Genomic DNA, 72089 nt, shown 5'->3' on the forward strand with positions numbered 1-72089 from the left:
CTGCGGTCATAAATCACTTTAGAGGAGCCCAAAAAAGAAAGACACATGAATTACAAATTCCCCGTCAGATCATCATTGTGAGCTGACTGACAGATTCTCAGTTAACTCATTCTGCAGCCAGGAATAGACAGTACAAGACAAAGGTTATAGAAAAAGAGTAATGCACAACTTGTAAGGAAACCCAATTACAAAAATTATTTTTAAACCAAAATACATGCATTTAAGGAAGAAAAAAATAACTTCTGACTGTTGTATAATCCTTTTATACATGAATATTCATGTTAAAAATAATCTGTCAGCAGGTTTTGCAATCTCATCTGAAAGCAGCATGATGTAGGCAAAGAGACACTGAATCCAACGATGTATCACTTAATTAGTGGGTGCTGTGGTTGTGACACAATCAGAGGTTTTAGAATTAGCAATTCAGCAGAGCTGAGAAAGCTGACCAGGTCCACACCAGGCTCTGCATGTACAATGTCTATAAAAAGAGACCCTGAATCCAAGGATGCATCACTTAGTTTACTGTGTTCAATGGTTTTAGCACAACAGAATTTTTAGATTTAGCCAGTGCTCAGAAAGCTAAGAACAAAAGAATTAATCCAGCTGAGTGCGAACGGTGATTTATTTGTGCAAAAACAGACAGTGCACCGAAGACGTTAACTCGTTTCTGGCTTGACGCCCTTAATCATGATGATTAAGGGCGTCAAGCCAGAAATGCGTTAACATCTTCTGTGCACTGTCTGTTTTTGCACAAATAAATCACCATTAGCACTCAGCTGGATCAATTCTTTTGTTCATTGCTGTGCGACCAGGGCAGGGCTGGTGTTCGATACTGAGGCACGGTGAGGTCAGGTAGCGGTGAGCTGGATTTTTCTCAAGTCTCAGAAAGCTAACCCTGCCTACACAAGGCTTTCTCTATACAATGTTTGTTGACAGTGAGCTGCTAATCACAGCACGGGGCATATGACTAGCTGCCCTAGTCTAGCAATGATAATCTCCTGAAGCTAAAACAAACATTGCAGGTAAACAACAGCACACAGTGTGATAGGAGACGCATTGTTGATATATGTGTGTTAACCCCTACAGCATGGTGTCTACAGATTACATAGCGAAAACCTGCTGACAGATTCCCTTTAAGGGGCAGAGATGTCCTAGGTTTGACCACAGGTCATAATTCCCATGAAAATAAAGTCATAATAAAATACATAAATAGTTAAATAAAGAGAGATATTTTACAGCATCGTTGGATTTTTCTTTTGATGGCTATGTAGCTAGTGTGAATTAAAGGTGGAGTTGTCCTATAAGTGCAGGTAAATATCCCATTATTCCTTTCTTGTGTAAACGAGGAGTCATTTTCAAGGTCTACATATAGCAGACCGCGGCGTCTAAACATTTACTTATGAAGTATGATTAATGTGATTTCACTATTTGACCTTTCAATGTAACCTAAAACCCCCTGAAAGCTAAAAAGTTGTGTTTACAAAGTGGCTTATGTCAGATCAGTGTCTACAAGGCGTACCCTGGAACAGAGGTTAGGTATGTCAGCACGGTCTTCAGTACGTCCTCTGGAACCTCATGGAATGTGGCGTTCTCAGGAAGTGTGATGATCCAGCCGTTATCCTTCCCCCGACCACCTGCAGAAGATAACATATCACACATACATCAGCAAAGCTGATAAGATACAGATACGTATAACTTGTTGTAATGTTTAATTATTCAGAATTATTGGGGTGCTACAGCGCCACCTTCAGATATGTTTTTTGTGAGTCTACAAATAGCACCACCTTTGCCTATGATTGGTACTGAAGTTCTCTGTACATATCAATTCTGCTCGAAAACAAAACCAGATAAAGTCCCAAAACAGAGAGCGGCACTCTGCTTAAATATTTTATCAGTGGTCTCACTCATTTCAACAAAATTTGCATAAATCAACAGAAAAAGCAAATATAAGAAACTTTGTCATATACATTGCCTTGAATGAGTACTTATACCCTGTGAACGTTTCCACATTTTTTCACATTACACCCACAAATTTAAATGTATTTTTATTGGGATTTTATGTTATATACTAAAACAAGTATGTGAAGTGTAAAGAAAATGATACGTGGTTTTCTGAATAATTTAAAATCGAAATCACTAAGGTTGACAAATCTCCGGGCCCGGATGGCATACACCCCAGAGTACTACAGGAATTGAGTTCTGTGATAGATAGACCATTATTTTTAATCTTCTCAGATTCCTTAATAACAGGGTCGGTACCGCAGGACTGGCGCATAGCAAATGTGGTGCCAATATTCAAAAAGGGGACAAAAACTGAGCCGGGAAATTATAGGCCGGTAAGTTTAACCTCTACGGTTGGTAAAATCCTTGAGGGTTTCTTGAGAGATGCTATACTGGAGTATCTCAAGAAAAATAACCTTATGACAGAGTATCAACATGGGTTTATGAGGGATCGATCCTGTCAAACTAATTTGATCAGCTTCTATGAAGAGGTAAGTTCAAGTCTGGACCAGGGAAATGCAGTGGATGTTGTGTATATGGACTTTTCAAAAGCTTTTGATACGGTGCCACACAAAAGGTTGGTACATAAAATGAGAATAATGGGGATAGGGGAAAATATGTGTAACTGGGTTAAAAACTGGCTCAGTGATAGGAAACAAAGGGTGGTTATTAATGGTACGTACTCGGACTGGGTCTCAGTTCATAGTGGGGTACCACAGGGGTCAGTATTGGGCCCGCTTCTTTTCAACATATTTATAAATGACCTTGTTGGGGGCATGCGGAGTAGAATTTCAATATTTGCAGATGATACTAAACTCTGCAGGGTAATCAATACAGAGGAGGATAATTTTATATTACAGGGAGATTTATGTAAATTGGAGGATTGGGCTGAGAAGTGGCAATTGAAGTTTAATGTAGATAAATGTAAGGTCATGCACTTGGGTAGAGGAAATAACATTTATGATTATGTACTTAATTGTAGAACACTGGGTAAGACAGACACAGAAAAAGACTTGGGTGTATGGGTGGATGGTAAACTTCACTTTAGTGGACAGTGTCAGGCAGCTGCTGCCAGGGCTAATAAAATAATGGGAGGTATAAGTGTTCATGAAAAAAATATAGTTCTACCTCTGTACAAGTCACTAGTGCGACCGCACTTAGAATACTGTGTACAATTCTGGTCACCGATATATAAGAAGGACATAGCTGAACTGGAGAGGGTGCAGAGAAGAGCGACCAAGATTATTAGAGGAATGGGTGGGCTGCAATACCAAGATAGGTTATTAAACTTGGGGTTATTTAGTTTGGAAAAACGAAGGCTTAGGGGGGATCTAATCACAATGTATAAATATATGAGGGGACAGTACAGAGACCTTTCCAAAGATCTTTTTACACCTAGGCCTGCGACTGGAACACGGGGGCATCCGCTACGTCTTGAGGAAAGAAGGTTTAATCATAATCACAGACGAGGATTCTTTACTGTACGAGCAGTGAGACTATGGAACTCTCTGCCGCATGATGTTATAATGAGTGATTCACTACTAACATTTAAGCAGAGCCTGGACGCCTTTCTTGAAAAATTTAATATTACCAGTTATGTATATTAGATTTTATGACAGGGTATTGATCCAGGGAACTAGTCTGATTGCCGGATGTGGAGTCAGGAAGGAAATTTTTCCCCATTGGAACCTGTTTGCCACATTGGGTTTTTTTTTGCCTTCCTCTGGATCAACATGTTAGGCTACGGGTTGAACTAGATGGACTTAGAGTCTCCCTTCAACCTTAAAAACTATGATACTATGATACTATGATACTATGATACTAAATCTGAAAATTGTGACATGTATTTGTATTCAGCCCCCCTGTAGTCTGATACCCATAAATAAAATCCTGAGAGACTAATTGCCTCCGGAAGTTACCTAATTAGTAAATTGACTCCACCTGTGTGTAATTTATTCTCAGTGTAACTACAGCTGTTCTGTGAAGGCTGTTTGTTTGAGAACATTAAGGATTATAAACACCAAGGAACACACTAGACAGGTCAGGGATAAACTTGTGGAGAAGAGTAAAGCAGGGTTTGGTTATAAAATCATAACCCAAGTTCTGAACTTCTCATGTAGCACTTTTCAATCAATCATTCAAAAATGGAAGGAATATGGCACAACTGTAAACCTTCCAAGATATGGCCACTCACCTAAACTGATATGCCAAGCAAGGAGAGCACTAATTAGAGAAGCAGCCAAGAGACCCATGGTCACTCTGGAGGAGCTGTAGAGATCAGCAACTCAGATGGGAGAATCTGTTCCAGGACAACTATTAGTCCTATACACCACAAAACTGGCCTTTATAGAAGAGTGGCAAAAATAAAGCCATTTTTGAAAGCAAGCCATCAGAAGTCCCACTTGTAGATTGCAAAAAGTCTTATAGAGGACACAGATAGCATGTGGAAGATGGTGCTCTGGTCAGATGAAACCAAAGTAGAACTTTATGGGCTAAATATAAAATGTTAGGTGGTGGAAAACTAACATTGCACATCACCCTGAAAACACCATACCCACTGTCAAACATGGAGGAGGCAGCATCATGCTATGGGGAGGCTTTTCTTCAGCTTTGACAAGAAAGCTGGTCAGAGTAGATGAGGAGATGAATGGATCTAAATGCCGGTCAATCCTGCAGGAAAACCTGTTAGAGGCTGCAAAAGACCTGAGACTGGGGCGTAGTTTCACCTTCCAACAGGACAACGACCCTAAACATCCTGCCAGAGCTACAATGGATGATTTAGATTAAAGCATATTCATGTATGTGAATGGTCCAGGCACAGTCCAGAGCTAAATCCCATTGAGAATTGCTGTTCACAGATGTCTCCATCCAATCTCACTGAGCTAGAGCTAGTGTGCACAGAAGAAGGGGCAACAATTTCAACCTCTAGATGTGCAAAACGTCCCCAACAGACTGCAGCAGTAACTGCAGTGATAGGTGGTCCTACAAAGTGTTGATTCAAGGGAGCTGAATAAAAATGCACGGCACAATTTTTAATTTATTTTCAAAATATTTAGAAAACCATGAATCATATCATCTACACTTTGCAAATAGTTGATACTTTATGTTGGTATAGCACATAAGATGACGATAAAATACAGTGGGACCTTGGATTAAGAGTAACTTGGTTTGAGAGCGTTTTGCAAGACAAGCAAAGCTTTTTAAAACTTTGTAACTTGGTTTAAGAGCAATGATTTGCAATAAGAGCAAATACTCACGGTGCACACTTCCGGTTCTGTCCTTTCACCACGCTCTGACCCCAGTGTTCATACCCAACATTTGGCTTAGTTCTGCCCTTATTTTTGGGAGAATAGATTTGGGGTGTGTTTTTGTGTATTGTACTAGAATAAAGGTTGTCATATTTATACATCATTTTTTCTCTCTATAGTTACCTCCCGCACACCAACAATTCTACTGTAAGCGTAATTTGCTTTATATGTTTTTACAGTACATTATTTTGTAGTACTGTAATAAGTTTGTAGAAATAGAGTAAATATTTTTGGGTTGTGGAATGAATTGTCTGCATTTCAGTTATTTCCTATGGGAAAATTTGCTTTGATATAAGAGTAACTTGGTTTAAGAGCACACTTCAGGAACCAGTTATGCTCGTAATCCAAGGTACCACTGTAAATTTAAGTTTGTGGGTGTAACATAAACTTAAATACTTTTTCTAGGCATCGTACATTAAAGGGTTATACCCTTCTTCAGAGATGGCTATTGTCAGACATGGTTAGTAAAAACATCCACTTTTCAATTTACTGTTTATTAAAATTTAAATATTCTCTAGAGATAATAATACTTTTCTTTTGTTTACAGCTTGTTGTCGAGGAGATTGACCACCATATCTGTCCCGCTTGTAAGCACTGTGCTGAATCAGGCCGGGATTCGGGTGTGATCTTGTCCAGTTTGAAAGCAGTGGTTACAAGCTCAACAGAAAAGTGTTAATAAGCGCTGTGCAGGTTCTACAAGCTAACAGCAGTGGTCGGTCTCCATGGCAACAAGCTGTAAACAAAGGAAAAAAAGTGTTAATATCTCAAGATCTAATTACAATTTTAATAAGCAGTAAATTGTAAATTGCTTGAACTTATCAGCACTTACTAACAATATCCTGGTATGAAGATTGGAATAAGCCTTAAAGGGAGAAATATACTTTTTTCTCTACTCATGAGTAACTTTTCCTCAAACCTGCCTTCTGAACTCATCATCCACTCTGAAAAACAGCTCAAATCTATATTGGTCAAGTCAAGAAGTTCCTGAACTGACAGAAATCTCAGAAGGAAAATCTCCTATTATATTGTATAGAGAGAGAAGGAGCTCAGAGAGGTACAGGCAGAGACCAAGATCTTGCAGAAGACTCTCTTGCAAATGTCTTCTCTTTCCATTAGTGCTGGAATGATAGCGGCACTGCTCAGCACAACTATATGATGTTCTCCACACCGCTGCTGCTTCTGTTTCTGTGATGCAGAGAAAGAATAGAACTCTTTCTGTCTCTCTCTGTCTGTCTCCCATTCTATCACTCTTTATCGCTCTCTCTCTGTCTCTCTCCCCCTTTCGTTTTCTTTCTTTCTCTGTCTCTCTTTCATCTCTCTCTTTCTTCTCTCTCTTCCTCTGTCTCTCTTTCTTCACTCTCTTTCTCCCTCTCTCTCTCTTTCTCTGTCTCTCTTTCTTCTCTCTCTTTCTCCCTCTCTCTCTCTCTCTTCCCCTTCTTTCCTCTCTCTATCTCTCTCTCTGTCTTACTCTCTGGGTCACTCTACTCTTTGTCTCTCTCTCCTTGTCTCTTTCTGTGTAGCTCCCTCTGTCTGTCTGTCTCTCCCCTCTCTGTGTCTCTCTGTCTTTCTCTCTGTGTGTGTCTCTCTCTCTGTGTCTCTCTTTAGCTCTCTCAGTCTCTGTCTCCCTCTCTCTATTTCTCTCTCTGCCTCTCTCCCACTCTTCCTCTTTCGCTCTCCGTCTCTCTCTTTCCCTCTGTATTTCCCCTTGTCTTTCTCTCTCTCCCCTTCTCTCTTTCCCACTCTCTCTCTTCCCCCTCTCTCTTTCTACCTCTTTTACACTGTCTCCTCCACCTCTCTCTCTTCCCCCCTCTTTGCTCTTTCCTCCTCTCCTCTCTGTTTCTCCCTCTCTCCCGCTGTCTCTCCCTCTCTCTTTCTCTCTCTCCCTCTCTTTCCCACTCTCTCTTTCCCTTTTCTCTCTGCTCTCTCCCTGGTTCTCCCTCTCTTACACTGTCCCCCCCCTCTCTCTTTTTCCCTCCCTCTCTCTTTCCCCCTCTTTGTCCCATTCCCCCTCTCCTCTCTCTCGGTTTCTCCCTTTCTCCCTCTCTTACTTTGTCTCTCCACTTCTCCCTCTCTCTTCCCCCTCTCTCTCCCCTCTTTGTTTCTCCATCTCTTACATTGTCTCTCACCCTCTCCCTCTCTCTTTCCCCCTCTCCTCTCTCATTCTAACCTCTCCCTCTCTTACTCTGTATCTCTCCCTCTTTCTCCCCTGATTCTTTCCCCCTCTCCTCTGTGTTTCTCCCTCTCCCCCCCTCTCCCTCTCCTTGCTTCTATTTCTTTCTCTCTGTTATGTGTATAGGTGACATCAATGCAGCTAGTTTCTACTCATTATCTCAATGAGATCTGAAAATTAGAGACAGCCTACAGAGGGGAATATTGGTGGAAAATAACGGATGCAAGTCATGTAATGGCCAGAAATATTGTTATTCCTCATGCGTACACACTAATGCTTATTCTAAAAAGTTATCTAAAACAACAAGCGCCCTTCATAGGGAACCAGTCAGCCAATTTGTGCTTTTTCAATAATGGACAGCAGGAATCAGAGACAGGCTCTATCAATGCAGACATATTTTACTCGGCAACGCTGTCTGATAGCAATGATATTGTGCTTTAAATAGATCTATCACTTGTTCAATAAAATTGAGTTGAATACATTGTAAAAAGCCCTAGGCTTCCCTGATTTGTTTTTCCATTTTGCACTGCATCATTCCATTGCAGAGATATTCACATGTATTTCCTCTGGAGCACAATATGTGAAATCTCTGTTTGCAGTCCAACTAGGCTTTTCTCCAGAATCTTCTCTGAATGCTTTTGCTTTCACTCCTCCCTGACACTGACAATCACAGCTCAGCAGCGCCAGAGACTACTAGATCAGTACCAAGAGTGAAAACGCACGTCACCCGAGAAGACTGAAGAAACGCCCAGCTGGACTGCAAGCTGGCTGACTAATTTTTACGTGCATGAAAGGGAATTTGTCATCTAAAAAACGCTACCCACCTGCAGATATGGGTTAAATCTGCAGTTTAATAGCATTCAGAAGCTGATTGGTTGCCGCACTGAGAACCCAGCTTATGGGAGAAAATTAACTTTATTTCTCCCTGCAGCCTCAGGCTTTCAGTCCTAGGGGAGCAGCTGATTCGGCTGCAGTAACCGCTGAGTACATACTGACTGTAAATGGGTACTTTAACCCCATTAATCTTTCCGGGAGTCCTGCATAGAATCACATTTAAGGTTAAAGAGGTAGTTCATGTGGGCTGACTGTTTGAACACTTATTATTGTTATATCTGTAATATTATCTGGTGCTCCGTGTGGGGCAGGAGATACTTTGTCTTGTTACGAGTTTGGCTTCAAAATAAAGAATTTAAAAAAATTAAAGATTAAAGAGGTTGTCCCATCTGGTATATAAATGTCTAGCAGATGAGGATTCCAATGCTAGTAATTGAAGAATGGGGCAACACTACATGCTATAGGAAATGAAGAAATGGCCCTCATTCTCAGCTTTCATTATTTGGATGGGAGTTCTTGTAGCACCGACGTCCCTGCACTACCCTGCCTCTCCCAAGAAGGGACGCTGACTCGCTCACCATAGTATCCGGACTGCATCCTCTCCCGCACTCCCATGGTCATCCATGTGCTTCTCTGCCTACTCCTTTTGCGGCCTGAGCATGCTACACAGGTCCCCTGGGAATGAGTTTAGGGAGCGCACACCTGCCCTACCATTAAAGGGCCGGTATGCCATTTCCCAGAAGTGCCTCTCAGCCTATGGCTGAGAGGCACAAAGTATTTAAGGCATTCTCCTACTAGGGAAGGTGCCTGCGCAATGCCTTTAGTCAGTATTATCCATCCGCTAGCTAGTTGTCTGGTCCTATGCTCCTGTCCCGTTACCTACCTATGTCCACAGTCCCATACCTGTCTGCCCCTTGTCGTGCCCACCATACCAGTCTGCTCCAGCTGTCCTGTCAACCTCAGCTATCCTGGCTGCACTAGAGACTGTACGCTCCTGCACCTGTGTCCGTCCCTGCAATCAGTGCCCTGAGGGTCAGCTGACACACTCCCGGACACTGCCCTGGGAGTGGTACCTGGTGTCCATCTCAGTGGTCCCTTACTCAAGCCACTGTGACGTCAGGGTAAGCACAGGTCCCCATATGGTTCAGTGGGTCTACTCCTGCTACTGCTCGCCCCAACACCATCAAGTGTTAAAGTTCTGAAATTTGTCAATCACATTTTACAACATTTGAACAGATCCAATCTTTGCTTTACAGAACCAGTACAATGGGAGACCATGATGTCCGTGTGACCAGGGACTAGACATACACTGTTCTCTTGCTGAATTTTTACTCTTTCTACACTTATATAAAATATTATTAAGTCATAAATAGTCTGTGACTTCATTATCTCCCCACAGAAACCTTATATGTTCTAAATCCCCATAATGTTTTATTAAGTACACCTGCGTGGCATTGCAGACTACAGGATAATACGCAGGGTATCACTTTGCCAAACAGTCCGCAAGTTCATACTGAGGATTTAATTACCAGATAACTCAGCGGGACAGAGACGAGCGCTCCGCTTACCTGAGAGAAAGGCAAATTCTTTCATCAACTGATCAGCGATGTCCTTTGCACAGATGGGAGCTGCCGATTCTGTAAAAGACACATAAATACAGTCGTTTAACAGATCAGGTCAAACTATGTGAACGCTAGGACTTTAATTTCTGTTTCATTAATATAGAGCAGGCTTCATGAAAATGTTACTGAATTCTGATTCTTATCTATAGTGAATATGGGCTGTAATTTAGGATTATTTAAAAAAAAAGTTTTCAAAAAGTTTTACTAAATGCATAGGGACCTTCACCTAATGGCCAAAGCAGGGTGCAGCTGCAAAATCCTTCTACCTCTAAGAAATCAGCATGTAAGTGCATTAGGCTAGGTTCACACTTCCGTTGTTTTAAATCCGTCAGGTCAGTCAGCAACGGATCAGTCGTTTTTAAGTTGTCAACTGATGCAACGGATGTGTTTTTCACAGGATTCCTTTCACAGGAATCCTGTGAAAAAACTGATCTGTTGCGTCCATTGCATGCATCCGCTATGCGTCCGTTTTTTGATGGATAAGTCATGATCCGTTTGTGTTTGGGACAGCCCAGTGGGTGTGCCAAACATACTGGGCATGCTCAGTAAAGCATGACGGAATCCAGCGCTGGATTCCGTCGTAAGACGGATTACGACGGAATCCAGCACCATAGACATACAAGTGTGACGGACTGCGGCGGATTCCTGCGTGGTGCGTCAATTTTGACGGCCAGAAAAACGTTACATTCTGCGTTGCTCCCCGCCCAGCGGTCACTCAAAAGACGACGGACCGCGACGCAGCGGACGCAACGCAGGGTCATCAGTCGCAATCCGCCACTAATGCAAGTCTATGGGACACAACGGAATCTGCTAAACGGATAGCGTTGTTTACCATAGCAGCGGATTAAGACTGATACATTTTAGCGGAAATGTGAACTTAGCCTTATATGGATAGATCACTGATTTAAGAGAGAATTTGGAATGATAATTTTCAATGATAGCGCTGCAGGAAAATAAAAAACGTATTGCGCTGTTCTCCCACCAGTGTTTCTACTATCTTCTTTCTTAACTTCTGTCTGCCTGTGGTCTCCAGTTCGTCTACTACTTGCTTCTTGGTCTCCTGTTTGCCTGTGGTTTCCAGTGTTTCCACTATCTTCTTCCTTGTCTATCTTAACTCCTGTCTGCCTGCGGTATCCAGTTCTTCTACTACCTGATTACTGGTCTCCTGTCTACCTGTGGTCTCCAGTGTTTCTACTATCTTCTTCCTTGTCTCATGTCTGCTTGCAGTCTCCAGTTCTTCTACTACCTGCTTCCTGGTCTCCTATCTGCCTGTGGTCTGTAGTGTTTCTACTATCTTCTTCCTTATCTCTTGTTTGCCTGCGGTCTCCAGTTCTTCTACTCCCTGCTTCATGGTCTCCTGTTTGCCTGTGGTCTCCAGTGTTTCCACTATATTTTTCCTTGTCTCCTGTCTGCGGTCTTCAGTTCTTCGACTACCATCTTCTTGGTCTCCTGTTTGCCTGTGGTCTCCAGTGTTTCTACTATCTTCTTTCTTAACTTCTGTCTGCCTGTGGTCTCCAGTTCTTCTACTACCTGCTTCCTTGTCTACTGTTTGTCTGTGGTCTCCAGTGTTTCCACTATCTTCTTTCTTATCTCCTGACTGCCTGCGGTCTGCAGTTCTTCTACTACCTGCTTCCTGGTCTCCTGTTTGCCTTTTGTCTCCAGAGCTTCTACTACAGGTTTCCCATGTGCCTCACCTGCCTTGCGCACTGATGCCAATGGCCCATGTGCTCACCCGTACCTTGGGCTTGGTGGATCAGCCGTAACATTTGGCATCCAAGACTGAATGAAAACCTACAGAAGTAAGTTTCTGTCACATAGAAGGAAAGGCAGCGGGTGTGAAGATCTTACACTATGATATTATAAAGAGTTCATGTCTGCATCAGGGGTTAAATCTTGCTACATTCCACAAAGGATATAAATGTAAGAAAAAAAGGGTTAGAAATAATTTTTCTGACTTTTGTCACTAAGAATTATTGAAATTCTTTCCACATAAAACTAATTTGTAGATTCATCTAAGTACAGCATTATTCATCCTATGACCAGTCTGCTATTACTGTCAAATTCACATTTTTAGACATTTTGTTGGCCAAGGTTCCAGGTCTACGTAAAGTTACATCAGCTGGGACTTTTTGGTTCAGTTCCCAGGAAACATGAACAAACTTACATTTTACTGATTCCCTGCGGAAACAAGAATTTAGTAAAGACAGGAAAACTGTAAGGCCTCAATCAGATATCAGTGATTTGTCTTTTATGCAAAAAAGGACCAATTTGCATCAGTGTTTTGGATTTGATTTTCATCAGTATTTGGTCGGTAAATTGGATTTTACCATCAGTATTTCATCAGTGATTTTCTCATATGCTAAAAAATATAAAAAAAACAACAAATCTTGTACCCATCACAAACAGCACATGGATTGCACACAGATGTTATCTGGGTGCTGTCCGTAGTTTTTGCAGACAAATAAACTTGTATTGGGAATTTTGATCCTTGACTCCATCAAGACGTCCGATTGAGGTGCAGTAAGGAACAAGGTCAAACAGAAAATTAATTCTAGACGAAGGAATATTTGGAAGGGAAAGCTCTACTTGAACACATAAGGGATAGTAGGTCACGTTCTTTGAAAGATTCGAGTTATGTTTAGACTTCAAGGCACGACACAATATACATGTGTGTCATATGATTGATTGGAAGGGTTTAGCTCAATGACAATAAGGACTGAGTCAAGTTGTAAAGATCTCAACTTATCTTAAGTGGCGTAGTCTACATTTCATTCAATTACGGAAGACGTGTTTGTTGAACTTGTAGATGGCAGTCACCCGTTTACTCCTGATTATGTGAGTTAGGCCGGAGTCATACTTGCGAGTGTCTTGTGTGTAACTCGTGCGAGGCTCTCATTGAATCACCCGGCACGGCTGCACACTCTCCCGACAGGAGTAGGTCGGTTGCATGTATCTCTATGCAGTTGAGACTCTCCTTTCCGGAGAGTGTGCGGCCATGACGGGTGATGCAATGAGAGACTCGCGCGAGTTACACACAAGGCACTCACAAGTTTGATACTGGCCTTAGCCCTTATTCGGAAATTTCATTGGTGAGCTTTCACCCAATGATAAAAATAGACAGCAAAAAATGACAACGGATGACATGATTTTCACAGGCCCATGGACCCCAATTCATCAAGACCGGTTGTTTCATCACCAGTCTTGATGAGGAGGCATGGTGAAGAACGGCACTTCTGATTCATGAAGAAGTGGACACCACGTCATGAATCTAGAGCATCTGATAAGTGGCGTTCACCTCCTTGCTCCATGCCACCATTCATGGACTGGTGGAAATAGATTTCTGATGTAGCCAACACCACAGCTCATCATGGAGTCAGACTATTTGTGGTGTCATGCCTCACCACATCCTCATCCCACCTCAATATTACATATTTTACTAAAGTTGGGAGAAAACACCAACAGTCACAAAATTTTGTTGCAACTCCAGGTTTAGCCAAAAGTGTACAGCGTTTAAGATCTTTTATGCTATTTCTTTTTTACATGAAAGGTTTGATGAATGCAGGCCATAAACTTGTATGGGTGATATTGGACATGTCTTCATGATGTACAGCTCCCAAAAAACATGAACTTATGAACAGTATCATAGACTATAATATCAAGTCTTATATCCCTAAAAATCACAGAAGGCACATATACATCACTAATAGACATCTAAACAAAACCTTACACCTGTACGTAAAATAGTCAAAAAGTCAGTAAAAGTAGACACAATTCAGTCATGAAAATGATGACTGCAGCAGAAGATGAGTGTGATGAATTTGTCGGAGGCAGTGACCTGGCTACACGTGTGTTGGTATTAAGGGGGACTTGATTACTTTTGAAATGGACCAACTCATGATGGGAGTAAGAACATGATGATAAATAGAAGCTTAGAGGTAATAAAGAATATTTTAGGAAATTTGTGTGCTTATTCTATGACTATGTTGATGAACACATGGCTCCATCCAAAAATAGCTAACCAATCTGATCATGAGATCAAATGGTGTAAAGCTGGTCAAACACATTTAATGGCTGACTGCTTTGGATGACCATTTATGTGACTGTCATCTTGTGTCTCACAAGGTACAAGGAAGTACCAAGAAAAACTGGCAAAGTAACGAGTAACCCAAATGCCGTACTATTCGTGTGAGTAGCGAATAGTACGGCATTTGGGTTACTCGTTACTTTGCGAGTTTTCCCCATTGACTTGCATTGCACATGCTATTCGGAATGAGTACGTGAGTAGTAGACAGTATTCATTCTGAGTATAGCGAGCATGAATAGTTAGCTACTTGCTCAACTCTAGTACTGATCTAACATGAAGCAGTGACCAAACCATAAATGTAATTACATTGAAAAGGAGATGATGGCATATACATTTTTTTTGCCTTGAATATGATGGCCAGAACACACCTTAACCACTTAAGTCATAGAAATAATCACACTAGAAAGTGTAAAGATGCCCAGGACCAGAAAGAATATTGCATAAACACACATTCATCAATAATATTAATATACCCACAACATTGAAGACTCACACTGCAGACAGCATTATAATTACACCTTGTATCCCCACCTATGTACATGTTTACACTGCAAATCAAAGCTGTAACTACCAGTCATGTGAAGCAGCCCGGGTGTGCACTGCAGTTAGTGTTTGCCAATGGTGGAGACCACAAAACCTTGCATGGGAAGGAAAACTATATCAAAAGCAAAATATTCTAAATCACTAAATCATGTCCACGTGCACAGAATCTACTATAGCGCTAAAGTAGGGGTGATAACCCTCTTTTTTATGCAAAAAATGTAAAACCTCTTTTAGACAGTAAAAATGATATATAAAATGATGATGTAAAGTAGTCAACGTTTTACAGTACATGGTAATTTTGTAGGAAGTCGAATGAACATGTCTTAACTTATGTAAATTTTTGAGAAATTGGCATAAAAAAGACTGGAATTTTATTTATTTGTCTTAGTGAAAGGATGGTTGGAGTACAATGTGTTCAATTCATCAGGATACACATGTCACTTTATGAATTTGGCGCATCTTAAAGGGAATCTGTCAGGTGATTTTCTACTACAATAGTAATGTTATCTTTAAATAGGACTTAAGCAGCTCTAACAGGATCAGTATATTTTATTGCTGTACCTTCTCCTGTTATCTTGTTGTAAGCTCCAGAATTCAATGTCTCGTGATGACTAGTCAAGTGTATGTAAATTGTTTATGTAAAAAGTTTATTAATGAGTTTCTAATTCTTATTCCTTTTGCGACTGGAAAATTATCAATTTTTGCAACTTAATTTTTTCTCTACTTTTTCCAAAACGCATAACATTTTTATTTGTTCATCGACAAAGGGGTGGGGAAGTTTTTTGTAGAATAAGTTTTGTTTTGAATTACTCATCAGTTTATCATGTAATTTACTTAATCATGGGAGGAAAAGTTTGGAAATATTATAAAAAAAACTTCCGCTAGTGTTTTTTAGGTTTTCTTTTTATGGAATTCTTTAACGGGAAAAATGACCTGGCTGTATGATTCTTCAGATGAGTATGAGTACAGCAATATGAAACATAACTTTTTATATATTTCAGTAGTCAAAAGCATTCATAAGTTTGTAAAAAAAAATTGGTTTGTGTCTCCATTTTCTCAAACCAGTAATTATTTATTTTTCCATCAATGAAGCTGTATGAAGTGTTTATTGCTAATTAAAATTATAATGTTTTATACCATTTTGGTGCACATGCGACATTTTAATTTCTTTTAATTGCAAGTTGGTTTTGCATTTTGACTCTTTTTAACCTTTTCGTAATTTAATATATGGTTAAAAGAAGTTTAGAGCTTGATATATTGGACTTTTATGGACAAATCAATTAGAAATGTTTTTTTTTATTATTTCTTTATGTCAGATAGAAAAGGTAATATAAACGTATATTATTTCATATTTTAAAACTTTTTTTATTTATTTACTTTATTTTTTAGTTTCCTTAGGAGACTTGAACTTGTAATAATGTGGTATTACAGTATATAGTGAAATTGCAGTTCTCCTATGAAGTTCAGCCTTCGGCTGAGCTTCACAGCAGGATCAAGATGGAGTGAAGGAAGAGAGAATTCAGGAGGCGTCCGACTCAAATGACAACCCATCAGTTCCCCATGATTGCCTCACTGAGGGCTGATGTGAACCAGTGCATGCGCATACAGGCGATCACACAATTTAACGGGGTATTCCCATCTCCAAGACCCTATCCCAGTATGTAGTAGGGGTAATAATAATTATATTAGCAAATACCTCCAAATAGAAATGTAGTATAGTTCTCCTGAAAAGCTGTGCTCACTTACCACATGTGAAGGGCATTATAGTAGCTCAGGTATCCAAGATTATGGCCATGCATATAGACACAGATAGTTACTAGTGGTGGATACTTAAACTACTACCATGCCTGCCAATGAGGTGACATGGCTATTTCAGGAAAACTAGACTACATTTCTAATTGGAAGTATTTGCTAATATTCTTATTATTACACCAACTACATATTGAGATAGGTTCTTGGAGATGGGAATACCCCTTTAAATACTGCTGTCAATGACTGACAGCAGCATATAACTAATTACACACCTGCAGGAGGACTCTCTCTGGCCAATGCTTTTACACTCAGGGGCTGGCTGTGTAACAACATGGGCAACTGCCTATTATGGTGTGGGCGCAGCTCCTGAGCCCGAGCCATACATATAAAATTTAGGTTATGTGGTCAACATCAGGTTAAAAGTGAATAAGGGAGACACAATCTGTAAAGAAGGACAATGGGGTTTATCCCAAAAACAGAGACTGTTGCTTTAAAAGAAAAACACAAGGAAAGTAAGCGTAAAGATGCGTTCACATGTTGTGGCTACATTTTGTCATATTCCCAGAAAAAAAAAATGCAACGTTTTTGTCAAGATTTTGGAGATATTGCAATTGTAGCAAAAAAAGAGCAATATAAAAACACAACCTAAAAGGTAGTTCTTGAAAGTTAAAGAACACCTAAGGCTACTTTCACACATCCGGTTTGAGCCGTGCGGCTCAATCCGGCTGTGAAACCTATGCAACGGATACGGTGAAAACACCGCATCCTTTGCATAAGGTTTTTACATGCGGCCCGTCCGGTTTTTGCCGCTTGCAGCATGCTACTGAGCATGCGCAGTGGACAAAACCGCATGCAGCGGCTGGATGAGGTTTTTACCGCATCGCGCCGCATCCGCCGTCCTTAGGCATGCATTGAAAAATGCGCCGCATCGGCCGGATGCGTTTTTTTTTGTCGCACAAAAAACGTGCCAGGCAACGTTCCATCCAGCCGCCGCATCAGCTAAATCTGCCGCATGCGGCAAAAACTGGACGGAACGCAAGCCCTTGCGGCATAATGCGGCACTAATTAAAGTCTATGCAGGAAAAACGCAACCGGCATAAAAAAACGGTTGCGTTTTTCCTGCAAAGTGTCGGATTGTGCCGCACAGGAAAAACCGGATGTGTGAAAGCAGCCTAAAGGAGAAAATCTCTGTGCCATGTACTATCCCTTTGTAGATTGTACTAGATATTAATGTTTATTTAACACATGATTACACATTGTCTTGTGATGATAGATAGAGCTGGTGCCAAGTCTGCAGCAACTATATAAACATGTCTGTCTTCTCTTTGTCTTACTTAGACCACTTGCACACGTTGAGTATTTGGTAACTTTTTTACCTCAGTATTTGTAAGGCCCCGTGCATATGTTGAGTATTTATAGAAGTTTTATACCTCAGTATTTGTAAGGCCATGTGCACACGCTGAGAATTTGGTAAGTCTTTTACTTCAGTATTTGTAAGGCCACGTGCACACCTCAGTATTTGGCCTTATGTCATCCGAGTACAGTACAATGTACAGCCAGGCAAGCAGCGCAGGAGAGGGAAAAAGTCCCCCCCACTTTTGTCCGCAGCTGTGATATGATCGCAAGATCATATCACAGTCGCATGACCCTCGGCTCACACTCACAGCAGAGCGGGAGCCAAGGGTCATTAGCATATCGCTTCCAATGCTCTCACAAGCTATGTGCAAGTGGAACCGAGGCCTTTGTTAGGTCACATGCATACGTTGAGTATTTGTAGAGGGTTTTTTTACCTCATTATTTGTTAGGTCAAGTGCACATATTGAGAATTTGGAGAGTTTTTACCTCACTATTTGTTAGGCCACGAGTACACATTGAGTATTTAGAAAGTTTTTTTTACCTCAGTATTTGTTAGGCAATGTGCATACGTTGAGTATTTTGATTTTTTTCACTTCAGTATTTGTTAGGCCACATGCATACGTTGAGTATTTAGAGTTTTTACCTCAGTATTTATAAGGCCAAGTGCATATGTTGAGTATTTAGAGAGTTTTTTACCTCAGTATTTGTTAGGCCATGTTCATACGTTCAATATATAGAGGTTTTTACCTCAGTATTTGTTAGGCCACGTGCATATGTTCAGTATATAGAGAGCTTTTTACCTCAGTATTTGTTAGGCCACATGGATACATTGAGTATTTAGAGAGTTTTTACCTCAGTATTTGTTAGGCCACGTTCATACGTTCAATATATAGAGGTTTTTACCTCAGTATTTGTTAGGCCACGTGAATACGCTGAGTATTTGGAGATTTTGTTACCTCAGTGTTAGGCCACGTGCATATGTTGAGTATTTAGGGAGTTTTTTACTTCAGTATGACACCAGATGACTTGCCTATCTCAAACTATAGAAAAAAAAAAATAATAAACAAAAAAACACCCCCAACCACAAAAATATTTAAAAAATTGAAAATTAATTACAAAATACATTTTTTTGAGCAAACATTACATAAAAAAAATACTTATTAGGTATCCACAGGTTCCTAATAACCTAGAGAATTATTAAAAAGTCATTCAGCGGAAAAAGGAAATGTGTGAAAAAATTAACAAAGGAAATGACATTTTGTTTATATTAAAAAAAATATAAAATATATATAAAAAAATAAAGTTGCCTGGCGTTAAACAAAATCTCCTAAAAAAAAATATGGCTACTCAAATGCAGAGTAAAAAAAAAAAATTTTCAACAACAACCAAAATACAGCTGGTATTAAGCTCCTTTCAGGTCTTGCTATTAAGTGATCCTAGTTGACAATTTTCCAGTTATTGTTGCGACATTTCTGGTCTCTCCTCTGACTGGCATCGTTAGATTAGTATGACAAATAAAATGCCTATAAATTTGTCATTACTGCACGATCTTTGGCTGACACTGTGCCCTTGTAATAAAATTAACTTTGCGCAGTCTATTAATATCATTCCTTCCTACACAAATGGTGGGTGATATACTGTATATAATGCATATTTCATAAACATTGTTATTGATGTTTCCATAAAATTAACAACTATACAAATATTGTATATCTAACTATAACTTGCAGAGCTCTTCTGATTATATTCTGTCTGTCTAATATTACAAATTTCTGTACAGAGGTCACTCAGCCTTTTGATCCATGGATCTTTGTTAATAAAACATCAAGTTTCTGCTAATAAAAGAAACAATCTGGGAAAAAACCCCCCAAAAAATACAGAAATCAATATATTTAATTTAACAGGTTATTTATTACACTATAAAGCCTTCTATAGTGACTATTGGAGACTGTGGAGGGCAATTTTTGCACTGTGTGCTCCTCAGGGGTGGAGCCAGCTGCTGAGGAGGAAGACAACAGCAGCCCAGTGTGAACACAGACCAATATAATTAAATTGTACGGATGAGCATTCCAACCCTGGTCCAAACCTACTTTACTTTATGTCTAGACTGAAATCAAGTATTTTTCAATTGCCATATAGCAGGAGCTTATATGACCGCTATAATATTAGAGCAGAGCTTCCAGTTCTCATGTCTCAAAGTTGTGTGTAGCCTATCTGCTTTTCTTCCCAAACATATGTGAATCTTGTGTTATGTTGTACTATATGTGACAAGTTGCATGTTCAGTGGGGAAAGTAAGTATTTGATACACTGCTGATATTGCAAGTATTCCCACCTACAAAGAATGGAGAGTAGGGCTGATCCGAACTGTAAAAGTCCGGATCCGCGCGGCTGCGGGCTGAAATACCAGCCCCCAGCCGGCTTTATCATGGCTGGGGATGAAAATTTGGGGGGTCTGAAAGCGCATGATCGGCACAGCCACGCACACTTCTGACAGGAGCGTGCATGTGTTTCTGAAATAAATGCACATTCACCATACTGACCTGCAGACACTTGCACTGATTTCCCCGCTCACCAGCTTACCTGCCACCGGTGATTGGTTGCAGTCAGCTGACACGCTGACACTCAGGGTGGGGGTGCCTCTAACTGCAACCAACAACACGCGCCGGTGGGCGGGCAAAACAATAAATATTGAATTGTTGGCTCCGGAAGGGAAAAGCGTGACCCGGAAGGAGTTTGCTGCCATTACACAGCCTTGGGTGAGTACACCGCGTGCGCTCCTACCCCCTATCCCTTCCACCACCATTTTTAATCTCCGGATTCTGGTCCCCATAGACTTATATGGGCACCAGAATCTGGAGCGGATCCAGATTTTTTTTTCAATCCGCTGTGATCCTCCGCTCCCGGATTTTGGCGGATTCGATCAACTCTAATGGAGATGTCTGTAATTTTTATCATAGGTACAGTTCAACTGTGAGAGACAGAATAAAAAAAAAATCCAGAAAATCCCATTATATTAGTTTTTAATCATTAGTTTTCATTTTATTGCATGAAATAAGTATTTAATCATTGACCAACCAGCAAGAATTCTGGCTCTCACAGTCCTGTTATTTCTTCTTTAAGAAGCTCTCCTACACTGCACTCATTAACCGGAATTAAGTGCACCTGTTTGAACTTGTTAGCTGTATAAAAGACATCTGTTCACACAATCGATCACTTTCCAACCTCTCCACCATGGTGCAGACAAAATAACTGTCTAAGGACACCGGGGACAAAATTGTTGAGGTGTACAAGGCTGGGATGGGACATAGGACAATAGGCAAGCAGTTTGATGAGAAGGCAACAACTGTTGGTGCAATTATTAGCAAATGGAAGAAACACAATATGATTGTCAATCTTACTCGGTCTGAGGTTCCTTGCAAGATCTCATCTTGTGGGGTAAGGATGGTTCTTATAAAGGTCAGGAAGCAGCCCAAAACTACATGGGAGGACTTGGTTAATGACCTGAAGAGAGCTGGGATCACAGTCTCAAAAATTACCATTAGTAACAAGCTATGCCGTCATGGATTAAAATATTGCAGGGCATGCAGGGTCCTCCTGCTCTTGCCAGCACATGTCCAGGCCTTTTTGAAGTTTGCCAATGACCATCTAGATGATCCAGAGGAGGCATGGGAGAATGTCACGTGGTCAGATGAAACCAAATTAGAATTTTTTGGTATCAACTCCACTCACCGTGTTTGGAGGAAGAAGGATGAGTACAAACTCAAGAACACTCTATTGTGAACGGGGGGGGGGGGGGGGGGGTTTGAAACATCATACTTGAGGGTGCTTTGCTGCAAATGGGACAGGACGACTGCACTGTATAGAAGGGAGGATGGATGGGGTCATGTATCACAAGCTTTTTGCCAAAAACCTCCTTCCCTCAGTAAGAGCATTGAAGATGGGTCTTGGCTGGGTCTTCCAGCATGACACTGACTCGAAACACACAGCCAAAGCAAGTGTCTTCATAAGAAGCATTTCAAGGTCCTGGAGTGACCTAGCCAATCTCCAGATGTGAATCCGATAGAAAATCTTTGGAGGGATCTGAAACTCACTGTTGCCCAGTGACAGCCCTGAAACCTGAAAGATCTGGAGAAGATGTGTATGGAGGAGTCACCAAAATCCCTTCTGCAATGTGTGCATACCTTGTGAAGAACTACAGGAAATGTGTGACCTTTGTAATTGCAAACAAAGGTTTCTGTACCAAATATTAAGTTCTGTTTTCCTATGGTATAAAATACTTATTTCATGCAATAAAAAGCAAATTAATTATTTAAGTATCATACAATGTGATTTTCTGGATTTTTTTTTATTCTGTCACAGTTGAAGTGTACCTATGATAAAAATGACAGACCTCTCAAGTCTTTGTAGGTGGGAAAACTTTCAAAATCGTCAGAGGATCAAATACTTATTTTCCTCACTGTATGTATAGGGAATGTGTTGTTGGATGTGCATGTGACAGATCGTATTGAGCATGCACAGACAGTATACAGAGGTCACTAAGGAAACATCTAAAACATCTAGAATGCAGGGGGTGCAGCAACTGGGTGAACAGTCAGAAAAGACAGGGAACAGCTCTGGTGCTGAGATAACTGTAAAGGAAACACTACAATAACATCCCTGAGAAGAGAGACTATAGAGACTGGAGAAAGACCTCTGAAAGGAGAGTGTATTGAGACTGGAAATAGACCAATAGGAGGAAAGTCTAAAGAGACTGTAGAGAGACCCCTGAACGTAGAATCCATGGAGACTGGAAAGAGACACCTGAGAGGAGAGTCTAGAGTCTGAGACTGGAAAGAGATCCCTGAAAGAAGAATCCATGGAGACTATAGAAAGACCACTGAGAGGAGAGTCTAAAGAGACTGGCGAGAGACCCCTGATAGTAGAATGTAAGGAATCTGGAAAGAGACCCCTGAGAGGAGAGTCTTTATAGACTAGAGCGATATCCATGAGAAGAGAGTATATAGAGACTGGAGAGAGACTCCTGATAGTAGAATGTATGGAGACTGGAGAGAGACCCCTGAAAGGAGAGTCTTTATATACCAGAGAGATATCCATGAGAAGAGAGTATATAGAGACTGGAGAGAGACTCCTGATAGTAGAATGTATGGAGACTGGAGAGAGACCCCTGAAAGAAGAGTCTTTATAGACTAGAGAGATATCCATGAGAAGAGAGTATATAGAGACTGGAGAGAGACTCCTGATAGTAGAATGTATGGAGACTGGAGAGAGACCCCTGAGAGGAGAGTCTTTATAGACTAGAGAGATATCCATGAGAAGAGAGTATATAGAGACTGGAGAGAGACTCCTGATAGTAAAATGTATGGAGACTGGAGAGAGACCCCTGAGAGGAGAGTCTTTATAGACTAGAGAGATATCCATGATAAGAGAGTATATATAGACTGGAGAGAAGAGTCTAAAGACACTAGACTTAAAACTCTGGAAGGAAAGTCTATAGAGGGTGGAGAGTCCTGAGAAAAAGAGTCTATAGAGATTGGATAAAGATTCCTTAGAGGAGAGTTAACAGGGACTTTAGAGAATGACAGACTATAGTAACTTGAGAGAGATCTCTGAGAGGAGAGTCTATGGAGATTGTAGAGAGATCCATGAGAGGAAAGCCCATAGAGAATGAATGAGCCCTCTGAGGAAAGAGTATAGGGAAGAGACCCCTGAAAAAGGAGACTGTAAAGAAACCCCTGAGAGGAGAGTCTATGGAGATTAAAGAGAAAACCTTGAGAGGAGAACCTATATAGACTTGAGTTGTTTAGTGCGTTCTCCTTTAGCAAGGATATGACTGTTGTGGTCTCTGACTGGCAGGGGGCGGAGGGGCACATGCCGCCTGGGCTGGTCCCCTAGTAACTGTCTAGGGAAGCTTGGTCCACCAGAACTTTATTAGCATGTGACTTTGAATCACTGGTGGCCACATCACATTGTATAACAACCCTGGCAGATCTTACACAATGTGATATTCCCATTCTCTTAACAATTGCACATATGATGAAGGTCAATGTGACCGAAACATCATGCATTGCTTGTGGGAATATAACTAACAATACATCATTTTGTCAAGTGCATTTTCTAAAAAGAGTGCCAAGTTATACATTATCAAACAGTTATTAGGCTTTTAGTGCCTCCCGCCCGCCGGGTACTTTAGCGGCACTGTACTGTCATACACACACACACACACACACATAGTATGCTCTTCTGACAACACGTGCTGATAAATAGTATGGTTACAGCTCACCCCTTCTTGATGTGTATGTGTGTTAATCCAGCCTGCAGGTGATAAATGCACTATATGAACAATGCTAGTGAGGCTCCAGATGTACTTTTTTGGCCATGCTGATGAGTATAGTATTAACAAAAAGTATATATAGGCAGTTTCTTTTTGGTTTCCACCTTGAATGTATTAGGGATTTTCCCAGATTGAAATTTCCTAATCTTTTATAAGGCACAAATTGACATGTTATTCATAGAAAAAAACAACAATAAATAAAATACTGATACAACAACCAAATAAACACCTCCCAAAAGAAAACCCTTAACCATAATTACCCATTTTAAGGCTATAGGGGACCATCTTTGGTCACTTGAGCTCTCATCAACTGGTTCCCTTATCCCTCCTGCTCTCCTTATCTGTTCATCTTGTGGATGGTGCCTATATAGTTAAATAATTCTATCTTCTGTGCTTACTTTATTACACAAACAAAAGGCACCCCTAAACTGATGTAAGATATTTTGAACAAAGAACTAGTACTAATTTCACATTTTTATGGAAAGAAGGTTCCGAACCGCAACCTCAGAGGGCTAAAACGGAGGGCCACATAACTAAGATGCCTGCCAGGCCCTGGTTATCATGGTGGTTAGTAGGGGATGTTGGGAAATTGAACCTAAAATGGAGTTTTGTGGGTTGGGTGGTGGGATCCCTTACAAACTGTAGGGGTGGTGTCAAGGGAGTGCCTTAATGGCTAATGGCTTGGTCTTACCTGATTGGTTAGGGAATAGGGGTATATAGTGGAGCACGAGCATGAGTGCATCAGTTCGCTAGTGGATCACGGTCCCACCTGCCCTCCCCTTAAAGAGGCTACAATTGGTAAAAAACAAAAAGTTACATTTGTATTTTTGTATTAATGGCGGCTTGGTTTTTATCCTCATGTCATGGCAGGGTCTTTGGAAAGCCAATAGGTGGTATGGAAAAGAGAGAGTAGGGTACCTGTTTTGGTGTGGTCAATCTCCTACCCCCCTTCCTTTTATAAGTGAAAGGAAAAACTCAGTGGGTTCCTATAGAGCCGAGGTTTCAGCGAGTGGAAAGCAGGTGGGGCAGAAAGGAACAGCTAATGGTGCTAAGATTTATTGGTTGGGCTTCCATAGACCCTTTCTTTATGTTCTAGATATGATGATACTTTTATTTAATAAAGGCTGCTGCGGCCAATTTATTCAAAATAAACCTACAATGTATATCATTATTGAAAAGGATGGTGAAAAACTAGAGGTACAGAAAAAGGGAGGTGGGAACGGGTTTTGTCCAGGTAAGGCTAAGGCCAGCCATTCTTTAGTTATGTGACATAAATCTAATATTAAAGCTGAGTGTATGTGTATGTATGTGTGTGTGTATGTCCACTAAAGGAATCTGCACTGCGGCATTTACAAGCACAGCATTTTCCACAGATGCTTCATTTGACTTAGGGAACATCATAGACTATGTTTTGAGGGGAAAATTTACCCCTCCCCCCGCACTTTACTGTTATTCGACAAAAAACCTGCTTACATTAAAGTCAATAGAGCTAGGACTTACAGGTCATTAATAGGAGCTGTGATTGGTTGCTATAGGCAACAAAGGACATTCTTATGATAAGAATCTTATGTGTGAGGTAATATGATTTCTGTGGAGGGTAAGAAAGAGACAGACAGAGAAAGACAGACAGAGAAAGACAGAACGGGAAAGAGAGACAGAGGCAGACAGGGAAAGAAACAGACAGAGAAAGAGGCAGACTGGGAAAATGACAGAGCCAGATAGGGAAAGAGACAGACAGAGGCAGACAGGAATGAGACAGACAGGGAGAGTGAATAACAGAGGCAGACAGGGAAAGAGACAGACAGAGACAGACAGGTAAAGAGACAGACAGACAGAGATAGACAGGGAAAGACACCGAGACTGACAGAAGCAGACAGGGAAAGAAACAGACAGACAAAGAAAGAGAGTCAGAAAAATAGGCAGACAGGAAAAGAGGCAGACAGGGAAAGACACAAAAAGGCAGAAAGGGAAAGAGACATAGAGGCAGAGGCAGACAGGGAAAGAGACAGACAGACAAAGACCGAGAAATAGACAGAAAGACAGAGACAGAAACAGACTGGGAATGAGACAAAGACAGACAGGGAAAGAGACAAAAACAGACAGGGAAAGAGACAAAGACAGACAGGGATAGCGGCAGACCCATAAAAAGACAGACATACAGAAAGGGAAAGAGACAGACAGACAGAGACAGACAGGGAAAGAGACAGACAGAGAGACAGAGATAGAAATAGACAGAGAGAGGGAGACAGACAGAGAGTGAGAGACAGAGACACTTAGTTATTATCCCAGGCAATGCTGGGTACTACAGCTCATTTATTATAACTGTAAAAAAGCAATGATCTCCATAATAATCAAATGACCCATGGGCTTCAACTAATCAGAAAGCTAAATCCATACTAGAAAAATGTCTTTGGTAAAACAAATAATTCTATTCTAGATTCCATGTCGCTATCCTCTGATCACTAATTACTAAATGTAAACCTTCCCGTCCCCTGTGTGGGGGGAAAATTAAAGTCCGGTAACACAGTGCAGAAATGATCAGCAGCAGGAATGTAGATATGTAGATATGAGGCCCTGGTAAGGTAATGTTCCATCCTCACCTTAGCTATTCTGAATAAGGCTCCATGATGTTCTTCTTGCAACTCACTCTGTGACATTAAAGCATATTCCAGTGTAAGGTTTCCCATGCCCCCACAATCACCAGTAGCTGTGTGTACCTGTATCTAAATTCCCTTCCCAACAGTCCAGTCACAGAAAGAGTTAGTTCTCCTTGGTACCACCTGATCCCACATCGGTGTAGTGAGGCAGCCGCACCCTCCCCCCAGTGTAGCAACTGAAAAGTGCAGGAGGGGAGGAGTTGAGAGTCAGTCAGAGAAGGGAGTGAGAGAAGACTGCTCCCTGCAACCTCTCACATTGCCCTGGGTCCCGAGACTACACCTCCCTTACCTGTGGAGGGGATCCCACCTTGCTGTCCCGCTTCATCAGCCCCGGGCGCCCCATCACCAGGCAGCGGCGGTGTCACCATCCCTCACCACAACCCACGGGTGGCGTCACTGACAAAGACTAAATCCCCTGTAAATAACCCCTTTTCACTCGTGGGCAACGGACGGCTGCTCGAGCCCCGGATCCGGCTGCCACTTGAGCCCCAGACACGATACCGGACCCCAGCGTCACTCGAGCAGCCCCCCGGTTGTGATCTGTTTCCTGCCCGCAACAATTTGGCGTCACAAACAGGATTCTTACCCCATCAGTAGATGCCGTGAGCCTTGTTCTGAAATCCGTGAACTGTTTGAAAATTTTGACCTGCCGCCATCTTGCCCATTTTTGGCGCCAAAACAACGGCACCATCTTCTTCTCTGAAGACGGCGCGAAGTTGAAGCCCTGCCCCCTGGGAACACGGCCGGAAGGAAGCAACACCCTGAGGCCGAAAACGAAACTAGCCAGCCGCATGAGGGAGTGCTCGCAAAAGACCAAGGGGGGGGGGCGGGCGGACAAGCTGCAGCATGTAACCAGAACTGTAAAGTGCAGGGACGCCAGGACTCTGCAAAATTCTGTTCCTGGACACAAGAGCGGCAAGATGTCACATCAGGCTGCAACCCGATGACATCATCCTGGCGCCGGCAGTCCGCCCGGCCACAACAGAGATGACGTCTGCCCCGGCATTCCGCCCGGCCGCAACAGAGATGACGTCGGCTCTGGCAGTCCGCCCAGCCGCAACAGAGATGACGTCGGCTCCGGCAGTCCACCCGGCCACAACGACGGCAGAACCTGTCCTGAAATCTCCCCCAGCTGCAGCGCCAGCCGCTCCCAAATGCCCCGTCCCGGCTGTGGAACAGCGGGAGTGCACCCGCCGACAGGAGGAGGAGCAGGCCACTGAGCGTCGGCGCTCTCGGCAGCTAGCAAGGCCGGTTGTAGCCGGCGCTGAGGGCATCCGAGTGGGCCTGGCTCCTCAGCAGGAGGCGGAGCATGGAACCCGTGCCCTGTATTTGGAGCAGCAGCAGTTGTAAAAATGTTGTTTTATGGACTGGCGGGAAGGACAGTTTTGTAACGTTTAAAGTGATGTGCCTCCCCTTAGGGGGATGAGATGTTTTAGGTTTTAAACTTTCACATTTTTCCCGTTACAGTTTCCTGTAAAATAAACAGTCAGTGTCCGGACAGCCTGCGGATGGGCTGTGTTTTACCAAGGGGGAATGTGACGCCCTGACACACCAGGTAGTCACAGAGGTAATCCTCCTTGATACCACCTAATCCCACATCGGTGCAGTGAGGCAGCCAAACCCTCCCCCCAGTGTAGCAACTGAAAAGAGCAGGAGGGGAGGAGTTGAGAGTCAGTCAGTGAAGGGAGTGAGAAGAGATCAAATAGGGGTTGTAGCTCCTGGGCTGCTGGGGAAGTAAAGAAAGGTGAAAGCCGAGTTCTAGGAGCTGAAGTGGAGAGTAGGCTCATGGGAACCCATGGTGGACCGGGGCAGGGTAGTGGCCCGCCGGTAGTGTGCACGGGAACCCGGACTTGTGCAGAGAAAGGACTTCCTCCATCCGAAACCGAGGAGGAAAAGGTGACTGTCAGCTGGAGTGCAGGAGAGAGAGGGCCCTGCTTCTTGTACCGGGTGTGGGATCCGAACACCCCCGCACCAAAGGCCTACGGACACAGGCAATTTCTGGTTAAGTACTGGACTATGAGTATTTCTTCCATCTGGGTTTACTGACCCTCCACATCAATACAGCCTCATCCAGCACCACGACTACTAACTGTAAGTGCTCTACTTCCTGCCTCCTAAAGACTGCTCCCTGCAACCTCTCACATTGCCCTGGGCCCCGAGACTACACCTCCCTTACCCGTGGAGGGGATCCCACCTTGCTGCCCCGCTCCATCAGCCCCGGGTGCCCCATCACCAGGCAGCGGCGGTGTCATCATCCCTCACTGCAACCCACGGGTGGCGTCACTGACAAAGACTAAATCCCCTGTAAATAACCCCTTTTCACTCGTGGGCGACGGACGGCCCTCACATTGCCCTGGGCCCCGAGACTACACCTCCCTTACCTGTGGAAGGATCCCACCTTTCTGCCCTGCTCCATCAGCCCCGGGCACCCCCATATCTAGGCAGCGGCGGTGTCATCATCCATCACCGCAACCCACGGGTGGCGTCAGATAATCTCCCCTGTAAATATCCCCTTTTCACTCGTGGGCGACGGACAGATGTGCGAGCCCCGGATCCGGCTGCCACTCGAGCCACAGCCACTGCCCAGATCCGAGTTCCTCGAGCGGCCCCCCGGTTGTGATCCGTCCCCTGCCCGCTACAGTCCCTTTGCTACATTGCGCACATAAGCAGATCTTTAGAAAAAGTATTTCTTAAGTCCTTATATGATATGCAAATAGCCCCTTGACTAGTTGATGGGGTGGGGCGTTGTTACCCCAGACTAGTCAGCCTACCTAGCATGTTACCACTCCCCTATGGGCGTGATAACATGAGTTACAAGAGCCGGCATCTTCACCAGAGCTATACAAAGTTCGCGCATGTGCATGCTTTTGTCTCACATCATTGAGCTTCTGAAGACTTCTGGACATGCGCAGTGAGCCTCTCTGAAGCCAGGATGCATACACCCGACTTCAAAAACTCAATGATGTGAGGCAACAAAGCCACACGCATGCGCAAGCTTTTAATAACATTGGCGATGACTCTGGCTTTTGTAAGTCATGTTATCACACCCACAAAGGAAGCTTTTCCATTGGTAGATACCAGTCTGCAATAATATCACTCGTCCATCCTGAAGCTTGATAAGATAAAGCACAGCGCACACTGATGAAGGTCTAAAAGACCAAAAAGTTATTGCTTTTTTAGCTTTGAATTTTGAAATATCATTAATCTGCATATGAGTGCCAAGTTCACTATTTGAGGATCCGTCTCACTCTGTCACTCGTTCTCATGGTCAATCCGCTAACCTGACTGTGTTGGATCACTTCATGGTCTGGTCACCTCTTTCTCGCACTATCCCGGGCTACAGTCTTCTCTAGCTGCAGGGACACCGACATCATGTGGCTAACCAGACCTGAGTTTTGCTCTAGTCACACACTGGGCCCTATCTGATTAACCGCACAAGGCTATTCACTTTCCCTGCATTATAGCCACTCCCACCATGGCCTAGTCCCAAAACTTAACCTTCTCTGATCCTTCTGTCAGCACAGCACATAAAGCACCGCTACATATCACAAGTCACATGACACACTACTTCCACAATGACACAGAACATAATTCACATTATATTACATGACAATAATGCGATTGCTGTCTTCAGTGGGAATAAGCATCAATAAGTCCATCTCCTTACACTCCTCTGAAGCCGGGAAGCATAGACCCAGCCTCAGAGGCGCAATGATGTGTGGATATTAAAAAAAAAAAAGTTAAAAATCCTTTTTTAAAAAAAAGATCTGTCAATGTGCCATTCAGTATAAAGGGCTTGGTAAGCAGATTATTTATAAAGGAATATACCAATTCTGGTGATTTGAAGGGGAGGGGGGACCTGTCAGGTTTCCGATACACAGAAGCTGTTCACATAAAATGTGTATTATTTGGTGCACTTCTCCTATTAGATTTGCCATATCTTGCACAGCCCATACCTCACAACCTGAAATGTGCTCCTACTAAAGCGGGCTTTACACGCTACGATATTTCTAGCAATTGCTGGCGATATCGTACGCAAAAGCACCCGCCCCCATCGTGCATGCGATATCGTGTGACCACTGCCGCAGCGAACATTATCGCTACAGCAGCGTCACACGCACTTACCTGGTCAGCGGCATCGCTGTGACTGCCGAACAATCCCTCCCTCAAGGGGGAGGTGCGTTCGGCGTCACGGCGACGAACATCCCGCCCACCTCCTTCATTCCTCATTGCGAGTGGGGCGCAGGTAAGGTGAGGTTCCTCGCTCCTGCGGTGTCACACACAGCGATGTGTGCTGCCGCAGGAACGAGGAACAACATCTATAAACAACCATTAACAATCTTTGGGTTTAGGACGAGCTGGTTGAGATTTCCACTATAATTTATGCCAATTTCTAGCTTAAAGGGAACGTTACTGAAGATTCATTGTGCCCAAACCATAAAGCAGAGTCCATCTATGTCATTTCAGCTAGGTGGTTTCCCCTTGACAAAGTATCTGAAGATGCGAAACAACCATAAGACTGAGTGTTGCATGTCCTCCTTGTTTTTATCTTGCTTATGTCAACAAGATAAGAAGTTTTCATTATTTGGTGAGTGACATAACTTCTTTTCTATACCTGGACTCCTATGGACTGTTTCGTTTTGTTACAGAGCACCACCATGACACTCACAAGTCGTTGTGGCTTACAGTATTCCCTGGAATTGAAATATACCGACTGGCACCAATAAGTAGTACCAGCCACCTTTCTTTGCTTAGTATGAACCCAATATGTCTTAAGCTGGCTTTACACGCTACAATATATCTAACGATGTGTCGGCGGGGTCACGTCCTAAGTGATGCACATCCGGCATCGTTAGTGATATTGTAGTGTGTGAAACCTACGTGCGATTGCGATTGAACGAAAAACCGTTGATCGCATACACATCGTTCAATTACTAAAAATTGAATGTCCAGTTGTTCAATGTTCCCGAGGCAGCACACATCGCAGTGTGTGACACCCCGGGAACGATGAAAACATCTTACCTGCATCCCGCCTGCAATGCGGAAGGAAGGAGGTGGGTGGGATGCTACGTCCCGCTCATCTCCGCCCCTCCGTTTCTATTGGCCGGCTGCCGTGTGACATCGCTGTGACGCCGAACGTCCCTCCCACTACAGGAAGTGGATGTTCGCCGCCCACATCGAGGTCATATGGAAAGTAAGTACGTGTGACGGGATTTAATCGTTTGTGCGACACGGGCAACAAATTGAACGTGCCGCACATACGATGGGGGCATGTGCGATCGCATACGAGATCGCATGTGTAATTGTAACGTGTAAAGCAGGCTTAACTTGGATTTAATCCAACGCCTTAGAGAAAAAATAGATTTAAAAGCAGGAAAGGGACCATTTGGCTCAAGTAAGTAGACCAAAATGCCAGTTCACGATGCTTCTTGGCTGGTGCATGCTGCTGTGGTCTGTGCAACATGTGTCAGCTGTCAGGTTTGTGCCATGCGATGTTCGGCTTTGAACAAACCTGCTGGCATGGTGTTGTCAGATTGTGTTCACACCACACAGTCTAACAAGCAACCTGAGACTTCTGGATTGTTCAGCCAGAGCCGGGCATCGTCTGATTCAGGTTCACTGGTCTTTAGCTCTGCAGGAGTTAATTCTTGCAGACTGGTGAGCAGGAACTAGGAGCTCAGGTTGCTAATTGCCTTGTACAGCTGTCTCCTCTTTATTTAATGCATGGCTTCCCTTTTGTGCCTATGATAGCTTCAGTGATCCCGGTCTTGGTGATTTTCCTGATTATGGCTATCCATGTTGTGCTTCTGAGTTATGTGAGGGTTCCCCTGTTGTGCGTTATTTCTCCTCCCTTTTTTGTTGTTCCCCAGTACACATATTGTCTCTCCTGTGTGTTTTGAATACTGTGTATACAAGTTTCCGTTCTCCCTTGTCTGTGTCATTTTGTCTTTGTGTTTTCTGGTCCACCCCGAAGGTGTGGAAGACATGGAGTAAGATGAGGGCTCAGACAGGAGTTAGGGTCATGCTGGGGGCTTGGACCTGGTTACCATCAAACCTACCACTGAGATAAGGAACAGAGCAGCCACTCAAGTTTAAGCGTAAACCCAGGGTCACCTGTCCCGTCATTACATACCCCGTGACAGTTTCCTTGAAGTAAAGTCGCCAACAAATATTGCTGAGTTTGAAGCAACCGCACATGAGAACACCAGTCTTGACCTTGATGCCAGTTCCTGCAGTAATCGACCACTAGATTAGGTTCTTGAGGATCTAGAGTGCATTATTCCCCTCTAGATTTACTAAACCATCTTACATCACTATAAACACCAACATGACATAGGCTTTAATTTATTTATTATGCTGGCTTACATAGTGCCAACATATTCTACAGTGTTTAAATCAGTAAGTCCAAAGATAATAAGCAACAAAGGAGCTAATATATTGGTGAAAATTATAGAGTTATATCCTATTTATTCTGCCAACCTAAAAACCATATATAACATCTAAAAATACCTAACACAATAGTAGCTGCCTGGAAAATATTGAGATGTCTGCTTATAAATAAAATATCCTAAAATAGCACCAGGGACCAAAACTGCTTATATAAGGGAACCAGCTTCCATGCCGTTCAGTGAGATCTGCATGAAGGATTATACGAAGCCGGGGTTACTGCTTTTGTTTTTTATGGCCATCGAAAATGCAATGACAAGTGTTGATTTCCAGTGGAAATAGTTTCCACAGCCATTAAGCTTCTAGGATAGATGGGGAGGGCTCTGGGTTTAATCACTTGACGCCTGACAAAGAACCAGGTGTTGTCTTTTGTCTGACCATGGCTGACAGATGTTTCCATAAGCTTTTCAAAAGACACTCAAAGACCCCAACCACAATATTTGTCCTCCACATACCCGTCTATCCAGTCGTTAGTTCATATCTCCTCTTAAATTATTACAGACTGTGAGGTAGCGCGGTCGGCTGCGCAGCAGAAGACACGGGATCCAGGCATATAGGTTCACAGCACACGGTGTTTAATGTCCAAACAAAAATCCACAGCAATATACATGTCTCTCCAGCAGAGACTCAGGGAGTTGTGATCACTCCCTCACACCCGGCACACCTGCCCCTCGTTCCTGTTTCCATTTAACCCTTCCTTCAGCCTGTAGGGAAACAGCATTAACCCTAGAGTGGATTTACTTTCTATCATGGAGTGAGCACAACCGGGGCGAGACATACCGGCCGTCATAGATAACCCCGGTCACAGTCTCACATACCCCCCCCCTCAGTTCAAGCGAGCGGGGTTGAACTCCTGCCAGCAAACACGGGCCGCGGGACAAGGCATCGGCGTTGCCCTGCAACCTACCGGCCCGGTGTTCAACCGTAAACCGGAAGTTCTGCAGAGAAAGGAACCACCGGGTAACCCGGGCATTCCGTTCCTTGGCGGACCTCATCCAGACCAGTGGAGAGTGATCCGTCACCAAGCGAAACTGCCGTCCCAGCAGGTAATAGCGTAGGGACTCCAAGGCCCACTTGATCGCCAGGCACTCCTTCTCCACTACGCTATAATTCCGCTCGGGAGGGGTGAGCTTCCTACTTAAGAAGGTGACGGGGTGTTCCTCCCCCTGAACCACCTGAGACAACACTGCCCCCAGGCCGACCTCTGAGGCGTCAGTCTGTACTATGAACTCCTTCCGGAAATCAGGGTGTACGAGAACGGGCTGTCCGCACAGGACCCCCTTCAGGGCCCGGAAGGAGTCCTCGGCCTGCGGAGTCCAGCGTACCATGACGGACTTCTTGCCTTTGAGAAGGTCCGTCAAGGGGGCTGATAGTCCCGCAAAATCCTTTACAAACCTCCTGTAGTACCCCACGATACCCAGGAAGGCCCTAACCTGCTTCGTGGTCAGGGGTCTAGGCCACTTCTGGATCGCCTCAACCTTGTTAATTTGGGGCTTAATCACTCCTTGGCCTATCACGTAGCCCAAGTAGCGGGCTTCCGTGAGTCCCAACGCACATTTCTTGGGATTGGCTGTCAATCCGGCTGTTCGAAGCGCGTCCACCACCGCTTGTACCTGTTCCAAGTGGGTCTGCCAATCGGAGCTGTAAATAATGATGTCATCAAGGTACGCTGATGCATACGCCTGGTGGGGTTCCAGCACCAAGTCCATCAACCTCTGGAACGTGGCCGGAGCGCCATGTAACCCAAAAGGCAAGACAACATAGTGGAAGAGACCCTCCGGCGTAACAAAAGCGGTTTTCTCCTTGGCGGACTCCGTCAGTGGCACCTGCCAGTACCCCTTGGTCAGGTCGAGCGTGGTAAAATATCGCGCCTGTCCCAGCCTATCAATCAGCTCATCCACCCGGGGCATGGGGTAGAGATCGAACTTGGATATTTCGTTCAATCTCCGGAAGTCATTGCAGAACCTTAAGGAGCCATCGGGTTTTGGTATTAGGACAATGGGACTAGCCCATTCACTCCGGGATTTTTCGATGACCCCCAGGCGTAGCATTGTCTTCACTTCTTCTGATATGGCTTGTCTTCGAGCCTCCGGCACGCGGTATGACTTCAGGCGTACCTTCAGGTGGGGCTCGGTGACAATGTCATGTCGTATCAGACTGGTCCTACCCGGCAACTCGGAGAAGACATCGGGGTTCTGCTGAACCAGCCGTCTGGCCTCTCGCCTCTGTTGCTTGGTGAGGGCTTCTCCGATCCTTACTTCCGGTTCGTCCTCTCCGGAGGTCGCTGAAGCCGGGAGTGAACGACCCGAAGAGGAGGGAGATGGGGGAAACTCAACCATCAGGCTTTCCCGTTCCTGCCACGGTTTTAATAGGTTGACATGGTATATTTGTTCAGGTTTCCGCCTACCGGGCTGCAATACTTTATAGTTGACCACCCCGACTTTTTCCTTTATCTCGTAGGGGCCTTGCCACTGAGCCAGGAATTTACTCTCCGCCGTGGGGATTAATACCAACACCCGATCCCCGGGTTTAAAGGTCCGCACGGTGGCTTGTCTATTATAGCGGCCGCTTTGCGCGGCCTGAGCCTCCTGTAAATGCTCCTTCACAATTGGCATGACCGTGCTTATGCGGTTCTGCATTCCTAAAATGTGTTCAATCACACTTTTATGGGGGGTGGGCTCTTGCTCCCATGTTTCCTTTGCCAGGTCCAACAATCCCCGGGGATGTCGCCCGTATAACAATTCAAAAGGCGAAAACCCCGTGGATGCCTGTGGCACCTCTCGGATGGCAAACATCAAATAGGGAAGCATCATATCCCAGTCCTTCCCGTCTTTGGAGATCACCCTTTTTAGCATGGTTTTCAGGGTTTTATTGAATCGTTCTACTAACCCATCCGTCTGAGGATGATACACAGACGTACGCAACTGCTTGATCTGGAGTAGCCGGCATAGTTCTTTGGTCACTTTAGACATGAATGGGGTCCCCTGATCCGTAAGGATCTCCTTGGGCAACCCCACCCGGCAGAACACAGAAAACAACTCCCGAGCTATAAGCTTCGCCGCAGTATGTCTGAGAGGTATCGCCTCTGGATACCGAGTGGCATAGTCAACGATCACTAGGATGTGTTGGTGCCCTCGAGCAGACTTTACGAGGGGCCCCACCAGATCCATCCCTATCCGTTCAAAAGGGACTTCTATAATGGGTAACGGCACCAACGGACTGCGAAAGTGGACCAGTGGTCCGGTAAGCTGACACTCCGGGCAGGTTTCGCAGAACCGTTTTACCTCCCCAAAGACCCCGGGCCAATAGAACCTTTGCAATATTCGCTCCTGCGTTTTCTTGACCCCTAGGTGGCCACTCATCAGATGTTTATGAGCCAAGTCGAGGACCCGCCGGCGATACGGCTGGGGCACCACCAACTGCTCCACCCCCACGCCCCGTATTTCATCTACCCGGTAGAGTAAATCCTGTTTAAGAGCGAAATGGGGGTACCTTACCTGGGCACCGGGCAGCTGGGCCACCCCGTCAATTACTAACACCCTATTCCGGGCATGTATTAACGTAGGGTCCTGGAGTTGGGCTGTCCCAAACGCATCCGGGGATGCCTCCAAGTCCGGGATGGGCTCGACCGTCTCAGCCTCTCCTGCCAATACCTCTAGGGGCGACCTATCGGGTTCACATTCTGTCCCTATCATGGGGACCCCTACGGCAGGTGTCCCGGATTCAGGATTGTAGGGCTCAGGCCCCGGACTGACCAATATCGGAGGGGACCTAGGGGTTCCCTTCCATAAAGTCCAAAAATAGGGCAGATCCCGTCCTAGGATCACGTCATAAGGAAGAGTGTTAAGCAGTCCCACCTCATGTTGCACCTGACCGCAAGGTGCTGTGATGGTGACAATCCCCGTGGGATAGTCTCGGCGGTCCCCATGTATGCAAACCACCCCCACGGTACGTCCTGTGGCCTTTACTTTAGCCCTCAAGGTGGGTCGCACAAGGGTCACTAAGCTTCCGGAATCCAACAAGCCTGTAACCGGACATCCATTCACCTGTATTTGGCACAAGTGGGGCTCAGTCTCTGGGGGAACCAGGTCAGCGGTACACACCACCTGAGCATACATTGAACCCCGCCGGGTAACCCCACAATCCATAGGCTCCGTGGTCAGGGGACACTGGGCTTCCATATGTCCCACCCGCTGGCACCGCCAACATCTAATAGGGAAGGAAACCCCCTTGACAAGTTGTCGTTTAGGGTACATGGCCTTCCGGACCTCAGGAACGGCGGGCGCGGCCTCAGCCAGGATGGTAGCGGACTCCTGTACCGGTGTCGGCGGTGGGTCCTTGGCCCTAGGCTTGGAGGGGCCGGACCGACGGGCGGTACGCAAAGTCTCAGTGTCCCGTATCAAGTCCTGCGTAGCCACATGCCGCTCTACCAGGGACACTAATTGGTCCAGGGTACTCGGGTCACCCTGTCCTACCCACCGTTGAACGGTGACGGGTAAAGTGCGCACAAAACGATCCACTACTACCCTTTCCACCATTTGCGCCGGGCTCAGAGTGTCAGGCTGCAACCACTTTTTTACAAGATGTAATAAGTCATAGGCCTGGGAGCGTACGGGTTTGGCTTCCTCATAGAACCACTGATTTACCCGCTGAGCCCGTACATAGGTATTCACCCCCAACCGAGCCAGTATTTCGGCTTTCAGGGTCACATAGTCAATGGCGTCCTCGGTACCGAGGTCCAGGTACGCTTTTTGGGGTTCCCCCGTCAGATAGGGCGACAATACCTCAGCCCACTGGGGGGTCGGCAGCTTTTCCCGCTCGGCCACCCGCTCAAACACTGCCAGGAACGCTTCCACATCATCCCCCGGGGTCATCTTTTGCAATGCTTGTCTCACCGCTTTCCGGACGCTGCCGTCGTCACCCGGTCCCGGGGTTGTTGCTGCCGGTCCGGCACGGATTGACTTGGCCAGGAGAACCATCTGTTCTTGGTGCCTTTTTTCCTGCAATTTCAAGGATTGCTGGTGCTGTTGCTGCTGTTGCTCCAACGTCCGGAGCAGGTGGGTATTCACCTGTTGTTGCTGTGCATTAGCCTCTTGCTGCTGTGCATTAGCCTGAGCCAAATGCCTTAGTATGTCCTCCATGGCGTCGCTGGGTTTGGGCCGTAGTATAGCTGCTTGAATCCAGGACATGTGCTACCGGATCACCAGAAAAGGAAGTACACCTCACCGGGCTGGCATGCCCGCATTCTCCACCATATGTGAGGTAGCGCGGTCGGCTGCGCAGCAGAAGACACGGGATCCAGGCATATAGGTTCACAGCACACGGTGTTTAATGTCCAAACAAAAATCCACAGCAATATACATGTCTCTCCAGCAGAGACTCAGGGAGTTGTGATCACTCCCTCACACCCGGCACACCTGCCCCTCGTTCCTGTTTCCATTTAACCCTTCCTTCAGCCTGTAGGGAAACAGCATTAACCCTAGAGTGGATTTACTTTCTATCATGGAGTGAGCACAACCGGGGCGAGACATACCGGCCGTCATAGATAACCCCGGTCACAGTCTCACAAGACATTAACTTTAATGAGTTTTACAAGAGCACAAAAGGCAAAATAAAATATTGATGAGAGAGTCCCATTGTTCTGGTGTTCTGAGAACAATACTTATATCTAATCGGGAGCTTGGGACTTTTATTTTCTCATCGGAGAACTTGCCCATCTTTTAGGAGAATTTTAGCATTGGTGTCAGGATCACATGGATCACTTGTGTGAGGTGGTGGAGGGACGCATCCCATCGATGGTCAATAAAAAGTAACTGTGGCACTTGGACAGTAGGTGGTGCACAAGTTGGGTTGAAACCCGTAATGTAAAGTTCAGAAATACTTGGTGTCACATTTCCAGCAGAGTCTGCTTCTGCGACTTCTGCACCAGTCACTAGATGCCGGCGTATTCCCACTGCAGGAGGTGCTGTTGGTAGGGGAGTAGTCAGTACCAGTAGCTCTGGTGGGCGCAGTCGCTGTCCATGCACCAGGCTGGTCTGGCTGGGACTTGCAGTACCACTGGCTGACTGTAGGAGTGTGTGCCTTCCTGCTGAAGTTATCAACTTCTACTCCAGCCAATTGGAAGGCTCTATACCCTATTTATATATTCAGTGGTCTGCTGTTCTTTGCCAGATATAGCCCTGTGTTTGCTAGAGCTACAACTTTTGCTGGTACTGTGTACACCTTGCTATTTTGTCCCCTGTTTGACCTCGGCCTGTTTTCCTGATGTTCCTCCTGCCTGCTGATTCTCTGCCTCACCTAACATCTTGGTTTTGACCTCGGCCTGTTTTCCTGACGTTCCTCTTGCCTGCCAATTCTGTACCTCGCCTGACATCTTGGTTTTGACCTTGGCCTGTTTTCCTGACGTTCCTCCTGATTGTTGATTCTGTACCTCGCCTAACATCTTGGTTTTCACCTTGGCCTGTTTTCCTGATATTCCTCCTGATTGTTGATTCTGTACCTCTCCTAACATCTTGGTTTTCACCTCGGCCTGTTTTCTGCACATTCCTCATGCCTCCCGATTTTTGTACCTTGCTGACTTCCTGGTTTTGACACTGCCTGGCGATTATCCCAGTCTCTGGACTGCAACCTTTCCATAAGCAGCAAACTCCTGGACCTTCCAGTAAATCCAGATCCCTGTATAGGGGTTAAAGGGTTTCAGGGTACCTCGGGATCTTACTTAGTGGGCGGCTTGCCCTAGTCGGTTCGGGTTAACCATTTTGTGTCTGTGGTCCCGGACTGCCGTTACACTTGGCACTCCGAAGGTATGAAGTTAATTTTCAATATTTATTAGAAATGTATTTGCAATCCAAAATAAACGTTTTGATCACAACCGGACCTTCATCAGTACAGATTGCCAGGAGACATCTGTGTGCAGCACTAGATGCCTAAAGAAGCCAGGATAGTGTATAGCTCTGCAGCTAGTTTAAGATGCAGTCATCTTAAGTTTGGTGACGCATCCTTTGAACCTCGGCAGACTGCTGATCTATACCGTGAGGAGGTGTTGGCTGACTATGGAAGTTAGTTACTTTGTTAAAGACTGTGTTCCACCTTGGTGGGAAAGTTGTATCTATCGGAAAAAGTCAAGAAAAGTCTTCTCAAAGTCTGTCATTCATAAAGAGGAATAGAGGGTGACCATGCAGCTGGTATGAGATCCTCGAAGAGCCTTTGGTCAAGAAAACCAGGTTGTCTACATCCTTTATTTTAACGGGAGTTTGGAACATGTGCAGGTTCTACAATGTTAGCAAACAAAGCCGGGAGAAGCCAAAGATCATTGAAAGAATGAGGTGATAAAAGGTCTAAAGAGCCAACTTTCATTTTTGTTATAAGAGCCCCCTCACCTTAAATTTGTTTGGGTATTCTTAAATTTGAACTTTTGAAGATGTACAGTCATCTTTCCAAAAATGCTGGATTATGCATGGGGCAGCAAAGTGCATTACAATCTCTATAATCTACCTAAACTACAGAAACCATAATCATATAAAAATGCTATGGCCTTACCAAAGTTCAGGAACAATTAAAATATCCAAAAAAAAGGTTAATGCAAAGCTTCTGAACCTGGTTCTTAAAAGGGAATTTGTCACCACCTAAAACTATTTACCAGCACATACTGTATGAAGATAATCTGCAGGTAAATGTCATTGAAATCGTGATTGGCGGTGCACCCACAGGGAGACATTTCAGTTATAGCTTCCTTGCAACCTCTTGCTTCCAGTCATAGAAGTTGGTGCATGGAGCTATTACAGTCACAGCTCCCTCCCCCAGCACTTTGATTGACAGCCTGCTCTGCAGTGTGTGCGCGCAGAACAAGCTTTTTGTCACTGTGCGGGGAGTGATTACAGTACGATCACAGTATAGTGAGCGGTGAATATAACTGCTCCCTGCACTGCCCCGTTGATAGGAAGAGAGTGGCTACAGGGAAAATATAAGTTCATATCTGCCAGTAAATTGCATATTTGGAGGTGATAGATTCCTTTTAAAGGCAAAATGCCTAAAAAAAAGTATGTTAGGGAACAATATTATCACAGGTGTGTCACGGTTGACAGACAGTACCTATGGTGTCCAGTTGTAGAAGGTCGGTACGTATGGCTACATAAACTGCTCCCTGACATTCTATTTTTCCTTCTGTAGTGTAAATAGAGACCTATGTATCTTCTCTATTTTGGGTTATCCTTTTCCTTTTAGGACCCTGTGGATATAATCATCCCTCAGCTGATCCTCATCACTACCCCTTGTGTCCTTAAATACCTGCATTTCCCCTTGGTATTTGCTGGTGATAAAATTATATTTCGATATGGTCTTGAGTGCAAGCAGTTGGCTTGTAATTATCTGGAGAAACATTGTTGTTTGTTGCTGTCTCTCTCCCAAAGTCATCTTGAAGATAGGTTTGTTTACTTTCACCTGTGTGTTCCCTGTGTTCTTTAGAAATTAATGAGGTTGACTAAGCGCTCATCCCTTCTGGTCCTTACCTAGAGCCCAGTTCAGGGTCAGCCAGGCCAGGTATCTCGCTCGGTGCATAGGTGCGCAAGCTATCTAGGGGTGGTCAGGGGAGCAAGAGGAGGTTTCCCTCTTCCCTTGCCTCCCTTTTCACAAAACGCTTGGAATTTCCCCATACCTAGCTTGACACATCCACCTCTACAGTTATAAAGAACAGTATATAAAAGCCTTTGAATGCCGGGGCAGTGTCAGGAACTTTTATTTTTGGTTCATGGTCAGTGAACCTTTGTGGATCTGAATGTGAATATTTCCATGAAAACGTTGTACACAGAAGACAAAACATATTGTGAAAGAGTCCACATAAACAATGATAAATGGAAAGTCTGATGATATCATGAAGCTGATAGACTCGCGCACAAAAATAATTAGTTTGTAAACAGACAACCAATTATATGAAGACAATGATTAATTAATATATACAAGGTGACTCAATCATAGGAGATGAGAAACAAGTGTCAGGAATCAGGGTAAAGTTCTCAGCTGCCTGTATACATTTTATATTGTAGTTTTCAAAATATTATATGGGCAAAAGTATAGAGACAACTACTCAATGCACCTATACGAGCTCTTATGACATCCTATTGTAAGTCTATAGGCATTAATAAGGAGTTGATTCCCCCTTTCCACCTTTAATAGCTTCCACTCTTCTGGGAAGGTTTTCTACAATTTTTTTCCATCTACTGTGTTTACCCAAAAATAAGACAGTGTTTTATATTATTTTTTGCCCCGAAAAATGCACTAGGGCTTAATTTTGGAGAAACACGGCTAAGTTTACCCCCAAAAGAAGGCAGACACCCCAGGAGAATTGCACTTACCAGAAACCGGCCACCTGCGTCGCTATCAGGTTCTCCTGCGTTCCACAGTGGTTACTTCCCCGGCTGGTCGGAAGTAGTATCACTCACGCAGAGTTAGTAAGAGCGGAATGAAACTGTGACTCGATGTGTGTGTAAGAGTGGAATGATCCACACAGTCCATAAAGAAGAGGCGGAAGACACTCACCAAGTATGCAGTAAAAAAAAGCTGTTTTATTCGACCATCAGGTCAGGGGGAGAGACGTTGGGGAGGTGGGTACACACAATCTATCGGACGACGGCCGTTTCGCATGTTTACAACCGACACTTTCGAAGCGTCGGTTGTAAAGACGCGAAACGGCCGTCGTCCGATGGATTGTGTGTACCCACCTCCCTCACGCCTCTCCCCCTGACCTGATGGTCGAATAAAACAGCTGTGTGCTTTCTGTAATGAAATGTCCTACTGTAACAGGGAATAATAGAATACCTGATATCAATGATTTAAAGGGGTTTCCCAATAATTCTGCCCATATACATGTAATATACCTTGTGGTAGCTGCTGAAGTTCATTGTTATTCAATCTTAAATATATTGGTAAATTACTTAAGGTTATATTTTAGTATGAAAAATGTAAAAACATACTTAAGTTATATTGTGGTAGAGAAAAGTGTCACCGACTGCTGAACATGACCTTTCTTGAACACAGTAAGAAGCCCATTAGTCACGCTTACTTTGTAATAGGTTAACGCTGTGTAAGAAGAAATGTGACTAACAATTACATTAGTTTCAGCATAGAAAGCTCATATAGTGCATAGGAGAACTCTGCATTATAGTTATTAAAGGGGTTGTCTACGACTTGGACAATCCCCTCTCATCCCCAATAAAAATAAAAAAAAACTATATTCCCCTCCAGTGCCGACACCTTTTTAGTGGTGACGGAGCTCTTGTTCCCCATGGCCCACGTGACATTGTTATGACACACGAGCCCCGCAACCAATCAGCGCCGGCTTTCTTCTCTCTGCTTTTGGATGGTTAGGAAATTAGTGACATCCACAGTGCTTACTTCCTGTTAATTACCTAACCATCCGAAGATGAGTAGAAGGAAGCCGGCGCTGATTGGTCATGGGGCTTGTGTGTCATAACAATGTCACGTGAGCCACGGGAACAAGAGTTCCGACATCACTGAAACCGCGCTGGCACCAGAGGTGAGTATAAGCTTTTTTATGTGAGTGTACATAGGGAATGAAAGGGGGTTGTCCAAGTAGTTCCTTTAATGGGCATACATACAGTAAGTACTTAGCTTTTAAAGGTAAATGTATATATAAGGCCGGGATGAGGGGTAGGCATGGTGGGCACCTGCCTTAGTGCCCCAAGTAATGTCTATGACGGGCCCCAAGGGGTTTCGGCAATACTCATCACCAGGCCGGTTAGTCAGGGGATGTCACGGGTGGCCCTGCCTGGTTTCGTGACCCCATAGGTGTCAATAAAAGGGATGAATGGATGGGGATGATGGTGGGGATGTTGGGAGTAGTTGTCTCGTAATGCCACCTGTGGTATGCAATTAGGGATTAGCCGCCGCTGCGAGTGCTGTCCTCTGGGGCAGATGGTGTCGTAGCCGAGATGGTTCAGCTCCCTACAGGTAGAACTAGGCCCCAGGGAGGATGATGGGGGCGGTAGTGTCCGTTGGCGCCGGTGAGCGGGGTGACGGCAATGAAGGGCTGACTCAGTGGTTGCGGTACATGGCCTTTTACTTACAGTCCAGTTGTCACCCTTGGAGTGCCGGTCTCTGCCATAATGGGCCCCAGCCGGAGGTCACCGCTGGTGTTGTGAATTGTGGGCCCTTCCTTCTTGCGCTATTTTTTGTGTGGATCCCAGTGACCTGAAGTGCTTGGGGACCCCTGTTCGATGTTAAAGTTGCCGTGCTGTTTGCAGGCAGCGCGAGTCCATTTGGGGCCTGACCGTGATCACGACTCCGGGCTCTATATTGCTACTGTGCTCCGGGATCTTGTGGTGGCCAGAGGGACATAAAATCCCCCTGTCCGTGGGATTCTGGTGGCGTAACTTGAAATATACGCCACCCTAGGGCTCCGTACCCTGAACTGTGCCGGTCCTGAAGGATTAACTAAGCTCTCCCCTCAGCGACCGTATTTACTCCTGTGTCCCACAGCTTCCACCGGTAAGCTCTCCTTGCTTCCTTCCCCAACCTGTGTCAGGGCATGACTCTCTGGGTAAATGTATCCTCCTCCTTCTACCCTAGTGGATGCTCCTCCCATCCCCGAGTTCCTGTCACTAGTGGGTGGAAGTGCCAGTGTTTAGTGGCAACCTTAAGTCCCGCCCTTAGCCCGGTTCCCAGTGGAAAGGGCAACCTGCTGTGTGTTTATGGAATGTTTGGATGTGGAACCAGCACCGACCTCCTCAATACCTGGGATGAGTACCGCACCTTAAGTGAGGTGCAATACCCTGTTGCGACTGAAGCCTCAGGGGCGCCACATCTATGTCCCCCAGGGATGTCTGTCCCACCCAGGGATGTCTATCCCCCCCAGGGATGTCTATGCTCCTCAGCTTCCTTTGTGATGCATTTGCCCCAACCCCTCCTTTGATGTATATACTGTAGCACCCATGTTTTCTGTGATGTATATACAGCAGTCTCAGTGTGCACTGAGCGGCCATGTCTGCTAGGAGTGATGCTTCCGAGCCAGCACACAAACAGAATTAAAAGCGCAGTGCCGGCCTGGCAGTGTCACTGCTAGCAAACATGGCCACACTGTGCTGCCATGTCTGTTAAAGTGACAGAATCACGCAGCACGCCCTGCACAACCACGTGCCCTGTAGGAGCTGGACAGGAGACAACCGGGGAGGTGAGGCTGCTGCCGGCTTCCCTATATTAATAGTACCTAACGTGTTTGTGTGTGCATGTACGATGTGTTTCTATGTATGTCAGTGTATATGACTATATAAATGTCTGTTTATATGTATTTTTGTGAATTTGTCTTCAAATATGTATATGTACGTATGCCTGTATGTGTATGTGCGTGTCTGTGTGTGCATGGGGTCCAATGTGACTCTTTCACCCTAGGCTGACAAAAACCTGGATCCGGCCCTAGTTGGAGCTGTGGTGGGTTCAAGGAGTGTTTGCTCTTTCTTTATTTTTTTTAACATTCCCTTAAACCTCAATTTTGGAAAATCCCAGAAAACCAATTTGTTATATATTCATAGAAGGGGGAGTCCTGATCTAATACACAGCTCCAGATCCCCTTCATAGACAAAGATTGAATTTTTTTTAATTCTTACTGCATGCCTGCAGCTACTACTACTACTAAAAATATATTAAAGAAATGTTTCTCCAAATTTCACCATACAAACTGTATACATTATTAAATAGATCTTTTATACCTGAAGAGACAGGAGTACTTCCATCCAAATTCATGACACAATGGCTGTAGAATTCTGATTATATTAAAATGGCCAATTAATAAGTCTAGCTAATGATTCCAGGTTTATACACTCTCTGTCTAACCAGCCTGTCTCACAGCTGCAGTTTGTACTGAGTAGTGTGAGATCTCAGCAGGAAGGAGGGACACTGAGAATCTGTCAATCAGGCAAGATGGTCAAAGAGTAAGTTACATTTACATAAAGTCTCAGTCAGTCATTGTGACATGGATTTTCAAAGCAAGCACATCAGTCTCATCAGGTCCAATTTAGTAATACATGCAGCTGGTATTAAAAAATGTGAAGACAAATTGACTTTAGAAAATGAATTGGTACAGAAAGGGGCCTAAAACAAAGACTATAAATGGTCATTTTAACAATGTAAATCACAGCATAATGTGAGCAAACTGGGAATCAACTAAAGACACATATACTCCTACCCATGCCATGCAAAAATCCAACTATTTAGCTCCTAAAAGTAAATTACAATCTAGTTTTTATGCTCTGTCAACATTATAATTATAGCTGTGAAAAAGTAACTCGGGCCTACGCCCAATGAGATTGTCTACAGACCCAAACTTGTTGTGTGTGTGTATATATATATATATATATATATATATATATATATATATATATATATATATAAATATATATACACACACACATACACACACATACAGGAATATAGACCATGTGTACTGTGATATAACTGCAGTTATAACTGCCCTTTGGTAAGAAGCAAGCGACAGATATCAAGATGACTACATGATGAGATCACACATGGTTGGTTGCCATGGAGATGCAATGATCTGCATTGGAGCTGTAGGCACTAAATGATAGAAGATATTTAATAAGAGGATTATTCCCATCTCTGCCCTTCATGGCCATGATAGGAGTAACTGCTTTTAGGTCTCAGCCACCAGAGGTGGGGTGCCGGAAACAGCCGAGAGCAGCTGCGCTACTGCAATACTAAACTATTTGTAATGAGGCTTCATTTTTTAATGCCATGTAGAAAAAAAAATGCTATAATCCTTCAGTGTCGAAATCTTGACTTTTAACAGAACATCCAGGACCCCAGGGATGCCCCCTAACATCAATTGTTGCAAATTAGAAACAACTATGTCCCTTTTGTGATCAAGTTCACAAGATGTGGTCATTATGCACTATGTCCCAAATCCTGGGATATATGTCCCCCATCATGGGCCCATTCTTGTACATATGCCTCCTGTTATGGTGCACATATATATAAAAAAATTAAAAAAAAAATATTCTACTCATGCTCTATTCACTCCCCCGATGCGCGGCGTTCTTTTCTGATGCCAGCAGCTGACTTTGGTGTTTAGGCAACGCCCAGTGCATGACATCACTGCCGTGCACCCCCAGATACTCGCCAATATCAGCTGCTGGAGAATCCGAAAATGAATATTCACTGCTGCCCACGCTCAGGGTTATGGGTGTGGGGAGCAGTGAATATTCATTTTGTTAATAGTAGACACAAGATCACCCTAGTCACTGCAGTCAGCTGGCAGCTGGGGTGATCCGCGTCTCCGCTATTAAAGAAAATGAATATTCACTGCTCCCCATATCCATAATCTCGCCCCCTCTCAGCACCGGCTTCAGTGCCAAGCTAGAGGTGTATTCATCTTTTTTAATAGCAAACACGCGGATCGCCCTAGTCGCTGGCTTCCTGCAATGGTGACCCTGTGACCCATTCCACCACCACCGCCCTCCCAAAGCAAGTCAAATATATCTGGACTATAAGACGCACCACCCACTTTCCTCCCAAATTTTGGGGAAAAAAATTGTTTTTCATAGTTCGAAAAATACAGTAAATGCCACAATTTACCAATCAAGTCAAGACAAAAACTACCGTTTTATTACTGTGTTATTGAGCATAAGTGCTGAAATTGGTGCTGTCATCACTGCACCAGAATACCTAATATTTTTAGCCCTGGCTTAAATCATACATGTTAGGTAGCTTGGTGAAAATGAATGATCACAACATTACATGCCAGTTCATGTCAAGTATACCGTAGATGTGAGTCAGAAGTCCTTTAATTGCCTGTGCCTCATCTGTGAGGTCATGGTTTTCTAATTCTTTTCTATGCCAATTAACATCTAATTTATGGAAATGCTTACTGTTATATACATATAATGTTCTCTGCAATTATTTTGGATATAACCCTGGCCATTAACCCAATTTAAAGAGAGTCCATCAACACAACAGATGCCTTGGTGACCACAGGTAGTTGAGATACTGGAAACTGCAGGCAGGCAGATGAGGTCCTGGAGACTGGACAGGTAGCTGGGATCCTGGAAACCATAGGCAGGAAGCGTCCTAGAGACTGCAGACAGATAGCTGAGATACTGGAAACTGCAGGCAGGCAGAATATATCTTGGAGACTGCAGAGAGATAGATGAGATACTGGAAAATGCAGGCAGGCAGAAGACATCCAATAGACTGCAGACAGGTAGCTGAAGTACTGGAAACCATAGGCAGGAAGCATCCTGGAGACTGCAGACAGGTAGCGGAGATCCTGGAAACCATAGGCAGGCAGAAGACATCCTAAAGACTGCAGACTGGTAGCAGAGATCCTGGAAACCATAGGCAGGAAGTGTCCTGGAGACTGCAGACAGATAGCTGAGATACTGGAAACTGCAGGCAGGCAGAAGACATCCTAAAGACTGCAGACTGGTAGCAGAGATCCTGGAAACCATAGGCAGGAAGTGTCCTGGAGACTGCAGACAGATAGCTGAGATACTGGAAACTGCAGGCAGGCAGAAGACATCCTAAAGACTGCAGACTGGTAGCAGAGATCCTGGAAACCATAGGCAGGAAATGTCCTGGAGACTGCAGACAGGTAGCTGAGATACTGGAGACTGCAGGCAGGCAGAATATATCTTGGAGACTGCAGAGAGATAGATGAGATACTGGAAAATGCAGGCAGGTAGAAGACATCCTATAGACTGCAGACAGGTAGCTGAAGTACTGGAAACCATAGGCAGGAAGCATCCTGGAGACTGCAGACAGGTAGCTGAGATACTAGAAACTGCAGGCAGGAAGAAGACATCCTAAACACTGCAGACTGGTAGCGGAGATACTGGAAACCATAGGCAGGACACGTTGTGTAGACCGCAGACAGGTAGCTGAGATACTGGAGACTTCAGGCAGACAAAATACATCCTGGAGACCATAGACAGGTAGCTGAGAAACTGGAAACTGCAAACAGGTACTGAGCAGGTCGAGATTCACAGCTAAACTAAGAGACTTAATACCACACCATAGATGTGTGTCTTGGTAGGCTCTATATTGGTTTAAATAGGAGATGACATGACAGCACGCTGGGCTACTTGCAAAGCCCAATGTGGAGAACAAGAGTGTTTAGGTGAAGGGAGCAGGCCCCGGACCCGGGACAGGTGAGTAGCAAGTGTACAGTGAGTGGCATATGTAACCACGCCCAGCACTGACTGACAGCCACCTCTGTACTGATGCACTGCAGAGCTGGCTGTCAGTCAATCTCGAGGAGTGGCTACAGCTGTCGCTCACAATGCAGTGAGCAGTGACTGAAGCCACGCCAGCCGCGTACCTATGACTGAAAGGCCAAGACTGTTGTGAGGAATAAATTTAAATTTTCTTCCAGCTATGGCGTGAGAAGAGCTTTTCTCCTGAAGTTTAACCCCAAATCTGCAGGTTAATAGCGTTTTTTTTACATGACATGTCCTCTTTAAGGCTGGAGACTAAATACACTTGGACTCATGAGCTCTCTTTTCAGCTGAAAAGTAAGGAAACCAAATCCTCTTTATTGTAATAGATGGAAGTCTGGATCATCACTATTTTAGGTCATAGATCTCAATAATCAGATTTTTTGTGAATTCGGCAGTCACAGTGTCCCAGTTCCAAGTGCTTGGAAATTGGATTGTTAGCGTGACCGATCACTATACAATGTAATCGCTATATAAAGCCTATTATTAACATCACAAACTGTGAAAAGAAGATGAGAGGTGCAGGTCACAGGACTGACCATCGTCAGATTATGCCGAAAAGTTATAATATGTCCCTGTCAATCAATAACTGATAAACTGAATTTAAAGATAAAGGCAAAGACTCGAATATTTCATCCGATGAATGTCGATGACTTTCTCCAGGGATAAGCATTAGGTTTGCTTCTGCCAAAATCCTGTCCCAGCAGATTAATGACCCGTCAACCCATAGTACAGCTCTGAAGCCATCCACTCTATAGCATTAGTATTGATGGGTATTTCCTGTAAGCAAACGGCAGCTCATCACTTAAAGGGTGAAGTGTTTTCAAGAAAACATCAGGATGAAAAGCCGAGAACAGAAATCACTGTTGAAAAATGTACACCCTACAGGGGTGGTAATGGTGAAATATCAAGAAAGCGGACACATTCCGATCATGTCTTGCTCAGGATCTGCCTTAGACAATGCAATTTATATTAAAAATGTCCCCCTGACTATAAGCTGCTCACAGGGAGCCCCTGACAGTGATTAATTGTAATGCGTGGGGGAATCTGAAAGCAAGCGTCCACTGCCCATATAGCGCCACCATGTTGGAAATGAAGAATTACACAGAGCCCACTAATATAAGTCAGCGATCACTGTAAAGGCCCCGTTACACGCAACGACATATCTAACGATATATCGTCAGGGTTACGAATTCCGTGACACACATCCGGCATCGTTAGCGACGTTGTTGCGTGTGACACCAACGAACGGCCGTTAACGATCAAAAATACTCATCTTATCGTTGATCGTTGACACGTCGTTCATTTTAAAATAATCGTTGATTGTTGAGGACGCAGGTTGTTCGTCGTTCCTGAGGCAGTACAAATCGCTGTGTGTGACACCTCGGGAAGGACGAACTAAAACTTACCTGCGGCCCCCGGCAATGAGGAAGGAAGGAGGTGGGCGGGATGTTACGGCCGCTCATCTCCGCCCCTCCGCTTCTATTGGGCGGCCGCTTAGTGACGCCGCTGTGACATCGCACAAACCGCCCCCTTAAAAATGAGGCGGTTCGCCTGCAACAGCGACGTCGCTAGGCAGGTAAGTCCGTGTGACGGCTCCAAACGATTTTGTGCGCCACGGGCAGCGATTTGCCCGTGACGCACAAATGACAGGGGCAGGTGCTTTCAGCAGCGATATCGCTAGCGATATCGCTCCGTGTAAAGCCCCCTTAATTAATGGACATGCCGGGTCCACCACAGTGGATGACTACGTAGCTGGTCTCTATTTTATCTATTATATAAAAGTCTTTATACCCTCTAGATCAAATGGTTATTTTTTTTTTCTTCAGGAGCTCACTGCTTCCAAGCTCTCAGCTTCCTACTTGCTTAAGTGGTGTGTGCTCTTGCTTGATTGACAATTTAGGCTACCAGCATGGTTGGCTACTGGCTCAAAATGTGTGCTCCTGAAGCTGAGCAACAGCAACGGATATGCAATTGAAGTGAAGCTAGCCGGGATGAAGAGCTAACAATGAGCGCTTTTTTCTTCAGGAGTGCACTGCTCCCAAGCTCTCAGCTTCCTACTCACTTAAGGGGTGTGTGCTATTGCTTGAGTGACAATTTATTCTAGCAGCATAGTCGGGCTACTATCTCAAGATGTGTGCTCCTGAAACTGCTATATAAGCAACAGCAACAAATTTACAATGGGATTGAAGCTAACCAGGATCAAGAGCTGACAACGAGGCCTAATGTTTCCGGCAGGCTTCAGTGCAGTGCATACAAGCTCAGCACTATAGAGCTTGTAAGCACTGGGTTTGTGTCGCCATCACTGCTGTCAATGATAGTTATTCCAATTGGTTCCTCAGATGAGAAAGTATGTTAAATGCATCAGGTCTGGAGGGTGATTGTTGGATTATTCTCTTTACGTGATCCATATGTTATACATTCCAATATTTTGTAGCGTTATATGCTACTATATCTTTTACCTTATGTTTAATTGCTTAGTTGATTTCTTTGCACTATGCTTTACATGAAGCAGTATTCATCCTATTTGAATTCTTTGGACCTGTCTCACCCACATGTTTATACTGTATCTGTATGTTTAAATCATGATTTTTATATATATATAGATATATATGTATATATATATATATATATATATATATATATATATATATATATATATGTATATATATATATATATATAGATATATATGTATATATATATATATATATATATATATATATGTATATATATATATATATGTATATATATATATATATATATATATATATATATATATATATATATATATATATATATATATGAAATTATATATTTTATAATAAATCCCATCCCTGCAATTGTTTTTTTTTGGTATTTGGCAATAAAAATCAATATTGTGACTATATAACGACAATGGGGACAAGTTTAATTACAAGTAAATTGGGAACTTGCAAGTTTTCACAACCACTCTCCAACCATAGCCCTCTATGAATATTCAGAATACTTAAGCGGGGCTTAAAAATGAGAATCCCTTTGGCGTAAACAGGGTCTGTTATTGGATCAGTCATTGGTAAAGTGACTACCAGTGTAATTTCCTATGTTTATATATCTCACATTAATATTAATTGTGACAGCAGCAGTTACTCCCTATTGAAAACACTGACGTCCCTTTATATTATCTATTCAATATATCACAATATGTAGTATTAATGTTACATTTTGCCCAAATTTTCAGGTCCATTGTACGACCACAACAGCCAAGTCCGCCTTTTTTTCTACAGAACCAGAGGGATTAATATTGATCTCAGTATGGTGCAACCGAACACCAGAGGGTCAGAACTGTAATACAGACCCTAGAACGCACCAGTTATAAAGTTGTGACATTATTTATATGTTTTATATAATACTAGTTGTAGTACCCAGCGTTGCCCGAGATAGTAACTAAGTCTCTCTCTCTCCTCCACTCCCTGTCTACCGCTCTCCCACTTTTTGTCTCCCACTCCCTCTCCCACTTTCCGTGTCCCAGTCCCCCTCTCACCACCTAAATCATATTAACTGACACCTCAGCTGCCTTATACTCAGAATATCCTTCATTGTCTACAGCAACCAATCAGAGCTCCTTTTGACCTGTAGCAAAATAGGAGAGCTGTGATTGGTTGCTATAGGACACTTGATAAATATCCAGATTAACTGTCAAAACAGCCAATATATTACCTCACATCCAAACAGTGAGTAAGCTTTTTTGTCGAATAACTGTAAAGCACGGGGTTACAATTTCCCTTCAAAATAGTCTATGACGTTCCCTGAGTCAAATGAGGCGGCTGTGCAAAATTTGGTGATTGTAAATGCGATGGTGCGGATTCCTTTAGCGGACATACACACATATATACATATATACATACTCTCCGCTTTATACAGTATATTAGTGTGACGCCCTGGCCTATCAGGTCATCACATGGTATTGTGCAATCTGCCCTTCTGCACAGTATCCACATCCTCCTTGGTTACGGGTCCCTGGCCTTTGGTGTTGCTAAGAACAAGCTAATCGAAATCCTAGAAATACTCTGCACGACACCCACCAGACACACCAATGGATAGCCTGAAGGGAATAGGGCTGCCAACTTGGGGGGGTTGGTTAGGGAGGTTCAGGATTGTCAGGAGCAGACATTTGAGAGAGGTGTAGCGTTGGAGGAGGTTGGGAGCAGGGCTCCTTGAGAATACTAGGTGGCAGACGTTGGTCTGGGCCTGGTAGGAGCTGGAACCCCAATCGCAGGGGATCGTGACAAGGGGTACGGAACTGCCGAGGAGGGCAGCCGGCGGCCTTGTGCCATCTCCGGGCAGGGGTCAGGGCATGACAGGATACGTGGACCCTAGGCCGGGAAGTAGCTTCAAGCGTCCTGGTAATTCACCCGATGAGGACGAAGCCTTCAAGATTCATTCTCCACCCTTTCCAAAATCAGGGTACTAGCGCAACGAGGGGGATAGGACTTTCCCAATACACAGTTCAGAAAATCCCAAGCGTGAACCCTGAGAGCAAGCTCACTCCGTTAGCCACACGGGTGAGCAGTACCCAACTAGTTCTATACTACAGGGGCCAATTAGTAGAAAGGTGCCAAGGCAAAGGTCACAGGCTAACAAGCAACACCAACGGGCACGGGATCTAGGCGTGCTCCCTCCCTGCTGCAGCGGTGCTCAGAACTTTGGTTTACAAGTTGTCGTGTCAGCGTCATTGGACTGAGTGAGTACGCAGTGACCCTTACCTCCCCAACGGTATCCCTTTGTCAGCTTCACCGAGCCCCGGGGCAATCCCCCCTACCCACGGAGGGGTTAAACGCCTGGCTGCCATCCCATCGCCACCGGGTGCTCCCAACGGCAGTGGTGGTACTCCACCTTACCACACACCGTGGGTGGCGTCACGAACTTTCAACACACAACCCCCTGTAAATACCCCCTTTTTATTTCGAGTGGCCGGAGACCCCTCGAGCCACCGCGGATCCGGATCAGAGCAGTTCTGGCTGCTGACACGGGGGCGGCACATTAGATTTAATAAAAGGGAAAACTGCTTTTATATACCAGGATCTCTCTGAGACACTGAATGATCCCAATAATGCCACATGGATGGATGATGAGTACAATCACCTTCTTCTCAAGTTTTTCTTTAAACCGTGCAGCAATATTCCAGATCATAACCTATTAGACATCGGTCAATGAATTGTGTAATAGCATGGCCAAAAAATTCAGATGAAATGCTGTTTCATTTACAAGAGGCACCATTATGGTGTGATCTAAATCTCTATGACTTCTTCGCTAACAATGGGTGGAGCGGGGCCGGGTATCACTCTCCCAATGGCTAGGCTCGGAATTTGGATTTTCAGTTTCGTCTATGGTGACCATAGCAGGACAGCCACCAGTCCACTGGATCAGGGACTACTACAAATCAATGAAATCTCTAGAGCTATGTGTGTATTGGAAATTAAAGAACACACAATCAGCACAAAATAGTATATTTCATGATAAATGGAACATTTCTTCACATGAATGTAAGGTCATTCTTTGAACTTTCAGATTCCTTATTCTGGTGTTACCCAATAAGGTCCAGTGAGGTTCTGTACTAATGGTTATCTGGTAGCAGGCTTGTCTCATTAACCTTCTTATTATATCAGGTTTTGTGATATATTAGGACTGCCCGGAATACTACCAGCCAAGCGGTGGAGGAGCTTTGTATGTTCACATTCACGTCTTACGAGACATTTCTGTTTCCATCAGGCAATATCTGCATTCCAGAACATAGAATTATAGAGAGCGATAAACCGTGCGGAGGAATGTAACAGATCCCCCTCAAGTCAAAATTCAATAAAACTAAAGTCTTCAAAATGTTCAATAAAGAGAGGATTTCACATGACCCTCAGTAGGAGTCATCCAAGTATTTGGGGAGAGATCATGGTTGCGCTCTACTGGCTTTAAGAGTGTAATGATATTTCTGCTTAGATCGGCTGATATTAATGGAAATAGTACAAATGTCACCATGTGCATTGCTCAGTGCATGGGTCATAGACTTTCCATTCAGCCCATACACCAGCTCCTGTTCTGAACCCACCAAAAGAAAAGAAAACTCAGCAGGCAGAAGTGGTCAGCTTCTCCATAAAGGCCTCACTTCTGCCTGCAGGAAGTTGTTTTTTTAACAATCACTGGGGGTCTCAAGCCAGGAACCCCATTGATCTGCATGACATGTAGGTTATGGGAAAAAAAAGGTAGTGTAGGTACCTTAAATTAATATTCCCGTCTTCCTAGATGGCTAAATTTGCAAATTGATGGTAAAATTGCTGTCTGGAGCTCGCCATTAGCTCCCGTTTACAGCAGGTTGCACTGCTACTGCTTTTCCGATGCTGCAAAGGTAAAGCTGCCACATATACACTGTGTGCAGAATTATTAGGCATATGAGCATTTTGATCACATTATACTTTTTATACATGTTGTCCTACTCCAAGCTGTATAGGCTTGGGAGCCAACTACCAATTAAGTAAATCAGGTGATGGCATCTCTGTAGTGAGGAGGGGTGCAGTGTAATGACATCAACACCCTATATAAGGGGTGCTTAATTATTAGGCAACCTCCTTTCCTTTGGCAAAATGAGTCAGAAGAGAGATTTGACGGGCTCTGAAAAGTCCAAAATTGTGAGATGTCTTGCAGAGGGATGCAGCAGTTTTGAAATTGCCAAACATTTGAAGCGTGATCACTAAACAATCAAGCATTTCATGGCAAATAGCCAACAGGGTCAAAAGAAGCGTGTTGGGCAAAAAAGGTGCAAAATAACTGCCCATGAATTGAGGAAAATCAAGCGTGAAGCTATCAAGATGCCATTTGCCACCAGTTTGGCCATATTTCAGCGCTGCAACGTTACTGGAGTATCAAAAAGCACAAGGTGTGCCATACTCAGGGACATGGCCAAGGTAAGGAAGGCTGAAAAACCACCACCTCTGAACAAGAAACATAAGATAAAACGTCAAGACTGGGCCAAGAAATATCTTAAGACTGATTTTTCAAAGGTTTTATGGACTGATGAAATGAGAGTGACTCTTGATGGGCCAGATGGATGGCCCAGAGGCTGGATCAGTAAAGGGAGGAAGAGCTCCACTCCGACTCAGACGCCAGCAAGGTGGAGGTGGGGTACTGGTATGGGCTGGTATTATCAAAGATGAACTTGTGGGACCTTTTCGGGTTGAGCATGGAGTGAAGCTCAACTCCCAGACCTACTGCCAGTTTCTGGAAGACGTCGTCTTCAAGCAGTGGTACAGGGAGAAGTCGGTATCGTTCAAGAAAAACATGATTTTCATGCAGGACAATGCTCCATCACAGGCATCCAACTACTCCACAGCGTGGCTGGCCAGTAAGAGTCTAAAAGATGAAAAAATAATGACATGGCCCCCTTGTTCACCTGATCTGAACCCCATAGAGAACCTGTGGTTGCTCATAAAATGTAAGATCTACAGGGAGGAAAACAGAACACCTCTCGGAACAGTGTCAGATCAAGCAACTGACAGAATCTATGGATGGTAGGCTGTTGAGTGTCATCATAAAGAAAGGTGGCTATATTGGTCACTAATTTGGGTTTGTTTTTGCATGTCAGAAATGTTTATTTTTAAATTTTGTGCAGTTATATTGGTTTACCTGGTGAAAATAAACAAGTGAGATGGGAATATATTTGGTTTTTATTAAATTGCCTAATAATTCTGCACAGTAATAGTTACCTGTACAAACAGATATCCTCCTAAGACAGCCAAATCTAAAAAAAAAAAACCACTCCAACTTCCAAAAATATTAAGCTTTGATATTTATAAGTCTTTTGGGTTTATTGAGAACATAGTTGTTGATCAATAATAAAAAAAATCCTCTAAAATACAACTTGCCTAATAATTCTGCACGCAGTGTAGCAGCATCAGGAACGCACAGTCCTAACCAGCAGCGCAAAGATTATGCTTCTCAATCAAGCAGGAAGTCTGTAGGCAGGGGAGCTGTGTGCTCCTGAGCGGACAGGATGGGAATAAACCATTAAAGTACGGTAGATGATTTATGTGTACTAAACCATCTAAGGGATTTTAAAGCCATTTTCATGGAGCAGGCTGGGTAAAGCAGATTGTGAGTCCCACTGGAGACAGGGACCGGTGTGAATGGTGACAATCTCTGTACAGTGCTGCGGAATATGGAACCAAAGGTGCAACAATTCTAAAGCGTTTTAATGAAGGGAAACTTCATTCCCACTATTCAAACTCCTCCTAGTTGAGGAGATGGGTCTAGGGAGGTTGGAGGACCTGGTGGTTTGCCCCAACCAATCTTGCAATTCTTAACTTTTCAGTGTTGGACTGAGGTGACAAGGGCCCACCTGTGACAATGAGTTTGTAGCCCACTGTTCAGCTACATACATATATAACATTATCCACATTCACAAAATTAGCATATAATAAACCGGGCAACTTAAAAAATAAATGATAAGATGCTGCCATTGACGGTACACAGAGAATCAAGTGTATTGTGCCAACTACTACTCATATAAGGTGGTGGGTGACCAAGTACTGCAAAAAGGGCCCCCCGGGGAATTCTCCTGTCATCCTGTGGGCCAGTCCGAGCCAGTCTATACCCCTTTAAGTATGGGCTTCTCCTCATGTCCCATCAATGAGCCATCATGCCAGTGATACAACTTTCATTGCCGATAGGGAGGAGTCGTGTGCAGCACTGCAGTTATACCGTGGATGGAAGCTCAGATACAGGATGGTATATGCCATATCCGGACTGCAGGAGGATAAAACGATTAAGGAAGGAGGTCAGGGATGTACTTACTTTCCAGCAATGTGTACAGAAGAGAAGCCGCCTGCTGAAGACTGTAATACTTCTCCATTTCCACCTCTGATATCCTGACAGTATCCACAGATGCCATGTCGATCCTAGGTCAATGAGGAAGAAGAGTGGCCCCAGGTTGGGCTGGGTCAGCGTAGATGGGCCCCCATATCATACTGCAATGTCTCATGGATGGGCGCCAACTGGGATTTATAGTAACAGATGGGTAGAAATCCCAGCACAACTTTCCAGGGAGACCACTTGTAGTACCTGGTCCCAAATGAAAATCACCTGAGCATCAGCGAGGGCCACACGTCAGTGATGGGCATCCAACAATCCAGCTCCCAGAGCATCTCATCCAGTAAGGTGCAGTGAGACTGCAGATCTGTCAGTGCCTGAGAAAGAAAAAAGGAATCCACAGTGCCAACCAGACGTCTCCCCCCACAAACCCCCCAGCCTTCGAAGCCCCTGCACATCCGCCTGGTCCCCAAACCCCCCAGCACAGAATGTGACAGCAGCAGCAGCTGAGTCCACGCAAGTTGATCACATCAGTGTTAATGATAGCTGTGTGCAGCCAGAGCTCAAGTTCACTCCTCCCTCCCTGTAGTTTTTTCCTGCCCAGAACCTACTATAATTGCTGCTAACTTCCCCGTCACATCCAATCAGCTGGGCCCCTGGCACTATAAACAGGAATAATGCACACACCACAGGGCTGCCTTACATATAAAGTCAGGAATGTGACACCGCGCGACGCTGCTCCACCGCCGTCCTGCATTATACGTATATATTATACGTATACACCGGGGCTCAGCAGCACAGCTTTTCTTAAAGGGAGAAGAATTCAATATTATTTTTTTTTCCATCAGCATCTAATAGTTCAGATGAACCAACACATGGGGTTAATTGTGACAATATGGTTAAGTTCACACAAGCGTGCAAAAAAGCAAAAAAAAACCCAAAAACATCTGGTTATCATCCAGAAAAAAAAAAGATTTTTCATCTGTATCGCCATCCGTTCTTATACAGCAGCAATAATTAACATTTACAATACAGAATACAGCTTTATATGTTAAGACTAATATATATATATATATATATATTATATATACACACATATTTATATATAACTAGCTGTAGTACCATGCGTTGCCCGGGAGGATAGTAACTGTCTCTCTCCCAACCTCTGTCTGTCTCTCTCTTTGTCTGTTTGTTTCTGTCTCTCTTTCCATGTCTGTGTCTCTCTGTCTCTTTCCCTGTCTGTCTCTCCTTGTCTGTCTGTCTCTTTCCCTGTCTGCCTCTTTGTCTATTTCTCTGTCTCTTTCCCTGTCTGCCTCTCCTTGTCTGTCTGTCTCTTTCCCTGTCTGCCTCTTTGTCTATTTCTCTGTCTCTTTCCCTCTCTGCCTCTCCTTGTCTGTCTGTCTCTTTCCCTGTCTGCCTCTTTGTCTATTTCTCTGTCTCTTTCCCTGTCTGCCTCTCTCTGTCTCTTTCCCTGTCTGTTTCTCTCTGTCTCTGTCCTTGTCTGCCTCTATCCCTATCTGCCTCTCTCGGGTTCTTTCCCTGTTTGCCTCTCTCTGCCTCTTTCTCCTCTCTCTGTCTCTTTCCCTGTTTCTCTCTGTCTCTGTCGCTCTCTGTCCTTGTCTGCCTCTATCCCTGTCTCCCTCTCTGTCTCTTTCTCTGTCTGCCTCTCTCTGTCTCCTTTCTTGTCTGCCTCTTTCCCTGTCTGTCTGCCTCTCCTTGTCTGTCTGTCTCTTTCCCTGTCTGCCTCTTTGTCTATTTCTCTGTCTCTTTCCCTGTCTGCCTCTCTCTGTCTCTTTCCCTGTCTGTTTCTCTCTGTCTCTGTCCTTGTCTGCCTCTATCCCTATCTGCCTCTCTCGGGTTCTTTCCCTGTTTGCCTCTCTCTGCCTCTTTCTCCTCTCTCGGTCTCTTTCCCTGTTTCTCTCTGTCGCTCTCTGTCCTTGTCTGCCTCTATCTCTGTCTCCCTCTCTGTCTCTTTCTCTGTCTGCCTCTCTCTGTCTCCTTTCTTGTCTGCCTCTTTCCCTGTCTGTCTGCCTCTCTCTGTCTCTCCACCAACATAATAGTACCTCACACATAAGCTGCTTATACTAAGAATGTACAGGTGATCTATACATGATCCAGTTTTTTTTTGCGCATCTTTAGAGTCTCTTCCGAAATACGGAACACCATTGTGCACTCAGATTTTTACTCTGTCCTTGTGAAAACAAAAATGGTCATCTGTATAATATTGTCCATACCCGCTTGATTAATCCAAAAAGTATCATGTATTAAATTCCAAGATAAAGTTATATTTCTTTAATCTGGCATCTGATAATTCAGAAATGTTTAAATTATCATGACATGAAGTAAAAAAAAAAAAAGATAAGGTGCTGATTAACCAAACCTAGCGTGGTGGTGCAAATTAAAGGAATATTTCTTCCTTCTAGCTGTGCGTCCATGACGTGACCTGCACAGGCGGTTTTATTATGAGTGCAAGAAGAGATCTTGCAAAAATGTGAGTGATTAATAATGCATACAAAATGTGTAACTTATGCACTAATAACTGTTTTTCTTCTATCATTTGATAATCCAGAAAATCTGATAACCCAGAACTTTCCAGGTGACATTGATGCCAGATTAAAGGAATTCTGTTATTATAATTGATTAGTCTTTCCTTGACTATTAACACTGGAGATCAGTTTAATCAAATGGTGGGAAGGGGTCCATCACTCATAACACACAGTGATAGCATTTTTCAACAGTCACCACTAGAGGGAGCATTCAGCTTCCACAAACTGCATAAAATCAATAATGCAGATGAAAAGAACCTTTACACTACATCTTATCAGAGAAATCTGCTTCTTTCTCCACTTATGAGCCACTTCTTACTTTTCCCCAGTCTCCTGTACTCACCATTCACTCTGAAAAGTAGCTCAAATCCATCATGAGCAAAGCAAGGAGGACTGCGAGCACAATGAGGTATCAGGTTACACTTAATATATTCCATGGCTCGGGGAGGGTGGGGGGGGGGGGAGAGTAAGGCCCAAGGAAAGGCATTGACACCTAGAAATAGATCTGTCCCTGAGCTGTTGCAGGTACTGCTGGACTCACACTGGTCACTACTGCTGTATTAAGTTCTCCTTCATGCTGCTGCTTCTGTCCGTGCTACATAGAAAGGAGGAAGCCATCTCTTGTGTGTGCTGTGTAAGGGAGACATCATAGCAGCTAGTCACCACCCACTAGCTCAGAGACAATTGAATTTTAGAGATAAAGCCTGCAGAGGGGAATACGTGAAAAATGTTGAGTAAAAGTCATATGATGGCCAGACAGTGTCATTCCTCACTTATACACACTAGGAAAAAAGTGCTGATAGGGTCTTACCAGATATATAAAAGGGCAACGTGTAGTGATATACACTCACCTTATGTGGTTGTGAGGGTCATAACCAACAGAGATAGCATGCAAATAATGGCGGCTGCTGCAGCCCCACGTGGACGAGTCGTCAAAGCAGGAAAGGAGAAGGGGTTAACGCCGCACAGTCACCAAAAAGGATGTAAAATTGTTGATTAATAATTATTTTATTCCATAGATCTACGCGTTTCGAGGTATGGAACCTCTTCCTCAGGACCAAAAAATCAACAAAGTGAAGATTCCTCACTTATACACACATGGCAGCCTATTTTGAAAAGTTACCTGAAAGAATTGGTAAATTTTAAAAGGGGTATCCAGGATATTTGATTTTTTTTCTAATGGGGCTAAGAACTAACAGGTAGGTGGTGGTAGTTGCTGATGTGAAGCCCCTCCAGTGTTGTGTCGGTGCATTACCTTCAGGGACTCCACGCAGCTGGATCTTGTCACAGGTAGGAGATCTTCTTTTAGGATTGTCGTGACGCCACTCTCAGAATTGCGGTCAGTGGGGACCGCCACTGCAGGTTAAGGGATGCCTGGGGCTGATGGTGGGTGCAGCCAGTTGTAATAGCCTCCTGAGAGTGAGGCAAGCCCCAGGGCCCTGTGTAGGTGTGTAGAACCACAAGGCGCAGAATAACTCCACACAAGCAGAATGTCTTTCAGGGTTTTTACTCACAGAAGGTGGCAGAGTGAGTAACCCGGGCGTAGCTGGGATGAACCAGGCTGGAACCAGGTGTCCTTCAGGCTGACTGATGAGGGTGGCTACCGACTCGCCTTCCTTAGCCCTTCTGTGGTTTGTGGTAACCCCGACTTTTAGTCCCTATGGGGGTCACCCAGGGAAGTAGCTGCTCCCCTCGTTTGTTTGCCGTTTGCTTGTCGCCTGGACCAGATCACTCCAGCGGCTTGCCTCCTGTGAACTATGGGCCCCAACTGTGGCTACGTGGCTGCGGCCTTTGGGGTGTTGTGGCGTGGGCTTTGAGGGCCCCACACCGGCAGGTTTAGCAAGGAAAGGTGGATCTATCCCCGCACCGGGATCTGCCGCCCGTTTGGGCCTGGTACTCCCTGACAGTCTCCGTACTTTCCACTACGCTGCTCTCTCTAGCTGTGTGTGGGGTTCGGGCAGCACTACCAGGTGACCGTTCTCCCCCGTCGGTAGTCACTGCGCGGACGCTGTTAGACTGCAACAGCCCCAGGGTCTGCTCCTCACGTCTGCTTTCCCTGAGCTGCACACTAAACCGGCTCACTGCTCCTCCTCTCCTGTTCTTGCCTACGCCACCTAGCAACCAGGCTCTCTACCACACCCCTTGAGTGGAGATGGAGGCTTCGCCCCCTCCACTCCTCAAGTGGAGGTGAAGGCTTTGCCCCCTCCTGGGATCCCCAGGGGTCCTCTCAAAGGTACATGTGTGAGACCTGATCACTATGCGCCTGTGTAGTCACACCTCGGTCAGCCTTCTGGATTACCTGTATTGTACTGTCCCCAGCATGGGTGCAGTACTCAGTGGTGCCTGACCAGGTCAGGGGCGCCACATTCCCCCTTAGTTATCACCAGCACGTCCTCGGGCTGCAAGACAACAGTTTAAAATGCATAAAACATTAAAACATCGTAAAACTTTTAAAACCACCAGGTACCATACATCACCTCCCTCCACCCACAAGTCCGTTAACCCACCCTAAACCCCTTTCAGGAGGCAGGTCACCGGTTTCTTTTGGTAACCAGGTCTGGGCCATCCACTTCCCCAGACCTTTCCTCCAATCTGCCTCTCCCGTTGGCCGCGCCTTCAGCCACTTCTGGCAGGATGTAGAGGCGGCTTTCATGGGCTGGTGGTCTTCAGGGCATACCTGGCCTGGTGAAGCCGCGCCTTCAGCCACTTCTGGCAGGATCCAGAGGCGGCCTTCACGGTTGGTGCTGACCAGGTACCCTCTTTGTGGTGGAGAGCCAGGCCCCATAAACAGGCGTGCTCCCTGGTTGCAGGTGAGCCAGGCCCCATAAACAGGCGTGCTCCCTGGTTGCAGGCGAGCCAAGCCCCTAAACAGGCTGGCTCTGGTGGTGGTACCTCTGGGGTAACTATGTACACTGCGAGAGTTTGTGGCTATAGCCAGTTCATAGCCTTAAGGTTCATGGGTTTCTCACATTAGTTCATGTGGGCGCATTTCTTAAACATTAACGTTGCAAACTTTTCAAAACTTGTCAAACTGGTAACTTCTGTACTTCTTTCTTTACTTTATGCAGATTCCTCCTCACCAGGGCTTGGGCCTGTAGGGCTGCGGCACCTGTTGTTTTCTCCATCCTTGTCTTTTCCTTCTTCTTCTGTATCTGTTTCTTTTTCTGTATCTGTTTCTTTTTCTGTTGAGACAGCAGGTTCACTGTAGGGATTTCTGGAACATGGTGTAACATCCAATGCATACCATCCCCTTTCTCCTTGGTGCATGGTGAATTCCACTGAATCTCCTGTCCGTAGGTTCCTTCCTGGATGTCCTCTGGGCAAATGGGCTCTAACGTCTCTTCTGTTAACAAAGATGCCTTCCTTCATGCCAGGTGCAACTATGAAACCATATCCACTCTTCAAGCTGAAGTCTTCCACAACTCCACGACAAAGTGGACCTCTAACCTGGGATTTGGCCCTTCTCAGGAACCGTTTCTCTTCCAAGTCTCTGGCCATGACTTCGTCTTTCTGCTCTGGAGACTGCGGTGCATGGGAAAACCTTGTTCTGCTACGGCGCCGTGTCTTGCGGGCTGGATTCTGCTGGGCTGCTACTTCACTGCTTGCAGGCTCCCAGGTGAGGTTTCTGGACAAATCTTCCTCTTCATCCCAGCGGGAGTATGGCAACATCTCTGGCTCTGGGCATGGATCCACTGCTGATGGCTCTGGGCATGGATCCCCTGCTGATGGCTCCGGGGTCAGCTTCTCAGCTTCCTGGCCTCCTCTCCCCCTTAGTTCTTCTGAGCACTCCTGTTGTGGCAGCGCCGGGGATGGGTGTTCATCAGCAGGCCCGGGCAATGGACTTTTTGGCGTGGATATTGCCGGAATCCTCCTGGGGGTGTGCGGAGGGAGCAGATACCGGTCCACCATCTCCTGTGGGAACTGGGCCTCTAGATCAGCCTTCAGTTTCCAGTATTCGGGGTCCTCTCCTATCAGGGACTTCCTAGCAGGGACTTCCTTAGACTGGGGAGCGGTGTCTGCTCTGGCCTTGCAGGCCGGGGTAAACAGAGGTACATTCTTGTCTTGGCGGGCCGCGCCTGACATGGCGGCGGCCTGGATCAGCGTTTCAGTTGCAATCAGGGTCGCAGCTGGAGTCTTAGCGGGCGTCGCTACTGTGGCCGGTTCTTGGCGGGCCGGGCAGGGCATCGCTGCGGCGGCCTGGATTGGCGTCGCAGCTGCGATGGGATCTGTGCAGGCTGGGCTGGGCGTCGCTGCAGCGATTGGAGCTTGGCGGGCCGCACCTGGCGTGGCTGCGGCCTGGTTCAGCACCTCGCCTGCGGCGTGGATGAGCGTCGCTGCTGCGGTGGGGTCTTGGCGGGCCGGGCCTAGCAAGGCGGCGGCCTGGGTCAGCGTCACACCCGCGGCATGGATGAGGGTCGCGGTGGCAGCCGGATCTTTGCGGGCCGGCCAAGGCATCGCTGCGGCGGCCTGAGCTTGGCGGGCCGGGCAGGGCATCGCTGCTGCGGCCTGGTACAGCGTCGCCGCGCCGGGCGCCTCTTCAGGGACCACGGGCGTGGCAGCAGGGGTCGGGGCACTCGCGCTGGCAGGGGCAACACTGGACTCACCCATCGGTGGCACCATCGGGGTCTGAGTCGTCGCCGCTCGGTCTGGCACTCGTCGCGTAGCTTTTTCCTCATAGGCCTGCACCGCGGCAGCCATCTCCAGAAGCGCCGTGCGTTCCTCGCTGATCTGTCGTATGACTCTGGCCTCCAGTTGGTCGCAGAACTGGGCAAGTTCCTGATACCACCAGGCAGCGGAGCCTGGCTCTGGGTCTCTGCGTTCAGACGCCATTTCCTCTGCGCCTTCTTCTGCACGATTTCCCAGCAGCGGACTCGTCGCTGCCTCCAGTAGCAGGCTCTTCAGTTTCTGCTCTGCCTCTTCCAGCAGCAGGCTTCTGGCTCCCTTTCTGTCCCGACGTCTCTGAACGCCTCCGCTCTCTTCACTTGCGAGGTCAGGACTCTGCAGGGGATCTCTGGGTAGCCACACCTCTTCGTGGGCGGTAACTTCTCCCAGCGCGGGCTGCTGTTGTTTTTCAGCGCGCTTTTCATGGTGGCAATATGGCGGCGCTTCCAATTTTTCAAGCGGACCGCCCAGGCACATGGTCACCTGTCTGAACAGGTCTAGTCCTTATCCTGTTCGTGACGCCAGATGTGAAGCCCCTCCAGTGTTGTGTCGGTGCATTACCTTCAGGGACTCCACGCAGCTGGATCTTGTCACAGGTAGGAGATCTTCTTTTAGGATTGTCGTGACGCCACTCTCAGAATTGCGGTCAGTGGGGACCGCCACTGCAGGTTAAGGGATGCCTGGGGCTGATGGTGGGTGCAGCCAGTTGTAATAGCCTCCTGAGAGTGAGGCAAGCCCCAGGGCCCTGTGTAGGTGTGTAGAACCACAAGGCGCAGAATAACTCCACACAAGCAGAATGTCTTTCAGGGTTTTTACTCACAGAAGGTGGCAGAGTGAGTAACCCGGGCGTAGCTGGGATGAACCAGGCTGGAACCAGGTGTCCTTCAGGCTGACTGATGAGGGTGGCTACCGACTCGCCTTCCTTAGCCCTTCTGTGGTTTGTGGTAACCCCGACTTTTAGTCCCTATGGGGGTCACCCAGGGAAGTAGCTGCTCCCCTCGTTTGTTTGCCGTTTGCTTGTCGCCTGGACCAGATCACTCCAGCGGCTTGCCTCCTGTGAACTATGGGCCCTAACTGTGGCTACGTGGCTGCGGCCTTTGGGGTGTTGTGGCGTGGGCTTTGAGGGCCCCACACCGGCAGGTTTAGCAAGGAAAGGTGGATCTATCCCCGCACCGGGATCTGCCGCCCGTTTGGGCCTGGTACTCCCTGACAGTCTCCGTACTTTCCACTACGCTGCTCTCTCTAGCTGTGTGTGGGGTTCGGGCAGCACTACCAGGTGACCGTTCTCCCCCGTCGGTAGTCACTGCGCGGACGCTGTTAGACTGCAACAGCCCCAGGGTCTGCTCCTCACGTCTGCTTTCCCTGAGCTGCACACTAAACCGGCTCACTGCTCCTCCTCTCCTGTTCTTGCCTACGCCACCTAGCAACCAGGCTCTCTACCACACCCCTTGAGTGGAGATGGAGGCTTCGCCCCCTCCACTCCTCAAGTGGAGGTGAAGGCTTTGCCCCCTCCTGGGATCCCCAGGGGTCCTCTCAAAGGTACATGTGTGAGACCTGATCACTATGCGCCTGTGTAGTCACACCTCGGTCAGCCTTCTGGATTACCTGTATTGTACTGTCCCCAGCATGGGTGCAGTACTCAGTGGTGCCTGACCAGGTCAGGGGCGCCACACTAACTTACCTGCCTATTCTGCCCCCCAGTGGCACAGAGCACTCCTGCTGCTTCATTTGACCCCATGTCAACAGAGCAGCCCTTCCTCTTCCGGTTTGCTCTGTCAATGGGGCATGACTGCCAACATCATGTTGACTGATAGCTGGATCCCCGTAGGGGACTCCGGGGAGCTGGCTGTCAATCAGCAGGTCATTGGCAGTCACACCCCATCAATAGAGCAGAGCTGCAGAGAAGCCGCTGCCTTGTCGATGTGACATCACAGGAAAGCTCAGAATTGCCGGCAGGAGCCATCTGCAACCACCCTGTGCAGACAGAGGTCGATGGCGGACAAAACAGACAGGTACATAACAACTACCACTACCTACCTATAAGTTCTGAGACCCATAAAAACCCCCCCTAAAAAATAGTCTTGAAAAACCCTCTTCCCATTATGTAATAAAGGAATAATTTTTTAGCCAAGGCGTGAGCGCCATAATTTTTCCTCTGTTCCTATTATTGGTATTGGCGGTTTTCAGTTTAGCACCATGTGTGACTATGTTTTCACTGGTTCAGGATCAGTGATATTTATTGTCATATGTTACTCCATTAATTTGATTGTAATCACTAGTAGTGACGACGACCTCTCCTCTTCTCATTTATTAACTATTCGACTTTGTAATGGAAAGCAGGAGTAAGTTACATTTTCTGGAGACCCTGGAAAGTCTTCTTTAGGCCTCCGACACACATCCGTGCCGCCGGTACGTGTTTGCCATTTTTTGCACGTACCGGCGGCACGGAGACACGTTCAGCAATGCTACCCTATTGTACCAGGCACACACACGTAAAACCACACGGAACGTGTGTCCGTGTGCGTTTGTACGTGTGTGCGTTTTTCTACACGCTGACATGTCCACGTTTTCTCCGGCAGCACGGGTGTCACACGGCCCGCACCCGTACCACACTGATGTAGTGTGGATGCTGTCCCGTGTGACACACGCCGGAGAAAACACACGTGTCAGAGAAAAAAAAAAATTTACTCACCCTCTCCAGCCCTCCTGTCTCTGCCGCTGCTGCCACTTGCTGCCGACCGCCGCTCATTATGCTCATTTAATATTCACTTCACTGCCTGGCAGCAGCAGCAGCAGCGGGGAGACGGCAGGGCTGGAGACCGAAGATCAGCACCACGGACCACGTGAGTATGCAAATTACCAGTTCTACGTGTGCTATCGCGGCTAGCACACGTAGAACACACGTGGACCGCACGTATCCGAGACACGTACTTACCACACGCAACACGCAGGGTAAATACGTGTCTCGCGGCATGTGCGTGTTTTTAACGGAAGTGTGTTTCAGGCCTTAAAGGGATTCTGTTTACACCAAATTTACGTTTTATACTAACCACATAGTTTTGTAGGGGATGGAACAGCAATAGATTTTTTTTTAGTTTTCAAATCTTTTCCTCTACTGTCTGAAAAAAATCTTTATTGTAATATGCCAATATGACTGCCGAGTGCACCCTTGGTGTGGCTAAACACCATGGTGCACAAATGCACCCACATATTTAGTTTATTGACTCCTCTTTCTAAGTTGCCTAAGGCTAGGTTCACATTTCCGTTGTTTTGCATCAGTCACAATCCGCCGCTCTGATAAACAATGCAATTCGTTTGGCGTATTCCGTTGTTTCCCATAGACTTATATAAGCGGCGGATTGTGACTGATGCCCCTGCGTTGCATCCTCCGCCCGACTGATCAGTCATGGAACGACTAACTGTCGGGTGGCAGGAACGCAGCATGTAACGTTTTTTGAGCAGCGGAATCCTTATGATTTTGCGGCGCATGCTCTCTCTTGGCGGCCAAACGATCAGCTGATCGCCCCCGGCTTCTGTGAGCGATCAGCTGATCTCCCGGCGGCCGGCTTCTGTGAGCGATCCACTGATCTCCCGGCCGCCGACTTCTGTGAGCGATCCACTAATCTCCCGGCCGCCGGCTTTTGAGAGCGATCAGCTGATCTCCCGGCGGCCGGCTAATGAGAGCGATCAGCTGATCTCCCGGCGGCCGGCTAATGAGAGCGATCAGCTGATCTCCCGGCGGCCGGCTAATGAGAGCGATCAGCTGATCTCCCGGCGGCCGGCTAATGAGAGCGATCAGCTGATCGTTCTCTCTCTCACGTTGTATAACGGAATGCACTTTCTAATTCCAATTCTTGTCATCCGTTGTACAACGCATCAGTCACAAGCGTCAAGCAACGCATGTGACTAATGCAAAACAAAGGAAATGTGAACCTAGCCTAATAGCAATGACTACCGAAAGATAAAATAAACCACCAGCATGAGTGCACTATCCCTGTCTAAGGGGTACTTTGCACGTTGCGACAAGGCTACTGCAATGTCGTCGGGGTCAAATCGAAAGTGACGCACATCCGGCGCCAGTAACGACGTCGCAACGTGTAAAGCCTAGATGCACCGATAAACGATCGCAAAAGCGTCATAAATTGGTGATCTGTGTAGTGTCGGCCATTTTCATAATATCACCAATAGGGGATATGATGTTGTTCCTCGTTCCTGCGGCAGCACACATCGCTGTGTCTGAAGCCGCAGGAGCGAGGAACATCTCCTTACCTGCCTCCACCGGCAATGTGGAAGGAAGGAGGTGGGCGGGATGTTTACATCCCGCTCATCTCCGCCCCTCCACTTCTATTGGCCGCCTGCCGTGTTACGTCACTGTGACGCCGCATGACCCGCCCCCTTAGGAAGGAGGCGGGTCGCCGTCCAGAGCGACGTTGCAGGGCAGGTAAGTGCGTGTGAGGCTGCCGTAGCGATAATGTTCGCTACAGCAGCTATCACAAGATATCGCATCTGCGACGGGGGCGGGGACTATCGCGCTCGGCATCGCTATCATCGGCTAGCGATGTCGCAGCGTGCAAAGTACCCCTAAGAGCGCGCACACACATAGTTAAATACGCTGAAAAAAGACCTAGGTTCATCTAGTTCAACCTTCCTCAACCAATTATATATATTTTTTTCCACTAAACCAGCTATAACCCTCAACGTTGTATGCACTGAGGAAATCATCCAGCACTTTTTTAAATGCTGTCTGACATTATTAGGTAGGGCATTCCACAGTCTGACTGCTCTAACTGTAAAGAACCCTTTCCTATTTAGCTGCCGGAATCGCTTTTCTTCCACTCGCAGTGAGTGCCCCCGGTACTTAGTATTGTCTTTGGAAGGAATAAGTCATGTGCCAGTCCTTTATATTGACCACACATGTATTTATACATATAAATGAGATCTCCTCTGAGACGTCTTTATTCTAAACTAAACAAGCCAAAGTTTTCTATCCTCTCATCATATGGGAGGCCTTTTATTCCTTTTAATAATCTAATTGCCTTCCATTGAACTTCTGAATATCCTTTTTGAAATGTGGAGCCCAAAACTGGTTCCCATATCCTAGATGTGGTTTTACAAATGATTTATAGAGGGGTAATATTACATTGGGATCACAGGATTTTATTATTTTTTATACACCCTAAAATCTTGTTTGCTTCAGCAGCTGCTGCCTGACATTGAGTGCTACTACTCAGTTACTTGTAACCAGAATCTCCAAGTCCGTCTCCTCTTCTGTAGTCCCAGTTTACTTCCATAAATGTATATGCAACAATAGGATTACTCCGTCCTAGATCCATTATTTTACATTTATCAAGGTTAAACCTAATTTGCTAAGTGTATGTCCACACACATATCTTATCTAATCGTTTTGTAATATTGTACTGGAAAAGTCAGTTTTTAATATCCTACATAGTTTGGTGTCGTCAGCAGAGACTGGCACTTTATCAATGACCTTGTGGATGGGATTGATAGTAGAGATTAAAGGGGATCGATCCCAGCACAGATCCCTGCGGCACCCCACTGCTGACTATAGCCCAATTAGAGGACATACCATTTATGTCTACTCTTTGTTTCCTATCTTTTAGCCGAATCTTGACCCATCTGCTTATAGTTTCACCTAGTCCCTGCTTCTACAGTTCAGTGTAAGTTTATTATGTGGTACAGTATCGAATGCCTTTGCAAACTCCAGATAATACACATCAGCTGCATTACCAATATCCAGGTTTGCACTTACCCCCTCATAGAATCCCAACAGGTTGGTTAGACATGACTTATCTTTCATGAATCCATGCTGTCTGTTAGATTATTCTCTGCAATGTATATTTACGTCATCCCTTAACTTGCCCTCAAAAATTGTCTCTTTTTTTGAACAATGAAGGAAAGAGTTTGAAAACTAAAAGAACAATGGTTATTATTGCTCCATCCCCTTCAAGACTTTGTGATTTGAAGTGTAAATTTCAGCTTTGTAAAAGTGTAAAATATGCATAATGGTTAAAGGGTCAGGCCCCCACTGCCCTCCAACCCAGAGGTATTATAAACTGTATGCCCAAATTTCCTCCCTATCCATTTTTGTAACACTATTCACTAATATGAATGCTTTAAAAAAAACTACTTATAGACCTCACTGTCCCTATGCTAATTAGGCCTGTGACTAGTCACTAGGGTGTTAGTTCCCCAGAGCAGTTGGCCAATTTTTTGTACTATTATAACTGTACTATTATAATTGTATTCGTTATATCATTAGTTCCAGGAGCTGCGTCGCCGCCAACTCCTGGAAACCTCGCGCATGCCTGTTCAGTGCACCTTACAAGCAGGGTGTACGCTTCCCGGCTTCAATAGGGGCACTGCGAATGACCGGAAATTCTGAAGACGGCTCACGTACATGTCTTCTGGACTTCTGATCAAAAGCAGTGCATCTAATAAAGCCGGGAAGCGTTCACCCAGCTACAAAGGCATACTGAAGGGCCGAAATGAGCTGCGCGCATGCACGGGATTTCCAGGTCATGGTGGTGACGCTGGGTTTTGGAAATCGTGTTATCATAGGCACAGGGGCATGATAATATGGAAAGAAGGCCAACTAGTTTGGGGAAACTGTGATTAGTCAAAGTCCTAAGTAGCATAGGAAAAGTGAGGTTTACAAGTTGTTTTCTTAAACATTTATATTAGTG

The 72089-nt window shown here is 45.3% G+C and overlaps 1 protein-coding gene across 1 annotated transcript; it reads right to left on the reverse strand.

Annotated features, from left to right (window-relative positions):
* Nucleotides 1-1506: 1506 nt before the first annotated feature.
* Nucleotides 1507-58596, reverse strand: LOC142254746 (guanine nucleotide exchange factor DBS-like). The gene is made up of 3 exons (XM_075326047.1): nt 58163-58596; nt 9882-9950; nt 1507-1634 (listed from the first exon to the last, which is right to left on the reverse strand). The coding sequence occupies exons 1-3, from the start codon at nt 58257-58259 to the stop codon at nt 1507-1509; spliced, it is 294 nt and encodes a 97-aa protein (XP_075182162.1). The 5' UTR covers nt 58260-58596.
* Between the last annotated feature and the right edge of the window lie 13493 nt (nt 58597-72089).

The sequence above is a fragment of the Anomaloglossus baeobatrachus genome, chromosome 1, assembly GCF_048569485.1.
Source record: "Anomaloglossus baeobatrachus isolate aAnoBae1 chromosome 1, aAnoBae1.hap1, whole genome shotgun sequence".
Classification (NCBI taxonomy): Eukaryota; Metazoa; Chordata; class Amphibia; order Anura; family Aromobatidae; genus Anomaloglossus; species Anomaloglossus baeobatrachus.

Bases quoted from the DNA above. Each gene is read 5' to 3' on its own strand.
- LOC142254746 (XM_075326047.1), bottom strand. From the start codon at position 58,259: ATGGCATCTGTGGATACTGTCAGGATATCAGAGGTGGAAATGGAGAAG. The intron at 9,951-58,162 runs GTAAGTACATCC...TGTCTTTTACAG, and splicing joins TCTGTACACATTGCTGGAAA to AATCGGCAGCTCCCATCTGT. The intron at 1,635-9,881 runs GTAAGCGGAGCG...TATCTTCTGCAG, and splicing joins AGAATTTGCCTTTCTCTCAG to GTGGTCGGGGGAAGGATAAC.